Here is a 69,660-nt window from a genome sequence, read left to right on the forward strand (position 1 = left end):
AGCAATTTGGAACTAAGCCCAAAGGGCAATAAAACTGTGCAAAACCTTTGATTCAGCAATACCGCTACTGGGTCTGTATCCCAAAGAGAGCATTAAAAAAAGGGGAAAGGATCTACATGGGCAAAAATATATATAAAACCCCTTTTGTGGTAGCAAAACACTGAAAATTCAGGGGGTGCCCATCAATTGGGCTGATCAAACTGGGTTTAGGAATTAATGGAATATTACTATGCAGTAAGAAATGATGAACAGGCAAATTTCAGAAAAACCTGAAAAGACTTGTAGGAACTGATGCAAAGTGAAATGAGAAAACCAGGAAAACAACATACAGTGTCAGCAACTCTGTGTGATGATCAACTATAAGTGACTCAACTCTTCTTAGCCATACAATGATCCAAGACAAGTACAGAGGACTCACAAAGGAAAATGCTATCCATATCCATATAAAAAATTGCAGATCAAAGCATATTTTTCCCAATTAACTTTATTCTTACTCATGTTTCTTTCCTTTTGGTCTTTCTCCTCCTTCCACAACTGAGACTGATACTGATACGAAAATATAGCTTTACATGCTAGCAATTGAGGGGCAGGCAGCTGACACTTCATATAGGTAGGTGATTGCTAGGCTGAGAAATGAAGAAAATTTAAAATTCTAAATCCAGCTTTACACACTTCCTAGCTATACGTCCCTGGGCAAATCACTTAACCCTGTTTGCCTCAATTTTCTAATCTGTAAAGTGAATTGGAGAAGGAAATGGCAAATCAATCTAGCATCTTTGAGAAGAAAATCCTAAAAGGGGTCATGAAGAGTCAGACACAACTGAAACAAATGAACCAAAAAAAAAAGAATTCTAACTGGAAAAGATGAGGAAGGAATGCATTCCAGGGCTGAGGGACCTCCTATTCAAAAGATATGGTGACTGAAAATGACCTAGCTGTGTGGCCTTGGGCAAGCCACTTAACCCCATTTGCCTTGCAAAAACCTAAAAAAAAATAGTTTGGCAAACATTGGTTTATGGGTCTTTTTTTCATTGTTGTCCTGTAGAGTTACTCATATTGCATCACCCATAGAAAAAATTTAAACTTGCATTGACAGGACCTGAATTAAAATTATGGCTGCTACTTACTGCTTGTATGACTGAGCAAATTATGTTTCTGTTCTTCATCTGAGACTAGATGGCCTCTCTCAGGTCCCTTCTGCCTTTAGGACTAAGGTCTATATCATCTAAAGGTGACACCTCCCCTGGAATGTAAGTTTATAGAACCCTAATATGTTGAGTCTCCTTTAGTCTCTAGTTTCTCTCCCTTTCCACTGAATTCTCTTACTTTCTCTGACTTTGTCTCTCAGTTTCCATCTCTGTCTTTGTCTCTCTGTATCTCTGTCTCAATCTCTCTGACTCTGTCTTTATCTCTGTCTGTCTGTCTCTCTCTGTGTCTATCTCTATCTCTGACTCTTTGTCTCTATTATTTGACTGTCTTTGTCTCTCTCTCTGACTCTGTCTCTATCTTTCTGACTCTGTCTCGATCTCTGACTGTCTTTATGTCTCTGTCTCTATTATCTCTCTTTGTCTTTCTCTCTCTTTTTCTCTATTTCTCTGTCTCTTTGTCTCTATCTGACTCTGTCTCTGTCTCTATCTCTCTCTGACTCCATCTTTGTCTCTTTAATCAAAGAGACTTTGTCTTTCTGTCTCTATCTCTCTGACTGTATTTGAATTTCTGTTCCTGTATCTTTTCCTGTTTTTCTTTCTCAGTCTCTCTTGAACTACATGGGAGGTCAGCAGAGTGGGTGGGAAGGGGAGTGGAGCCTGCTTTGGGGTGCTTTTGTGCAATGTTACAGCTCTGAGTAGTCCCTACAACCAAGGAGTGGAAACTGAACCTAGAAAACAAAAGCGATCAGCATGAATGGGCCCTGACATCTAGAAACTTGCTCTCCATCCTATCAACACTCATCCACCAGGGGCAGCAGTGAGGCCTTTAATGCTTCAGTTCTCAGACAGTCCCCCTTTGGGGATAAAAGTCCACTTTGAGAACTCTTCAAGCCCAAAAAAGTTTCTTTTGAATGCTACTTCGGGACTCTTCAGTGACCAATCCCCTCTGGGTCTGGTAACTTTCAAATCTTCTTTGAGTGTTGGGTTATTTTGGGTATTCCTGGCTTCCAGCTTTGAAAGGTAAGATTAAGAGTTGCTGGAAAAAAAAGACTTTGAGAAGACATGTGGGCACTCTTTATCATGTCCTATCCCCAGCTTGCTACTCCAGAGATTTAGGGAAGTTTCTCCTTGGATGAGATTCAGGATCCTCTATTGTATTTGGATAGTTATTTCATTCTCAATGGAAGTTCCTTCACACTGTCTAATAAGTGTTATCCTGTGGATATCTTCTCTGATCTGTTTTGTTATGGTTTTTAAAATTTATTTATTTTTCCAACTACATGCAAAAATAGTTTTCAAAACTCATTTTTGATAAGATTTTGAGTTCTACATTTTTCTCCTCCCCTCCTTTCTTTCCCCCTCCCTCCCTTCTTTCCCCCTCTCCTCCCTCTCCCCTGGAGCAATCTAATATAGGCTATACATATTTAACTATGTTAAGTATATTTCTGTATTTATCTCACTATGATTTGGATAAATGGGTCTCTTTGTTATTTGTTCTGTGTGAAACTGGTATTAGATAGGGAAAGGATTAAGCCTTGGATATAGAGTTTAGGGTCCCCTCCCTTTTTCCAAAATGACAAAGTGGTCAGAAGCAAGTTGGAACCCTGTCACATCCCTACACTGATAATATTTAAGGGAGCATACAAATCATTCTAGTCAGATAACCCCTCTCCCTCTGAAGAGAGTAGGGTGGCCTCTAGTCCCAATTTTGGTTCCCTTCCTAAGAGGAAATGGTGCAGTGGATAGAGGTCTGTAGTCAGGGAGACAAGTTCAAATCTCTCAATTACTAGCTCTGTCACTCTAGGAAAGTCACTTGTTTTTATCTCTGCCTTAGTTTCCTCATCTGTAAAATGAGGACAATGACAAAACCTCCTCTCTTGATTGTTGTGAGGAACAAATGAAATCATATTTATAAAATGCCTCACCAAATGTCTGGCACTACATAAACATTAGTTATTTTTATTATTAATAATACACCTTGGGGAAGGGTAGAAGCTAGAGGTGTGTATTCTGCCTCCCTTTGAGTCATACACGACAGGTACTGCCATTGGCAGGACCCTCTACATATGTGGTTTCTTAACTCAAGAGTCCATTGGAAGGGGAAACAAATTCTATCATTGTTTTCACTTATCTTTGGTTTCCTTTGAAATCCTTTGTTTTATTTTATGTGTTTAAAAACATTCTGAGACAGAGGGTCGGTCTGTCTATAGACTTCATCAGCCTGGCCCTGACTAGGTTATATTTAAACTTCAAATCAATTTTAAATCCTAAAATCTGAGCATCTTCTCCCTCTGCCTCAAGGGAAGGAAGATATTCATCATATCTCCTTTTCCTGAGGGAAGGAATTCTTTGCTATACTTTCCAACCTCCTCACTCTCTAGTCTGTCCTCTCCTTGGATAGAATTCTTCAGTCACAGAGTAATAATCTAACTATATAATAATTTGCAAAGTGTTGTGTTATTTCATAATGGCTGGCTGAGGGGTCTTATCCCCATTTTATAAGAAAGGGTTATAGAAGTTCAGAGATGAAATGCTTGTTTCTGATCACCAGTGTCATAGGTAGTATTAAAACCTGGATCTTGAGCAGAATCAGAAAAACATTGTACACCCTAACAGCAACATGGGGTGATGATCAACCTTGATGGACTCGCTCATTCCATCAGTGCAACAATCAGAGACAATTCAGGGCTCTCTGCAAGGGAGAATACCATCTGTATCCAGATAAAGAACTGTGGAGTTTGAACAAAGACCAAAGACTACCTTTAACTTAGGAAAAAACCTGATATCTTATCATCTGATCTTGCTATTTCTTATACTTTACATTTCTTCCTTAAGGATATGATTTCTCTCTCATTCAATTTGGATCAATGTATACCATGGAAACAATGTAAAGACTGGCAAATTGCCTTCTATGGGGGGTGAAGGGAGGGAAGTAAGATTAGGGGAAAAATTGTAAAACTCAAAAGAAAATCTTAAAAGAAAAAAAAACACCTGAATCTTTCTGCATTATGCCATATTCCCCACAACCAGAAACCACCAAGTGGCCAAGTCCTATTGTTTCTAGTTTTGTAACATCTCTCATAGATGCCTACTTCTCTTCTTTAATATTGCCCTCATTCTGGTGCAGGTTCTTTTACATCTCACCTGAACTATTGCAGTAACCTTGGTTGGTCTCTGCCTCATCTCTCCCTGCTCCAGTCTAGGTTCCATTCCCCTGTCCAAGTGACCACCCCAAAATGCAGCTCTGACCATGTCACTCCCCCATCCCCATTCAACATATTCCAGTGGTTCCCTATTATCTCCAAAACCAAATAGGAAATACTATTTGGTTTTCAAAACCCTTTATACCCTTGCCCCCCCCCCTAGTCTTCTTTACAGGTTATTCCCTAAGATCCAGTAACATTGGTCTTGCTTGTACAAGACCTCTCCATCTCTTGACTCTGGATATTTTCACTGACTGTCTCACTTCACTTCAAATCTCAGTTAGAGTCCCACTTTCTTCAAGAAACCCTTCCCAGTCTTCCTTAATCTTGGTAAGGAAGTGAATAAACAGTGCCTGCTATGTCTCAGGCATCATATTATTTTGTCCATTACATTGTAATATAATAAAAATGTTAAAATATGTACTAATATGTACTAATGTACAAAAATATGTACTAATAAAAAATGATAATATTGTTTCTTCCGATCCTCACAATAGCCTTACAAGGGTAGATCCTGTTAGTTTCTTCAGCTGAAAAATTGAGATGAGTCAAAAAAAAATTAAGTGATTTGGCATAAGTTACGAAGTTATCCGAGGCTGAATTTGAACTCAGGTCTTCCTGACTCTAGGCCCCACATTCTATTGATTAAACCTAGATGTCACTGAGCTAGTGACTTCCTTCTCTTATTTCCAAATTAACCTGTACACACACACACACACACACACACACACACACACACACACACACACACACACACACATTTATATCTTGTTTCTTATGTAGCTGATTTTACCATTCCCCTCCCCATTTCCAGGATTTTTCCTGTAATAAGTGCTCAATGGTTAAATCAAATGAAGCTTTTTGCTCCAACTTAGCTCACTTTCTCTGGGTAAAACATTCTCTTAGGGTAAAATTTAGACTCTAGAGTCGGAAGGGACATAAGAGATTGTCTAGACTGCATCCCCCCCCCATTTTATATATGAGGAATTGAAGCCCAGGAAAGTTAATGTTAGTTTTTAGATTCCCTACCTGTCAGCCTGAATAGTGGCAGTGAAGGCAGCAGGGTAATCTCCCTTTTTTAGTAATGGATATATTTAGACAACTTCAAAGATCAAATCTATCAGACCTCAGGAAAAGGCAGGTGGCAGTAGGAGCTTTATGTGGCATGACCTAAATGGCTTCAAATGACTCCTATGAGAAGCAGTTCATTGTGGAGATGACAGGCTGAATCTGGTCCCTGGCTGGGACTACCTTGAACCTCCTCTCTCATCTTCCAACCATAAATATCCTCCTCTTCCAACACATTCACTTTTCCAAGGTCTATTAGAATTGGAAGATACTATTCATTCCTTCACAAGTTAATGACTTCAGTCTGAAATGTTAAGCTGGCAAGCACCAGAGATCACAGAGAACAAGGAACAGAATCTAGTCACTGGCATGGCATGCTGAGATGGCAGCCAGGAACTGGCAGATGATCAATCTAAGAGGGATGGAAAAACATCATAGAATTTCCTTGTCTAATCCAGTTGTCTTTCCACTATAAATAATGTGAGACCTTATGTATTGACAAGCTCTTTAGGGCTTTAATTCTCTTTTTTTGGACAGTGGGGAGATATAAAAAAAACAGAAAAGGACTTATCTAGCCCTTGTTCTTGTCTGCTTGGTTGGTTTGTGATTCTAGAGTATACTAGATCAAGGAACAGCAAAAAAGCTTCAGGCTCCAAAAATTGGGACAAGTTCCTCGAATCTTCTTACTGTTGTTGCCTGACCTTTGTTTTCGAAGAGGACAAATAACACCATGGATGATATCTTGACTTGTATGTGAAATGGATTTAAACAAGGCAGAATAATCAACCTTCCAGAGTCCAGTGACAGGACAAGTCAAGATGCCAAGGTCATCCATTGCATCTTGGGCCATCTTTAGTTGTCTTGACTTTGTTCTTGAATGCAAGTTGGATGAAGGGAACCTCATAGGTCCTCCCTCTCGCTCCAGAGCAGTGATTCTTTCTTATAGTCTCTGACAAGTGATCACTGAACCTCTCCTTGAATACTTCCAGCATCCATAGGGCTTACTGCTTCAAGGTAGCCCATCCCCTCAGGAGGAAGAACAACCCTGGTCCCTGGGGCAGAAAATGGCTGAAATGCTCTTCCAGGACTGAATGGGAAGAATTAAAAAAAAAAAAAGGAAGTCCAAGTGATCATTCTTCCTTCTTGACCCTCAAAGAATCACATCACAGTCCTGACCTCTTATTCAGCTTTTTATGTTCACTAAGGGCTAGAGACTTCTCTTTCCCCTTTTCTGCAGCCCAAATAACTAGAACTAGTAAATCAAAAAAGTATTTGAGGGTCAGGCACCTATCAGGAGTTGTTGGGCCTATAAGAAAAACATAAAACTTTATTCTCCCCTCAAGGAACTTTATTTCATCCAGATGAAATAAATGGAAAAACAGAATGAGAAGTGATTTATGTAGTGTTTTATGGGGACAAAGCATTCACATTATCTCACCTCAGTTTACTAATTCTGGTGAGGAAGGTGGTACAATTACTTATATCCTCCATTTTCCAGGAATTGGGGTTCAGAGAGTTATGGTAAAGCAATGCCCCTTGTCACCCAGGTTCTGGCTGACTGGAAGATTAGGGTTTGCTTTAAGGATAGAGCTGGAAGGTGGTACAACTACTTGTATCCGTTTTATAGGAATTGGGGTTCAGAGAGTTGTGGTAAAGCATTGCCCCTTGTCACCCAGTCTCTGACAAACTGGCAGAGATAGGCTTTGCTTCAAGGTTAGAGCTGGAAGGGCTCCTCAGCAGGTTCAGTGTTTCTCAATGTAATTTGAACACAGTACATTTGGCTTGGTACATAAATGCTATAATTGAAGGGATATGAAAAAACCCTTGAACAAAATAGGGTCTGAGAAATTTTGCAAGAAAATAAAAAATAAATTTATTTTTATGTTGAAAAAATAGTTTTGTTACATATCTTTTATCTAAAACTTTAGAGAGAAAAATTATTAGAATTAAGCTTCCCCCTACCCACCCAATTCACTTTGCCTAGAATACCCTAGGCTTTTGCAAAACTGTTTTTTAAAGGCTGATCTAATTGCAGTTACTTATGTTACAGGAAACTGGGGTTCAGAGTATAGCAGCCACTTGAACAAAGGTCACATAATCCCCTTGGTGGCTAAGGCAAGACTAGAAGTGAGCTCTCCTGACTCCATCATATAACAGTATCCTCTATCCATAGCCCTGCTGGCTACAGAGGTGAGAAGGGGGTTGGAAGAGCAGGTTCAATGGGGGAAGGAGAAGAGAGTAAGCCCAATTGAGTGGCAATGGTCTCAGCTCTCCTCATCCAACTCTGTCCTCATTTTTGTTCAATGTATATTTAAGAGCCCTTGGAGAGGTTCCAGGTGATTAGTCTGTTTCCACAACTACCCTGAAAATTCCCATCTGGAACCCAATTTTTATGTACATCCAAAATAGGACTGTCTGGGGATGGACAATGGCAGGAAAGGGGTGATGGTGTGTGGTGCCATCTACTGGGAGCACCCACAATCTGCAGGCACTGAAAAGTGCAAATTAAAAAAAATCAGCCGTGAAGTCTGTTCTCAGTGTCCCAAGATAGATTGGGTACTCCTTCCCACACACAACACAAATATCCTTACTTATTAAATATATAAGAAGCTTCTTTATTTCACCTTAATAAACTTTATACTCTGATTGCTTGCACACTGTACAAAATATTTACTTAGCTAAATAAATAAGACATTAAACATTATTGCAAATAGCATTTACACCCCCGAGGTTAAGACCTCCTTGGCCCAGGCAGGGGTGCTCCTGAGATCCTGTGTCCCCCATAGCACAGTGCATGCCTTTTGGGGCTGAGATAGGCTAGAGACCTAGGGACAACACAATGAGGGATGGGGGAAGAGGGGGGTCCTGGTACCAAGGGAAAAAGACCTCAAGTTCATGAGTTAGAGATGGAACCAAGGCAGAAGAGTTGAAGAAAAAGGGTGCAGAGGTGGGTGCTGAAGTAAAGAAGGTTGAAAGAGGCAGGTAAGCCAAGGCACTGTGAGAACCATTTAATGAGACCAGAGCCTCTGGTAACTGGCTAAGTAATAGGCATCCTTATTATTTAATTTCCAGAACCTGGAAATGACTGGTTTGACTCAACAACAGGGAACCAGACCCTAATAGATCTATTACACTAAGTCCACCAAGTAGAGAGTTAGCAACAGCCGCCTACTCTGGTAAATAAATAACTCAAATGCTTCAAGACTTGTGTACAATGTTGGTGTTAGATACCAAAAACCCAAGACCTGCCCAATGGAATGGGGAAGAGTTTTTAGATATGGATTAAAGGAGCGATGGGAGGGCAAAGTGAAGGAAGCAGCAGAAGGGATAATAGGATCTGGGCAGAAGTCTCACCATTAAAGGATTTTGTTTCACATTTTCCAATCCTGGGAGTGAGGCTAAAACTTTCTGAGTAGTAGAGTAAGAGAAGCCTCAGGAAGAGGAACCCCCAAATTCAGAGAAGAGGAACATTAGACAGTTTTGTGAGAGGGGCTGTGAGTGGGGAAGAGGGAAGGGTGGCCTCTTTGGTTTGTTCACAAAGAATCCCTTTTTCTCAACTGTCCTGATTCTGGACCTTAGCTATTTTCCCTAAGGTCCTATAGACTCATATGTTTCCCATAAAATTAATATGAAGCCCCCACTGTGTACTCCTGCCCCTCAACTAGAAGTTCAGAAGTTAAGGCTTATTATTAGGTTAGCCAGGAAACCAGCCTCAGCTACCCCAGGGCTCCCCCCAGCATTGATCACCCTAAAGTTTGCAAGGAAATAGAGGGACAGTGCAAGAATCCCAGAGGCACCAGGCCCCTGCTCATCAATCATCTCTTAAACTAAGCGCTTCACAATCACTGGGGGACAGTAAAGAACCACCCCACCCCACCTTGGCAATGACAGGGATGGAACTCCCAAGTGGGGAGGGGAGGGAAAAACCCTTGGTAGTCTGACCTGTGATTCCCAGTAGTTCCCAACCCACGTCTCAGACAAGGTTGGGGAGGAGAGAACAGATGCAGAAATGGAGGGAGATGTAAAAGAAGGGGGGGGCCTAGATGGAATACTTAGCCAAGTCATTTTTGTCAAATATCACCCGTGTGGCAAAATAGATGGCTATCACCCCAAGGCTGGCTGCCGACACCATGTAGGCTGTGACCGACTGGCTCAGCTGGACGATGGAGCCCATGAACAAAGATGGTGCCACCTGAGAGAGGAGGAAGGCACTATCCAGGATGGCTAAGTCCAAGCAGATGCCCCGGCCTGGGCCCCCAGGCTCAGCTGCCTCCCCGACTACCATCCTCACTGACACATCACAAGGGGAGGCCCCACATAGTGGGGGTGAGGAAGGAAAGAGGCTGGTACTGGAAGTCCCTGAATGTCCATTAGGAAAGGGTTTGGGGCTTGCCAAGAAGCTGGTGGTCAGGTTGTCACCGTTGCTACTGCTGCCAGTGTCCCCTTTGTATTTGGGCAAAAATACCTGGGAAAAGGGGGAAAAAAGATAATTAGTGTAAACCTAACCAGATAGTCCCAGAGGACCCACTCCCCCACAGCCCCAAAGAGGGATCAGTCTAGCATAAAAAGATAGGAATCAACAGACATCAGACAGCAGGGCCCCAGAATACAATAAAGAGACCTTGAAAGAACTTATAGCTTGATTTTCAAAAAGGGAAGGGGTTCCAGAGTAGCCAGAATCTTTAGGGGTCCTATTGAGAGTGGGGGGGGGAGAAATGGAAACTTTCCAACAAGAATTTCTCCTTAAGGGACTAGCTTCCTGTTGAGAAGGACCACTCTACTCTTGACAGTGGCAAAAGAGGAGAAGAGAGGCAGAAGGAATACACAACTATTCTCACCCCAAGTTTGATCTGGCACAGCTACCTTACACATATGAGAATGGAAAAGAACTCTGGAGGAAGGGAAGTCAGGAGTTTATAAAACAGGTAAGAAGATTAAAAAGAAAGATAAAAAAGGCAATAGCAAGGGGGGTGGGGGAAGGGGGAGGCCTTAGGCCCTGATAGTTAAGGCCAGAAGTTATCTTCTTTGCCATCCTACCCTTTCACAAACCCTTCCTAGTAAGATAGTTTAGAAAACACCAGCCTTCTGCCCTCAAGCTATTTCTCAGGATACCAAGAAAGTACTCATCGAATACCATCTGTATCCAGAGAAAGAACTGTGGAGTTTGAACAAAGACCAAGGACTATTACCTTTAACTTAGAAAAAAAAAAAACAAAACTGATACCTTATTGTCTGATCTTGCTATCTTATACTTTATGTTTCTTCCCTAAGGATATGATTTCTCTCTCATCACATTCAATTTGGATCAATGCATACCATGGAAACAATGTAAAGATTGGCAAATTGCCTTCTGTGGGCGGTAGGGGAAGGGAAGTAAGATTAGGGGAAAAATTGTAAAACTCAAAATAAATAAAATCTTTATAATTCAAAAAAAAAAAGAAAGTAAGTACTCCCCCAGGATTCATTTTTGGGATAAACCCTATTATGGATTCCCCAAAGCCTAGGGATCCATCTTGGGATACAAGCTGTTTTTAATGGGGGGAAGGGTCTCTTCCAACCACGGGCAACCTAGATTGACACTAACTAAAATTAGAGAGCTGCTATCTAGGATGTAAGGAAAAGGCTGGGGATTCTTTACAATAGGGCTTCCAATGGGGGGGGGGGGGGGATTTGGAGGAAGACATTTGAAAGCCTGGTTTTCTGGAATCCGACTTCTTCCCCTCTATGAAAGAGGGCAAATCAGATAAGCAGCCTCATCCTTGCTGCTCCTGAGGCTGAGAAAACCCTTCCATCAGCCCAGGGATGGAGGAGATAACAAAGAAGTAGCCAGATGGCAATGGAAGGCCTTCTTTGACCAAGAGCAACCTGATAATATCATTTCCCACTCAGGTCCTTTTTCTTTCTTTCCTTCATTTTTAGCTAGATGTTAGGAAAGTAAGTTTCAGCCAAAGGTCAAAGGGAGGCAAAATGACAACAGCAAAGACCACAAGTACATGCAATGATTGATATTCTTCACATAAATTCTCATTTGGGCCTGCGGTATCTCCTATGATGTCAGAGACTGCTGCAAAGTTGATCTTAACATGCCCTTCTAGGACTACAGAGAAAGTTTAAAATTTAGTTAACACCAGGCTAGGTGTCAAAAGAGGATGATTGCAAGAGTAGGAAAGGACCTCAGAAGTGTTCTTCTAGGATTGATGGACTCCCCTCGGCAACTGAAAGCATAATAGGAGGTATGAGAGAAGCAGATGAGGACTCTCAAGGAGCCAAAAGGAACCTCTCTTCACTCAACACACCCTCTCTCCCCTCCACTAACCACTAACCCCAATCCTTGAGGCCAGGCCATAATCTCAGACACCACAAGAGGGCAGCCTGTCCACTCAATGAGGCGAGAAGGGAAGTTGTCCGTCCACCCCTTTCCTACAAAGTTAAATACTCTACCTAGGGAGTATTTAATATTTAATAATAGAGTATTTAAATACTCTACCTGGGAGAGGTACATAGCAATGACACCACCATGATGGTTGTCATCTTCTTCCCCTTCTCCTCCCCCATACCAGCGAGGCACATTTTTTAGGACGGAGGAATGATGGACTGGAGAAGGGGAGTATGCTGATAAAAGAGGCAGAAGTAAGGTGCAGACGACCACTGGACTATCTGTATAGAGATCTCTTCACCAATGCATCTGATGTACAACTATAAATTGTCTTAGAAAGCTGTCTGGCCGTTGGGAGATTAAGTGATTCTACCTGGATCAACAATAGATGCTTAAAAAATGTTGGCTGACTGATTTCTGTATTAAACCACCAACTTCTGATTCTCCAGACTTAGATTGGGGAGGAACAAGGGACAATTTCAACTGGAGAACATCTCCATGTTAGAAATTATTCTGTAAGCAAATATTTAGCCCTTCAATTGTTATTTGAAGTTTTTGGAAACAGGGCTGTAGGGAAAATCTCATTAGGAAACAGGGACTAGAATTATGTTATACTACATGTCCTTTTTTTTTTAATTTTAAACAATTGGGGTTAAGTGACTTGCCCAGGATCACACAGCTGCTGAGTGTCTGAGGCTGATTTGAACTCAAGTCCTTCTGACTCCAAGGACTGTGCTATAGTTGTCTCCATTCTATATATCTTGTTTAGATTTGAAACAGTCTACATTTCCTGAGTCCATACTACTTTGTGACCATAAGAAGAAGGATTCTAAAGATTGTTAGGTAGGAGAGGGCCACCAGAGTCTGGCTACAAAAAACTCACAAACTGACTACTCCATGAGCTCATAATTGAGATGTGATCACATATTCATTTATAAAGTTCATAGGATTATAGATTTAGAGCTGGAAGGAACCTAAGAGGGGATCAAGTTTAACGTTCTTATTTTTACAAATGGGGAAACTGAGGCCCAAAGCCATTAGGTGAGTGTGCCCAAGTCTCTCAGGTTTAATTTTGGCTCAGGTTCTCTCATCCCAAGGGCACCCATCTTTCCTTGGTATCCTGCTGTCTCTCTTTTAACTCACTACTCCTATGTACAGGTTTTCTTGCTAAGTGATATATATTTCCCAATTGTGCTCCTCCTCAACTTGAGAACTCCCCAGGGACAAGACCTGGATTTCTCTTCTTCTTCAAACTGTCCCTTTCCCTCCATCAGTACAACTATGAACTCATAGATTGCTCAATTGAGGGATGGGAAGAAGGGGTGTTGGGGATGATGGATTTATAGAGAAGCAACCTAAAGAGCAACCCTACTATGTGTGTTAAGCAATGTTGAGCTTTTCAAATATATAATCTTCACAACAACCCCGACAGATATTATCATCATTCCTATTTTGCAGTTGGGGAAACTGAGGCAGGGAGATTAAGTATATGACCTCCTTGTTCTTCTCACTGAGGTTGGATTTGAACTCAAGGCTTTCTGATTTTAGGCCCAGTATTGCCCCACCTAGGTACCTCTAGCCCTGGGAAAAAGGACTTCCAGATGGAGGGGTTAGGAGGAAGAATGAGTGGGAGGGTGTCCCAACTTACAGCAGGGCCCAGACCATCAAATGCATCGTGTGGGTTAGTCTCCTGAGAGGGTGCTCGGGGAGCTCTGCAATGGGGGATGTGGGGGGGGGGGGAGGGAGAATAGAGGCAAGGAAGTGAAAGAGGAAGAGAAGAGAGAATTAAAGGAAAAGAGACAGAAAAACTAGGAAGAAAAGGTCAGAAACACTGGAGATTTTCCCCACCCATCAGAGGTTAGCCTTAGGGCTTCAGGAGCTAAACTATTAGGAACTAAGGTAGCCACTACTTTTTCTCCCTTCTTGGTAGATGAATAAACCTGACTACTCCCCCTAAGGGCTGAAGAAACAAGAGGTCATTTAGTCCTTTCTTCTGCCTCCAGGTATGACTACTCCACCTGATCCAGATGTGTTCTCTGAACATTACCGCTTTCTTCCCCCCCCTTGCCCTTCCTTTACTCTACCCTGCTCCCAGAGAAGGCAGGGGGCAGAAGGAGCCTAGCCCACAGACAGCTGTTTGATTACCGAAACTGGGAGAATTCTTTTTCTTTTTTTTTTTGGTGAGGCAATGGGGTTAAGTGACTTGCCTAAGGTCATACAGTGAATAAGAATCAAGTATTTGAGGCTGGATTTGAACTCAGGTCATTCTTACTCCAGGGTCGGTGCTCTATATACCGCACAACCTAGCTGCCCCACTAGAGAATCTTAGGAAAGGTGATTTTCCCCCTAAAAATCAAAATGTAGCTCTAAATGCAACCTAAATCCTTTTTGCTGCAATACAAATCTCTAGATCTTCAGGAGATTTTTCCTGGTGACTGGGATAACTTATCTTACTGGACTCTGAATCAGGGGTCCCCTCTTCTTTCCCTTCCCCTTCCCTCCCACCGTCCCAAGCCCAGGTACCTGCTTCTCACGGTGGTAGAGGGAGGCCAGGGTATAAGGCAGAATCTGCAGGGCAGAGAATGTGAAGCCTGTGAGGGCTGCCGAAGCAGTCACCACAGCCACACTCTGGGACAAGCATGTCACACCTGCAGCCACTGGGAAGGTGAACACACTGGCCAGGTACACTGTCCGGGTCCCAAAGCGATGTACAAGTCGGTCCATGCTCAGTGAGAAGAATAAGGAGATCATACACTGCAGGAAGAGCCCCAGGCTCCCCATCCGCACACCTTCCACAAACAGGGCAGGGGAAAGAAAAGGAAAGTCAGAACAGAGACAAATGGAGGGGGGGAATCCTATAATTCTCAGAATGCAGAGGTTCTATTGGGGAACACAGCCCCCCCCCCCACAAAAAAATAGGTTCTTGTGCACTAACCCTCTAGCAGCTTTGTGGATTGGATTCTGCAATGTCTCCAAAGGCTAGGAAAAATGGGATTGATTCTGAGCTTTGACCTCTGGAGATGGGTGGACTGGGAGAACCAAGAACACAATCTTATTGTTGGGAACATGGGGAGCAGTGTTTTAGGAACTAGACCCTAACTTCTAGCTCATTTTATAGGTGAGAACACTCAGGGCCAGAGGATAGAAGTGAGGTACCCAGACTATCCCAGATGAGGGAATAGAGAAGAATTAAAACAGTAAGTGGTCAATTGTTAAGAAGGAAGTGACCTCACTGACTTGATCTTGTAACTCAATTCTGGACCGAGCTCAGTTCCTTTTCTATTCAATTATGGCTAATTTCTGTCTTAGGAGAAAACTTTTATTCAATTGTGGGAATTGGGAGAAAACTTTATTGTATTGTTTGAACCTAGTCCTGTGAGGCTAGAAAGCTGGGTCACCTCTACCTTCTCCTTAGAGATCTTTAACCAAGGATCTAGGTTATGCTGACCAGAAACCAGCCAATCTGAAGAGTGACGCAAGAAGTCTTCTCATGATTGTACATCTCCAGTAGCCCATGTCTTATCAAAAACTTGGTCTGGTACTAGTGATTGATAACCAATTAGTTATTGTTTTCCAAATTCCTTTGATTGAATACAGACACTTTGGGGGATGGAACATCTCCTTTTCTATTTCAGGGAATTTGTACCTGTTCACTCTTCTCCCAACTTGAAAGTCTCTAATCTTTTCTCCAATTAGAAATCAGATTATCTAATTTTGTATCCTGGATTTTTGTTTTCCTTTAATCAATTGGTCTTATTTGATTAATTTTACTGCATAAACATCTGTCTCCCCTTGTATTTGGGGTCCAGCCTTAAGTTGAAGAGGTTTGTCCTGATTTGTTATCCAATTGGCATGCATTGCTTAATAAACTGATATGCCTAAAAGCTTGAACCTTTACTTCCTAAATCATTTCATCTTTCACCTACTACACAGAGACAGGGTCAAGAACTTCTCCAGAAAGCTCTTCCCAAAACAATAGGCTTCCTCACCTTCATCATAGTGTCGCCGGGCATCGGTACCAGGCTCAGCCCTTGGTACACCCTGATACAGCCCTTCACCGACAAAGTCAGTGTAGAAGAGAGTGAAAGTCATGAGTGCCATCCAGCTACAGAGCTCAGCCACAAAGAGCCGACGTAGGGCTAGGGGCACCCGGCAGCAGAGCCTGTGGAGATGGGGCAGCAAGGCAGCTAGGTTTCTGAATGCAAGGCGGGCCCGACACGGGCAGCAATGAGAAGGTGCAGAGAGTACTGGGAGGCCCTCCGGGGGATCCGATGAGCCCAGAGCTGCCTCCTCAGTCACTAGCAGTGTGGCTGCCATGCAGGTGAGGAAGATGAGGGTAAGCAGGCCAAAGAGACACTCCTCCTGGGAGCCTAGATAAGGGGCCAGGGCACTGGCATCCCAGTCAATAGCTGGCAGCAGGTATCCCAGGCAGCCTCCCAGGCTGATCATGAAGGCATACACAGAGAAGGCCTGGCGGCAATGGTCTGGATCCCGGAAAAGATCAGAGAGCAGGGCCTCCAGTGGGGTGAAGCACACCTGGCCACAAAAGTCCAGTAGCCCCACACCCAGGATCAGCAGTGCCAGCTCCAAGGGCCGGGCATCTGGGTACACCAGCCCAGCGAGTCGACTTGCTCGAGGAATAAGAAAGAGACTCAATAGCACACCAAGGGACAGGACCCAGATGAAAGGTCGGCGTCGTCCATAGCGCCCGCGCCAGTGATCACTGGCTGAGCCCAGGAGGGGGACGGACACCAGGCCCAGGACAGGGCCAATACCTGGAGGGAGAACAGAGAAGGATTAGCAGAGACTATCCTCAATGGTTTTACCTCCCTCCCAGAAGTTCATACAAGATTACAGGTATAAATATATATATATATATATATATATATATATATATACACACACACACACACACACACACACACACACATACATATATATATATACACACACACACGTATATATGTGTGTGTGTGTGTGTGTGTGTGTGTGTGTGTGTGTGTGTGTATTTTCCTCAAGGTCTTTCCCAAACCAGTATTACCCCTTCACCACCTTGGACATGATGACGTCATATGAGATGATATACATATATATGTATATATACACACACACACATACACACAAATATATGTGTGTATATATTCAGTTCATACAATATGATGGAAAAAAAATTGCAACTTGCACATCACTTCTGTAGAATTTATTTGCAGAGGGGCAGCTAGGTGGCGCAGTGGATAGAACACTGGCCCTGGAGTCAGGAGTACCTGAGTTCAAATTTGACCTCGGACACTTAATAATTACCTAGCTGTGTGGCCTTGGGCAAGCCACTTAACCCCATTTGCCTTGTAAAAACCTAAAAAAATAAAAAAGAATTTATTTGCAGAGACAAATCTGTCCATCCTTCAACTAGGAAAAAGTCTTGTATGAACTGATCCAAACAGAGCTAGAAGAACAATATACACAATGATTATAACAAGAGAACACCATTCTTCAAGACCTTAGATGCAGGCTAAAGGAAATGACCTTGTTTAGAATCCCTTGTTTCCTTCTAAACTCAGTTCAAGCACAACTTCTACTTGAAGTCCTACGTAGCTCCCCATAATGACCTATTATTAATTTTGCTCCCACATACCTGTTGTCTAATAGAATAGAAGCTCCTTACAAAGTATCTGCATGCAGCAGCTGCTTGAAGACTGCTCACAGATTGATCGGCTGACCTGCCTAGAGTGTCTCTGAATACCCCTAATCAGATGAGGTTGTAGAGGACAGGGAGAGAGCATCACCTAATCCCACGGGATTGCAGTGTTTGCTACTTTTGCTCACCTGTTTCTTTGTTATAACGGAGAATTCTGGGCAAAACTGGGAAGAAATTGTATTAGGATGAAAAAAAGACTTCAGGAGAACACTTTATATAAGGGAATGGTTTCAGAGAAACTTGGAAAGACTTGCATGAAGTAATGAAGAGGGCAGTGAACAGACTCAGGAGACAATTTATACAAAGATTTTGATATTCTAAAATCTAGGAACTCTGATCAACGTAATAATAATAATCATCAGTCAGGAGTCCAGAGGACTATTGATTAAATAGTCCAACTAACCACTTCCTGATCAACAGGACAAAGACTCAGAGTACAGAATCAAACAAATCTTTTTTTTCCATCAAGAGGAAAATATGACCAATATGGTCATTTGTCTTGCTTAATTCTACAATTCTGTAACAGAGGTGGATCTTCTCCCCAGCCCTTCCCACCACCCCTAAAATGTAAGGAGAGGGGGTAGAAGGGAAAAAAAATCAAATTTTTGTTAATTGAAAAAAGTAAAACAAACATTTTACAAGGTAGATGAATATTCTTTAAATAGGGAATGTTTCAATAAAATGTGAACATCAATGTAATGGAATATAGTGTTTTAAGAAACAACAAATATGATGAATATACAGAGACATGGAAAGATATATATGAACTGATGCAAAATGAAGTAAGTAGATCCAGGAAAACAACATTAAGTGCATAAGAACTAGAACATTTAGAATAAAAGCTTCTGGTGGGCAGGCAGAAAGAGTTCTTGTCTTTCTTTGTACTCCCAAGATAGTGCCTGGCACATAATAATCAATTAATAAATGCTTATTGATTAACAATGTAAATAAAAAACAACAAAACAATGAAAAATAACTAAATGTTGTGAAATAATAATGACCAATAATAAAAACGTCATCAAAAATGACTTTAGTTCCAAAGAAAAAATATGACAAGACATCCCCTGCCACATTCCTTTGCAAAGATAAGGACCCATGGTATGAAAAGTCACATAGAACATCAGACCTTTCCAATGTGATGTTTGATTTTGCTGAATTTTTTTTTCCTTTTCTACCTCTTTTTAAAAATGTTTTATTATTAGGGATTACTCTCTGGGTAGAGGGGAATATAGAAGATTTAAAAAATAAGACGAATAAAAATGTTTAAAGAATTACCTCCCCTAAAATTATATTGTTAAAAAAAATTCTCCACTTTCCCCAAGGGCCTTTTCCAAACTAGGATTACCCCTTCAACACCATGGACACGATGACATTCTTGCCACTGTTCATTCTCCAGAAAGGAGAAGAGCATAAAATCTCCCTGTTAACAGAAAATCTACTTCCCCCTCAGCAGGAAGACCAATCTGTTCCCTCAAGGGTACGTCGCTAGGTGGGGAGGGGAGGGAAACCAAGACCCTGATGAAATTTGGGGATAGGAAAAATCAACAGAAGGAGTATAAAAATAGGGGGAAGTTTACTTACCCAGAACCATTGTCATAAACCTCTCTTCTACCCCAACTTCAAGTAGCAAAGGTGGCACGTAGGTGATCCCTGCAGCCAGACAAACTTCTAAGCCAAAGGTCAGCAGATTGACCAGCAAGAGTTGGGTTTTCCGATGCCGTAGCAGCCGGGTGGCCCATAGCTTCTGGGCCATGGCCCGTCAGGAAAAAAGTTGAGAAATAGGGGAACTGTGATTCAGATAATGCAGCAGGAACAAGGCTCAGCTAAACTGCAGGTTCCAAGAACTTTCCTTTTGTGCTCAGCTACAAGTTGCCTCTGTATCATGCAGGAACCCCTCATCTCTACCATCACCCTGATTCAGACTGTTTCCTTGACTATGTCAAGGGTCCTGTGGCACAAAGACTCCTCGATGTGGACACATCCTAGCAACTTTGATCCTAGGAGACAAACCAGTATACACAGGAAGTATTAGACCTTAAGAGCAAACTTATAATTATCCATACCAAGGACTTTTTTATTGTATATCATAAACACCTTGAACAGTCTGGTGCAGTCTGTGGACCCCTTCTCAGAAGGTTGTTTTTAGATGCATAAACTATGTATGATTATAAAAGAAACAAGTTACATTAGAAGAGTATCATTTTTTTTTAAATTCCACACACTGCAGGTTTAGAATATGTAATTTATAACTCAGGATGGCCTTCCTTCCCTCTTAGGCAATAAGGTGCTACAGAAGGGTGCTGGGTCTGGAGTGAGGAAGACCTGACTTCAAATCTAGTAGCTGTGTGACCCTGGCAAATCACTTTAACCTGTCTGTCTCAGTTCCCTCAACTATATCATCATTACATCTACCTCATAGGATTATTATGAGGGTTAAATGAAGCAACGCAAAAAAAAAAAAATAGTACTTATTTTCCTTCCCCTCAAAATGCTCTGATTCCTCCAAGCACCTTCCTCATCAGCCATCCATCCATCAGAAGACAAAAGTACAGTTTAATGTTGGCCTAAGACTAAGATCATTAGAAAGACAAATCCGTTGCCAAAACAAAAATTCTATAATATATTCCACATTCAATGATAAAATGATTTGTAAATATTTTCTGGATAGGATTTCCTATGGAACAGTCTTTTCCCATCAATATGGGAAACAAGGTTATTGAATTTTCAGTTCCCCATACCCTACCCCCTTATTCTGAGCTGCTCCACTGGTTTGGTGTAGACTCCCCTGAACCCTCAATTTCAGCCTCCCATTCATTTATATTCTCAAACTAGATTGCTTTGAAAGTTCTTTTGGGATAATAGGTAGCATTTCTTATTTCTCTCACCCTAGATGTAAACTAGATAGCATCTGTGGCTATCTAGTCTTTCTTGCACACCCCTAAAAGAGGGGTCCAAGTGGAATAATAAAGAAAAGACTATGGTTTGGGGGAATGCCTTGATTTTAAAACTTGTCTGTGAAACACCTTAAAATACCCATGAGGGAAGCAGTTTTATTAAGGAAGAAACATTCTCACAATGAGCTGTTTCAACTGTTCTGGGGCTGTTCCCAGGAACTTAGTCCCCATCATCCAAACTGGAAACACCTGTGATGCCCAGCTCCCCCTGAGTCTGGCACAGTGCCTTCCTCTCCCACCCAGTTCCTATTCAGATCAGTAACCTTCAGAAGAATATTTGTTCTCTGCAGGAGTTCCTACTGAGGAATTCATATGCACTTTCCCAATACCATCTCTGAGCTGAGTCATGGTCATTGGACACTCACCCATCATACACTGTATTACAGATGCCAGCTGTTTTAGGGATCAATAAAAAGGGGAAAGAAATCAGGAATATTGGGAGTTCTGAGGGATTTATATAGTAAAATTTGAAGCTGTGCCAGCTTCCCCAGTTTGAGGGGAAGGGTAGAAATAAAGGGAAAGGGCACAGTTTCATGTTCTTACTACCCCCTGAAGTATCTAGCCTTCAGAGTCCAGGTCAAATCTCATTCTTCTAAGAATCCTTCCCTCTGGCCCTCATCAGACTTAAACCAACTCACATTTCTTTTACAGAAATTGCCTAAACTCACACTGATAGAAAATACATGAGCTGAAATTCAATTCCTTGTATATCTATGAGTTGTGAAATATGTACAAAACAACCAAGCTCATGTATTTCAGTTAATGAATATATTTCCCCCAACTAGATCCGGCAACTGTCCTCAAGAATCTTCTTTTTTATGCTTCTTTTGCATCCCCAAGTGATGAACAGAGCAGGTGTTCTATGGCTTCCAAAAGGAGGGCTTGAATCCAGAGTCTCCTACATGTGTTTTATTTAACCCCTCTGACCCTAAACAGGGTATCATCTGGGAAGGGTTTAGTAGATCACCTAATACAGTACCACCCACAAGTAGACATTAAATGCTAGTTGAAGTAGGTCCAAAACTCAACAGATCTCATTATTTTCCATTAAAACTGCCTTTCCCCTAAACTTCCCCACTCCTGTTGATGAAACCAATGGCCTTTGAGCTACCCAGGTCCACAGTCTTAAACTCATCCTCAACTCTACAATCTTCCTTACTCCCCAAATGAGTGGAATCGATCCTTTCTCTCTGGACAGCTAGGTGGTGCAGTGGATGAAATAAAGCTAGACCTTGGAGTCTTTCCAAGTCCAAATCCAGTCTCAGATCCTTACTGTGTGACCCTAGGCAAGTCACTTCATTGTTTGCTTCAGTCTCTTCATCTGTAAAATAAGCAGGAGAAGGAAATGGCAAAAACCACTTGATATTTTTTCCAAGAAAAGCCCAAATGAGGTCACAAAAAGTCAGACAAGACTGAATAAAAATCCCTTCTCTCCACCCTAGCTCAAGCCTTCACCAGAGGATAGTTGTTTCAAAAATTTCATTTTTCAAATGAGATAAATTGAGGAGGGGGGAAGGAAGTGGGGGGAAAGGGGGAGGAAGGAAAATGGGGAGAGGAGGAAGGAAGGAGAATGGGGAGGGGAGGGAAGAAGGAAGGAGAATGGGGAAAGAGGAAAACACACACACATGTAAATGAGAGGATTTGTGCTTTAAGCTTATGTTTTGGCAACTATTTGGCTAATGGATTATTAAGGGATACAAGGCTAACAAATTAGGGATCTTGGCTTTACCACTTAGGTGACTTTGGGCAAATCATTTGGCGTATCAGGAAAGGCTTTCTGTAATAATAGGTAGCATTGAAGCCAGATTGAGAGGTAGAGAGAACATGGTAGAGAGGCCTCTAAGATAAAAACTACAACTCCTTTGCCTGGCATTTAAAGTCCTTTAGTCTGGTACCAGTTCCCTTTCTCTCCATTAATAGGTAATTAACTATTTTCAAAATTCACCATTCTATGTCACCATGCTTTGCCCAAAGCCTCCTTTGCTTACTTAGAATGTTCTTCTCTCTCAGTCTAGCTTCAGTGCCACCTGAAAGTCTTTCCCAATCATCTTTGATGTTAATGCTCTCATATCTATGTGAACACTGTATCCATCTTTGTTCCCTTACCGATAAAATGGAAACTCCTTAAAGGCAAGGACTGTTTTTTGTTTTAATTTTGTATCCTCCAGTGTCTACAAGGGATACCTTACAGAAAGTAGGTGATTTTCTTTTTTGGAGTTAGTTGATTGGGGTATAATGACTTGCCCAAGGTCACAAAGTTAGCAACTGTTTGGGGTCAGATTTAACTCAGGTCTGCCTGCCTCCAGAGCCAGTGTTCTAACCACCATACCACCCAGATGCTCCCAAAAGTACAAGATTACTAAATTCATAATGGATGAAGGAATGTTGGAAGGAAAGGGCTAGAGAAATCTCTAAGACTGAGTTGAACATTTGCTACCACTTCCTTTCTCTGGAGCCAATACCCTGGAGGAGAGTTAACCAATATCCAGGTGACTAGATGCATATGAGTGGGAAATCTTTGCCTCAGGTTATATTACAGAGGCGGCAGAGCAGACAGGATTAGAAAATTCTATTCTCTTAGATTTTTCTCAAAGGGAAATGGGTATAACCACAGCACCCTAGAGTTTTCTCTGGATTTCTCCATGTGCCCATTCCTAACTTATTCACTCTCTTCTCCCAGAGAGGAGGCAGGGTGCTAGCTTCCAGTGAACCAGGGGGTCCAGAATCCAGGAAGTTGGAGTTCTGGATCAGCTCCACCACCCCCACCCACCTTCTAGCGACACAGGGAGGGGCTAAGGGACTCACCTGTTTCACATTTCCCAGGGACTGGCCCTCCCTGAGCAAACAGAAGCTCTGCCAACCTTAGCACCACCCACAGCTCAGACCCACCTCCCTCCCAAACTCCCTGCTACTTAAAATAAATTGCAGTTCTCCAGCAAACATTAATCATGCAGCCTTCCTCTTTCTCTCCCACTCTTCCTCTCTGCATCCTGCCAGCTCCTTCCTCTGTCCTCCCCGGGGAGTCTCCCCAGCCCGGCTGCTCTTCTAAAGCACAACAGGCTACCTGCCTCCTCCTCCTACAGCCGCAGCTCTCTCCCTAGTTCCCTGGGGATTGGGTCAGGTGAAGAGCTCATTGAGGAGTCACAGGGAGGAAAAAAGCAGGCACCAACCTGGCCCCACTTCGCTACCCCTCAATTCTTGGCTTGTGGGGCCCGCCGCCCTCAGTCTCTCCCCAGGCAGTGGACACACAGCATTCCTCAGCCTCCCGACCTAGGCAGGCCTTTGCTCAGGCCCAGAAAATCAGAGCCCTTTAGAAGAATTAAGCAAATTATGATATCCTGACAACTTCAGAAACACTCCATGACTACCCCAAACCACTTTCTTTCCAATCTCCCCTACCTTTTTTGGCAGCAAGAGTGTTTCCTAGTGTCAGAAAAACTAGAGTTAATCCTGCCTCTTACTCCCTACATGACCCTGGGCAAGTCACTTAACCAGTCTCAGTCTCAGTCTCCTCACCAGGAAAAAAAAAAGTCAAGAAAGTGGACAAAGGTGGTGCTGGATAGCTCTTAATCAGTGGTTTAGAATACATATTGTACCACTAATCTTGGCCAAGTAACTTAACTTTCTCAAGTTCCTTTTTTTTTAATGTGAAAGAGGAGGAATTTTTTAAAAAAAAGAAAATTAAAGGGGGAAGTTTGCTTATACAATAACCTGGGGTCCAGGGACCCCCTTTTCAGGGTGTTAATGAATTTGGATGAGAAAAAAACTACACTTTTCATTAACCTCTGAAATTTAGCATTTTCTTTCATCATGATTTTTTTAAAAAACAACATGATTATGAAAAGATCAATCTATACCTCTCATCAAACTGCCTAAGGGGGTCCAAAGACATCCTCAGAGAAAAAAAAAGGTATAGACCCCTGGCAAATATTTAAGTGCCTATTTTGTGTTAGACCCATTCTAAACAATGGAAAAATAGAGACCAAAACAAAACCAAAAAATAAAGTCCACTCAGACCCTGCCCTGTAAGGAACTAGCTCTAAGGTTCTTTCCAGTTCTAATCCAAAAGAACATTCACTTCAATTATTAGACAACATAACATTTATTAAACATTTGTTATCTTGTTTTATGCTTTCTCCTTTGATTTCCTGGTTTAAAAAAAAATCAGACCTATCTTGCCTTTGGTTAAGGAGAATTCTGGTGACCCTGGGTGCTTCAGGGATCAGGTGGGACCTGGTAGCAGTAAAAATTAATGAATCAAATAAGGAAATGCTAAACACGATCGTACAAGCACAACTTATATCAGATTACTCACTATTATGGTAGGGGGAGAGAAGGAAGGATGGTAGAAAAAATGTAGATCACAAAAAAGTTACAAAAATATGATTGTTGAATATTATCTTTGCATATAAATGGAAAAAATTAAATAATAAAAAAATTTAAGAAGTCAGCCCTGCCCCTCTCTTCCAGAAAAGACAAGGTAAGTATGTCTTATAAAGGGGTGGCTAGGTGGCACAGTGGGTAAAGCACCCGCCCTGGAGTCAGGAGTACCTGGGTTCAAATCCATCTCAAACACTTAATAATTACCTAGCTGTGTGGCCCTGGGCAAGCCACTTAACCCCATTTGCCTTGCAAAAAAAAAACCTAAAAAAAATAAAAAAAAAGGAATGTCTTATAGAGTAGGGTTCAACAATTTAGCTATTAAGGATTGTCTTCTTCCTTATTTTGGGGCTTTGTGCTAAGTACAAATAGAAAAATAAATTAGAACTGAGGATTGCTAAATTCTCCCCAGATAGACCTACTCCAGCATTACATCCTGACTCTCCAAGCTATGAGCCCTGAAAGCTCATTGCCTAGCTGGGGGCTCCAGTTAAGCTAGGCAAAGAGCTGTGAAAATGAGCCCCTATCTCAGTGTCAAGCTTGCTCCTGCTTATGCACTTCTTCATGGTTTGGAAACTGGTTTACTCATTAAGCACCTCCATCTTTCAGCAGCTGGCATTCTTCGACACTGGGTTTGAAAATGGGGGGGGTGCTAAGACCATCCCCCTAACTTCTTGCCCCTTCTCTCTCAAATGCAGCTGCCTGGCTTCTCTTATCATGCTCTACTCATCTGGCAAACAAAAGATCAACAGGAAGAAGCAAGAACTCGACTTTCACTTGGAGAAGGAGGAGAGAAGTGGAGTAGAGGGAGGGGAGTGGGCTGGGGTGAGGTAAGAGAAAGACCCAACAGGAAGGGAGACAATTTGGTTGACCACCCAGGAAAGAAGTCAGGGAAGAGAATTTCCATAGTCCAGGCTGCTCCTCCAGATCCAGTTCTAATTTCCCAACCCTTACAGAGATGGTTCCCCCGACTCACCCAAGACCTCAGAACTCTCTCTCACGCACACACAGATGGATGGATGACAGAGACAGATGGGGACAGACAGACACAGGCAGCGACAGACAGATAGATGACAGAGACAGACACAAGAAATCAGAGGAAGAGAGAATTCTTCCCATCCCCAAACCTTCTACTTCTGCTGCCAACACCACCAACACCAAACATATACAAGCACCTCCTTCCTCCACCCTGGGAGGAAATCCCTAGGACTAGAGAAATGGAACGGTAACCAAGTAAGTAAGGATAGAGAAGTTCTGATCTTCCTAGCCTCTTGCACCAATCATCAGGACTCCAGGTCTCTCCCAGTAACTATGGGTATGTCAGAAGGAAAGGAGAGGGAATGGGGGGCCCCCTCCTCACCTTGTCCAGCACTCTGGACTCTACCAGCCACAGTTGGGAGATTAAAGAGATCCTCATTTATTGGATTTCCCCAACTAAAACCACCCCCCATAACATCTCTACTCAGTCCAGGGAAGGAGAAAAGGTCACTGACTAAAAGGAGCAAACTTGACCTGAACTTTCTAACTTTCTCAGACTTCAAAAGGCAGTGTTGGAATAGGGTAAAGGGGAGGGGACAGAGGGGAGGCAGAAAGCCTATAGACCCCAAGAGAAGTATGGACAGATGCATAAAGAAGTCCCTGAGGGCTTTCCATAGGATTGCTTTGTTGTTCTCAGGCTGGGCAGGAGGGTAGCCAAAGGATGCTCCCTATCCCGGCTGATAAATCAGGACTAGATAGTGTAGAGCCTGGGGGGGGGGGGGGGGTAAAAAGTAAAGGAGACAAGGCTAACACCCCACCCCCACATGTTCAACGATTCTATGAGTTTCTTTATCTAGACCCCAAGTCCCTCGACCCCCCCCAAGACACATCAAATGGGCCAGCTCCAGCTCCAAGCTGCTGACGCCTGTGCCGTGACCCCTCTCACTGTGCAGTCACAATGGAAGAGGGCTTTCTCTTAGGCTTTCAAGAGAAAGCTTCCCATTCACCCTCTCCCCAATCAGATTCTCTGGTATATTGCTGAAATCCATCCTGCAAAACTTAGGGGTCCTATAGTAATGAAAAGCAGGGGGAGAATTGCGACTGAATAGCGACTGCCTCCCCCATTTTTCAGGGAGCAAGCCTTACATTATCCCAAGGAGTTGAGGAGGAGGGAATCTGGGGGTGGGGGGTAGGGAAAGACATGAAAACAGCTAGGGAGGTGAGAGACTGAGGCTCTAGAAAAAGAAAGTCGAAGGGATGACTGTCTAGTCCTAGTTAAGCCAAGACATTCCTTGAGCCCTGGATCCTTCAAAGGATCCCTCTTGGGACGACATTACAAAGCTCTCTTCCCAATTCCCTTATCCCCTCCAAAAAATTTAAAAACTCCACAATAATAATTCTATGCAGTGGAGAAAGCCAGTCAGAAAGTAAACCTTACTGTCAATTATGATACCCATTTACATAGTGGTTTAAGATTTTGAAAGGTTGGTGGTTCAAATATTATAATGTGCATTTTATAGATAGGGAAGATGAGTTTTTGAATGGTGAAATGATATGACCAAGGTCATCCAGCTGCTGGGTTCTGACTCCATGTTCAATGCTCTTTCTACAAAACCATGGCTAGATCACTCCCCCCCTCTCCCCTTCCCTAGATTCCTAGGGCTAGATTTCCATCTCAACCTCCTCCTAGCCTCCCAACTCTCTGCCCCAAGAAGATAAAGTCCCCCAGTACCCATCCTGCCAAGAGGGCTGAGGTGGGGGGGATGGAAGGGAGCAAGACCCATGCCCCGCTTTTCAAAAGCCCACCACACATTCCCTCCAGGGTTCGGAGGCTGGGGATTTAGCGTTCACCCTGCTGAGCTGCCTTTTCTTCACTAGGGACAGGGAGGCTTCTGCTCAGCGGCCTGTCAGGGGAGAGCAAGGGGGCTGCAGGCTGGGATACAAAGGGGGATTAGGGAAAAGCCTCCCGGCCTGCAAAGTAATCCATCAAACTCTCCCTCCCGCCTGCCAGCACCGGCCCCTTCCCACTCAATGGTCCCCTTTCCAGCTGCTCTCAACCTCCCACTGACCCACCCCCCCTTGGTCCCGGGCCCTGTCAAGAGCAAAGTGAATCCTTGAAGTTGGGGGGGGGGGGGAAGTATTGGCGGGAGAGAGAGGAGACAAGGACACAAGAGCCACTGGGAAAAGGGCATCGGATTCCCTGCCCCCCTCCCCCTCAATGTGTGAAAACCCAACAGGTGGCGGCAGCTTGGAGGAAAGTTGCTTTTGTCGCCCTGTCTGAGAACCCAAACCCAGCCTCTCAAAAAGAAAAAATGCTGGGGAAGATCTGAGGGGAGGGGAGCAAAGGGAAGAGGATGGCAGTGGCCTTCCTGGCCTCTCCCTTCTTGCACAAAGTCCCTCTTTTCCTTGACCCTCACCTTGGCCTCCCCTAGGTTCTCCCAGACTAAAAGGGGGGGGGACTGGGCCCCCAGGGGGCCTCCCTACCTGCTTTCAGTTCTAAACAGAAACCAGGAGGTGATGCAGTCAAAATGGAAACAACCACATACTCCAATACCAAAATTCAAGACTTCCTTGGGCTTCAATGTCCCTAGAGCCCTAAAACCGGAGAATCCCCTGCTTCAGTCTCTTTCTCTGCCTAGAAATAAACTGATCTATGAAAATGGACAAAGGATAGGCTAGGAAGGGATGCCTAAGGGTCAAGTCTTTGCCTTCCTCCTAACCCAAGGAGCCTCCACCCCCATCAAAAAAAAGATACAGGCGCCTCCCTCACTATCAAGAATGCCAAAAACTTATGAAGCTCCCTGCTCCCCTCCCCCACCATTCAATCCCCATGACTCCCTGACTAGGGATGTGAAGTTGTCAGGGCAGTCTTGGAGCTGGATGGAGCCCATATCCTCTAGCCACCAGCTGGCCAAGAAGCCTGAGGTCCTGGATATTGCTCCTTTCCCTCCCACAACAAGGGGAAGGGGCACTGAAAGTCTTCATAGACAAGTCTTTATATAGCTAGAAGTTATATTATGGGAGTGAGACCTCAGGGAGACAATTAGATGAAAGGGGGGCTCCCTGTGTTCTTGGCTTGCCTCACCATCACCTGTCTACTCTGCTCAGGCATCAATGTAATGCTAAGGGTCAAAGGGTACTTGGAATTCTTTACTGGGGGGGGCAAAGAGGACATCTAGGGGCAGAATAACCCTCCTCCCCACCCTCCCCCTGGCTGGGCTCTTTTCCCAGAAGAGGTCAGTAGCCAAGTATACTTTCCATTTATGCAAGAGGGAAAAGTACCCTGAAGGCTAGAATGGCAGTTCCCAAACACAGACACACACACAGACACACACACACACACACACACAAACACACACTTCCCCACACCCGTACCCTTCCCCCACCCCCCCAAAGTGAAACCTGAACACCCACTGGGCCAGGCCAATAACAGTTCTCTCCAGTCCCTAGCCAGGACACCCTGGTGCCCCTTCCACCACCACCCCCCTTGCCTTCCCTGAAGGGGGAAGGTCTGCTCTGGGACCCTGCCTTTGAGCTGGTTCAATGAGTTAATTCACCCGCCATGCTGTCCGGAGAGTGCCTGTCTGGGCCTAAATGAGAGGGGCTGTCAAATGAGGGCTTGGCTGGAGGGATAATCGGCTCCTACACATCCTTTATCACACAACAGGGTGGGTGTTACCCACCTCACTTTACAGATGAGTAAACTAATGTTCAGAGAGGCAGGGCTGGAACCCAGGTCATCTTTAAGGTCTCTTCCAGCTCTAAAATTCTAAGATTTGATGTCCAATTCTATTTAGAATCATGCTGCATTCAATAGGACTTCAGTTAGAACTTGGCCCTAAGGGTGGGTGGGGAACCCTTAAAGAGAGACATCCTCTATTTCTTCCCCAACACCTCCCACAGCACAGGACAGATGGTCTTCTCCCATGGCTTAAGAGAACTCTTCTTAGGAAAGTCACTGCCATCCTTCACACTCTTGTTTTTCTACTCAAGCCAAGATATCATGTTCAAACCTATATTCATTGGGGTGGGGGGGGGTAGCTAGGTGGCACAAGAGAGAGAGTGCTGGGTCTGGAGTCAAAAGACTCATCTTCCTGAGTTCAAATCCAGCCTCAGACACTTATTAGCTGTGTAACCCTGGGCAAGTCACTTCAATTATTTGCTTCAGGTTCTTTGTCTATAAAATAAGCTGGAGAAGGAAATAGCAAACCATTCCAGAATCTTTGGCAAGAAAATCCTAAACGGAGTCACAAAGGCTGGGATGAAACTGAAAAATGACTGAATAACTACATTCAGTCATCCCTTTACACATTGTCAAAGAGATTATAAGAGAACCTGTGTCCATGGTATAGTGGGAAGCACTCATAGCATTGCCATTAAGGTTAAATGGGATGATCACAAAGCTATTTTAAAAGTATTCAAAGTGGTATATAGATGTCAGCTATTATGATTAGCAGACCACAAAAAGTTACTAAGAAGGCAGGAAAATCAAGGTAAAGGCCAGCATTAAAGAAATATCTGGGGAGGGAGGAAAGGAGAAAGAATTCGGGGAGTAAAAGATGAATAGCCTTCAAGCTCCATAACCAAAAAAAAAAAATTAGTAGCAAACTGAGGGGAGGACAAGGACCAAAGTCACATAGGACAAACAGGAATGAATGAAAAATCATCTGCATGGATGGAGGGAAGACCAACCTTGATGAGATCTCTCATCTATTAGAATATTATCAGAAAGAAAACAAGACTAAGAGACAGGAGGTCTGAGTTCTAATTACAGGTCTTCCACAAACAAGCCATATGATTCTGGGCAAGTCATTGTCTGAACCTCAGTGTAATGGTTAACATCACATAGAGCCAAGCACTACGTTGAGAGCTTTACAAGTCCTCTCTATTCTGATCTTCACAACAACCCTGGTAGGCAGGGGCTATGATTCCCATTTTTTAACATCTGAGGAAACTGAAGCAGAAGTTTACTGTCCACAATCACACAGCTAATATCTAAGGCCAAATTTGAATTCAGGCCTTCCTGACTCCAGGCCTAGTGCTTTATCTACTATCCCAATTAATTGTCAAATGTCCTTACCTGCATAATGGAAATAATGATACCTGCCCTGTCTAACTCACAGGTCTATTTGGTATAAATCAGGTGAATACCTGGTGGGGGGAAGGGAAAGTATACAAAAATAAAGTGATAATATTGCTATTATTACCATTATCTCTTCAGTTGTGGGCAGATAAACAGTACTCATTCCCAAAGGAGGGAGAGAGCTCACCTGTCAATGGTCTCAGATACCAATCTGCAAGTGGTCCTCTCAGGCCATCAAACAGGAGGTTTCATGAAAATCAGTCACAGAATGTTAGAACTGGAAGAGACCCTAGAGAGCATCTAGTTTAATCCCCTTCACTTTACACACAAGGACTTCTGCTGTTCCTCAGTTATTTTTCAGTCCTGTCTGACTCTTCAAGATCTCATTTTTGGATTTTCTTGGCAGATACTGAAGTGATTTGCCATTTCCTTCTTCATTTTATTTTACAAATGAGGAAACTGAGGCAAACAAGGCTAAGTGACTTGCCCAGGATCTCACAGCTAGGAAGCTTCTGCAATCAGATTCTTCCCAACTCTGGGCCTGGTACTCTTATGTTGTCACCTAAACCAAGGCCTAGAGAGAAGAAAAGATTCCACAAAGCCACAGGGCAAGTGAACAGAGATGCTTTACTCAATCAGTATGCTTTCTATAGTCAGCACCAGGGTCAGGGTGTAAGAACTTAAAATCCTCAAGATGCTCAAAACCAACTTCGTCTCTGTGACAGTCCAGTACAACTTGCCTCTGAACTCTAGGGCCTTTTAAAAGGTACATCATTTGGTCCATAATGACAATGATTCTTCTCTCAGGTGTTAACATTATCTCCCCCATAAGTGGTATCCCTGTTCCTTAAGAACAATGACTAGATCTTATTCTTCTTTATATTGCCACAGGAACTAGTATATCTTCTGAGATCATATCTAACAAGGAATCTCAACAGGAGTACTTGGATGGAAGGATCACAAGGGCTCCCCCTCCCCCTCCAGGCACTCCTTACCCAATGCAAACCCAACTGTCAAAAAGGGGGAAGCTAGTTTGGCCTCTCCTTTGGGGAAGAACAGTGACTGCTTAGCTTCCTGGGATGTTTACCGACTCAAAGTTCATCTGTGATAAGAGACATGGGGGGGGGGGGAACAACATGATGTGGGAAGGAGGAAAAGGGAAGGAAAAGAGGAAAAGATAGTTTAGTTGTTACAGGAGCTGCTCCCATTCATTTGAGCATCTAGAGAACCGGGAACTGGTTTTTGAAGTGAGGGAGACTATGGGCCACTGAGAAAAGGCTCAAGCTGCTGGCTCCACCCTGCTCCCCAGCAAATGCAGCTCAGGACAATCCCAATAAAGAAACACCAAATTTTCCCAAGTCAGGGAAGGCAGAGTACACTTATCGATCTTCCTTCCCATAGAAAGTCAGCAAAGCATCTAAAGACCAAGGCAGATCTGTGATGACTCTAACCAATCCCACATTAGCAGCATTCCCAGCTCTTCCCACCCTCTACCCCCACCCCAAACACACTTCGTTCAGTGGACAAAGCCCAACACATATATTTCTACTGCTGGGAGCAATGGTACCAACATTCAGAGGATTGGAGCTGGCACCAACTGGTCCAGTCCCCACCCTCACATCACTGGGATCAGAGCCACTGGTTGATAGAAGAAAGTAAAGACTGAGTTTTAATTCTGGACACCAGAAAGTAAAGCAGTATAACTGATGGGGTGAAAGTTAGAGAGGATATGGTATAGGAAGAGAGTCTCTTCCTTCTCATATACAATTTTTTAAATGATATAGTTATAAAAAATTAGCATTAGAAGTAAGGTTTGTTTCTCATTTTATCCTTTCCACAATCCTACATGATAGCTACAGCCCAGTTTAATCAGGATAGATAAGGAAACTAAGGACAGAACAGTTTGAATTATAGAATTTTTGAGCTAAAAGGCCCTTTTGAGAAAATCGAGTCTGTTTTAATCACTTTATAGATGAGGAAGCAAAGGAATAAAATGACTTGCCCAAAGCCTGTATGATAGAACAGGCATTCAAACACAGGGCTTGAGATCCAAATCCAGTGCCCTTTCCACAACACTAGTCTCCTGAGCTAACCCTTTTCATTTACAGATGAGCAAGCAGGCTTGTAAATTGTATAAAATCAAATAGCTTTTGCAGAGAAGAAACTCAGCCCTGTTTGCCTTAAAAAAAAAAAAGATCATAATGTCAGACAGAAGCACAGAAATTTATCATTGGAAAAAATTAAAAAAACAGGATTTCTTGATAGAAAAATGATGATCAGACCCAGAAAATTTCTCACCTATATTATCCTCAAGTATTTAGAGACATACAACAGCATTGTTTTAGAGGACACATAGACTCAGCTTCTGCCCCTCTGGGGTAAAAATCAAAAACTTGGCCTTTAAGCACCTCCATTCTCCATCTACTAATCAGAATCCTAGTCATGAGTGGTCTAAGCCCCCCAGAGTGGAGAGGGAACTCAAAGGAGGCAACTGAGAGGTACAGTGAATACAGCACTGAGCCTATAGTCAGGAAGACTCCATTTGGTCTCAGACACTTACAAGGTCATAAGGTGTACGACTTTGGTCAAGTCACTGAACCTCTATTTGTCACATCGATTTCCCCATCTGCAAATGGGGATCATAATAGACCTCTCAAGGTTAGTTGTGGGGATCAAAGTTCCTGGTACTTAAAATATTTATTAATGCTTATTCCCTTCCCCCCTTAAAGAAGATCATGTATGCAAAAGAGGTATTTAAATTGCAAAACTTTAAAAGAAAAAAATGATTATCACGATTGCTTTTATAAGAGGGACCTTGCATCCAGGAGTGACAGATTTAAGCCAGACTTATGCTAGGTCAAGAATTTGGGGTGGGGGGTGCCCTAAGGTCAGACTCTCATTGGCCTAATTGTTGTTTAGCTGTTTTCAGTCACAAGTGACTCTTCATGACCCCATTTGGGGTTTTCTTGGCAAAGATACTTGAGTGGTTTGCTATTTCCTTCTCCAGTTCATTTTACAGTAGAGGAATTGAACTCCCCCCCCCCCCAAAAAAAAAGAGTAAAGTGACTTGGTCAGGATCACATATCTAGGAAGCATCTGAGGCAAGATCTGAACTCGTGTTCTTGACTCCAGGCCTGACTCAGCTATCCCTTGTTAGACTAAAAGCCTTATGCTTTCAGGTGGTGAAGGTAGCTGGGTGGCACAGTCAATAAGAGTACTGGACACAGATTTAGGAGAATCTGAGTTCCAATCTAGTCTCAAGTCATTCTGTTGCATGACATTAACCTCTGTTAGCCTCATTTTCCTTATCTGTAAAATAAGAGTGATAATAATAGCACAGACCTCCCAGGTTCTTGTGAAGATAAAATGAGATTATAAAGTGATCTACAAAATTTAAAACCATGGTTTGTTAAATTCAGAATTTAAAAGAAAAAAATTAACAGATAAAAAAACCTTAAAAATTATATAAATGATTGTGTGTGTGTGTGTGTGTGTGTGTGTATGTGTACTAGTAATACCAAAAGTTCATTTGTGGAATCAAGGCTTCTTTAGAAATCAGCCAGATGACCCAATACTGAAGGCTGAGCAATGGCCTTTAAACTCACTATCAGTACTTAGAACACCAAGTAATCATATGCATAGCTCCAGAGTCTGAGCTGAAGTAGAGACAACCAGATGAAGGGTGGGAGGATTTGGAGGAAGAGTTGATCCATATAAGAAAGGAGTGTGCTCCCCTGTGTGCCATACAGGGATCCCCATATTCATTGCACAGCTGTTCAAATGACCTTGGGAGAAAATTCTTTGCCCTGTTCTCCCTTCCACTTCCCTTCCCGGATTTCTCATTTCTTCCTTCTCCTTCCCTCAGTTCTGCTAGTTACTCAGAGGAGACAGAAGTAAAGAGTTCACTACATGTGGATCATGAGTATATAGGAAAAATATCCCCACCCACACACACACACACACACACACACACACAGACAGACACACACAAATTGGGGCCCTGTGCTTCCACAGCTGTACTTTTCATCCACAGCTGTATTTTCAACTCCAGACTCCTCCTGGTAACTCAAACTTTATTCTCCCAGCACCCTCCTTCAGGAAAGGAAAACCAGACTAAACTGGGAGATAAGTGGATGTTTGGGGGATGAAGGTAGAGGAGACAGAATGGAGGGAAAATACAAGTTAGCAATTACACGTTCCCACATCACCAAAACAGTAATAGACTGCTGCTACCTTCCTCAGGTTTCTCATCGCCTTCCTCCCCACCATACATTTTTCTAATTCTTTGAAATGGGCACTGCCACTGCCAAGTACCAGCCCTCTGAAACCAGTGCAGCAGCGTACCTTGGTCTCTCTCTAGAGCTAGCCAGATCCGAGATGGACAGAAACTTCCTCCCTGCAATCCCACCCCATCCCTCTGTTTAGGAGAAAAGTGGATTTGCTAACTTTGACCCTCTTCCAAGAGACAGAGGAACGATGAGCCAGCCCGTACCAGAGCTATTCTTAGCCCGGTTCATCAGATCAGGTCTGTGTCAACAGCTGAAGAACGGTTCCTCCACCCAGGTACCCACTGAGCCAAACTCTCCTCCTCACCTCCAGCACCTCACCGGGTGACCTGCAGCCGGCCCCTGGGACCCCAGCCCTAGGGGAAGGGGGAGGAGGTCAGCAGCCCCAGTGGAAGAGTTCTGCCCAGCAGGTGGAGGGAGACTCGAAGTCAAAGGGGGAAGTTAAGCACTTTGGGATCGCTGAGGGACGCGAGGAGAAAGGCGAAGCCTGAGCACACGGAGAAACGGGGACGGATGGGCAGAGAGACAGCGAGAGACAGAGACAAGGACAGCGAGCGAGACAGTCAGACAGACGGAGAGACACAGAGAAAGAGACGGACAGAGAGAGAGCGAGAGAGAGAGAGAGAGAGAGAGCGAGAGAGAGCGAGAGAGAGGCACGGACGGACAGTCAGACAGACACACAGACACGCCCCCTCTCTGAACTGAGCTCCGGGCCGGTGGGGGGTCTCGAGGCTCCCTGGGCCAGATGCACCTGCCCGGCCCGCAGCCCCCGCGCCCGAGCCCCCTCGGCGCCCCCCGCGGCGGGGCTGGGCCCGCAGACGGGCCGGACGCCCCGGGCCCCCCGCGCCCCCTCCCCCGGCGGCGCCGGTGACTCAGGCTCCCCCTTTCCGGCGGGGCGGGCGCGGGAGGGCGCGGACGCGACTTTCCAAGAAGCCCCGGCGGGGGGGGGGGGTGCCCGGGGGTCCGGGCGGGCGCGGGGGTCCGGGGCGGGCGCGGGGGTCCGGGGCGGGCGCGGGGGCCCGGGGCGGGCGCGGGGGGCCCGGGGCGGGCGCGGCCGCCGGCCCAGTCCCGGGGAGGGGCCCCCGCGCCCCGCGGCGGGACCCCGGGCCGCCCCGCGGGGGCAGCGCACGCGCCTCGGCTCCCCCCCGCACCTGCCCCCCGCACCTTCCTACCTGGCCGTGGCCGCGGCTGTCAGCGGCCCCTCCCGCCCCCCGCGCGCCAGCGGCGGCTTTTAAATCTCCAGGTTAGCCTGCGGGGGGAGGGAGCATGCGCGCCGGGGCCGCCGAGGGCGGGCGGGCCGGGGGCGGGCCGGGGCGGGCCGAGGGGCGGGGGGCCGGGGCCGGGGCAGCCCCCCGGGGCCCGCCGAGCCCCTCCTGCGGGGGCGCAGCCCGCCCGGCCCGGCCCCCCAGGCCCCTGAAAGCAGGAAGAGAAAAGACCAGAAAGTGTCCTGCGGAGGCTCCGCCGCTTCCCAGAAGCGGGGCCGGGCCGCGGGGCCCCGGAGTGCGCGCGGGGAAGGGTCGCGGCCGCGTGGGGGGCTCGGGCCGGAGGGCAGCCCACCCTGCGGGGCTCTCGGGAGGCCGGGAAGGGGGGAGGAGGAGCCGCGGGAATCAGAGACCCGAACTGCCCGCCAGCCTGGCCCGGAGAGCCCCCTGCAGCCGGGCTCCTCGGGCCGGGAAAGAAAGCGGGCCCTCGGGTGTGGGGACGGCGGCCGCAGAATGCGCTTGTGGCTGCCGAGACCCCGCGAGGGCCGTGGGCGCCCACCCACGAGGGAAGGGCTGGCGAATGATCCGGGTCTAATGGCTCTGATGGTGCCGAGAAACGGCAAACTTGAACTCCCAGGAACAGAGACTGCGTGAGCTAATGCACATGGAGTGGCCCCTGTCAGCTCAGAGCCCGGGGGTGCACAAAAGACCCGAAGCCCCTGCCCTCAAAGAGGCTACAATCTAACGGGAGGGGGAGACACGCAAACAAATGCATGCAAAGCCATCGACACCGGATAAAGAGGTCGTGTTTAACAGAAATCAGGGTAATTAAGAGTAGGGAGTCCGGAGATCAGTAAGTTGAGGAAGGGAGAGCATTCAAGGGAGGCGCCAGGGAGAGTGAGAAAATGCCCCGAGCTAAGAGACCTAGACCAGTGGGTCAGGAATAAGGTGAAAGAAGACTGAAAAGCCAAGTGGAGACCAGGCTATGAAGGACTTTGAATGTCAAACAGAGCCTTTTCTATTTGCTCCTAGAGGCTTCTGGAGACGTGAGACTGGAAGTGAGCAGAGGTTAGGCCAGGATATGTAGGTCTGAGAATCATCAGAGAGGATAACTAAATTCATGGGACTTGATATCATCACCAATTGAAATAATATAGAAAGGAAAGAGAAGAGGCTCCAGGACAGAACCAGGAAGGACTCCTCATACAGTTCTAAGATATGACCTGGATAAGCATTCAGAACCAAGAGAACAAGACATAATGACTATGATACAATAAATGGATAAATGAGCATACTAAAACAAAGAGATAAAAAGAATGCAACCTTCCTCCTTACAGCATAGAGGTGAGGCATTATAGTATAGAATGTTGCTCATGCAGTTAGATAAAATCATGGTGTTAGATGTTTTTGCTTAACTGTTTTTTTTTCTTACAAAGCATAACATGGAGTAGGCATAGAGGAATTGATTGCTATTATCCCTCACTTCAATGCCACCAATAAAAGAGAGGGAGAGAGAGAGAGAGAGAGAGAGAGAGAGAGAGAGAGAGAGAGAGAGAGAGAGAGAGAGAGAGATTGGTTTCTGGTAGACTCTAGAAGAATTCTCAAAATGGAGAGGAACTTGGATAATCTAATCCAACCAGCTCATTTTCAAATTGCAGTAATAAGAGATGAAGTGATCTGTCCATGCAAGGTTACATAGTATGAAGTAAGGTAGCAAAAGAAAATTTTAACTCATGTTCTCTGATTCCAAATTCCATTCCTTTTAACAAAGTAGCCCATGGTATAGCATTAAGAGGAGAGACAGACAAAAGTAAAGAAAAAAGAAAAAGAGAAGACCAGGAAAGGGCAGAGGGGAAGGAGAAGTGAGAGAGAACTAGGAAGAAAGTGTGGGCAAAAAGGTGAGAAGGTCTAGAGAAAACTCAAAAAGTGATAAAAAAAAAAAAACAACTTTAGGAACCACAGGACAAATCTAGCTTAAAAACTTCAAGAGAATAGACTTGTGGACACACCTACCAAGTGCAGAGGACACCTAAGTGATTTAGCTTTCTTCTGAATTAGAATACTCCTGCTTATGCTGGAAGAAAGGAGAAGATAGATATAGATCTGTGTCCTTAGGCCTACCTCTTTCCTATCCCAGGGAAAGAGAGCAGGAGGCAGGGGGACTTTTAGCTGAAAAGTTATGTAAACAGGGGAAAGGAGTAACTGAGGAAGAAACCTGAGGATGGACCTTTGAAGAAGAGTCGTTTGTCCCCAACAGAGTTCATTGGCAAATTTGGGAAGAGATCTTGTCCAACAGAAGGATCAAACCCCAAAGAAATGCTCTACCCTGGGACAAAGTACTCTGTAGGAAAACCTTATAATTTTCTCATTTAGATATTCAACAGCAGTGGCCTGAAGACGCTAACCAATAGTTTAGCCTCTTGAGAATATTAAGCCTCCTTAATCCCATGTCTACAGGAGCCCAAGTGAATGATCCTCCCTGAGGAGAGCAATTAGAGTGATGAAAAAGCAATTGAAGGAACCTGAGAATGTTTATCTTGGAGAAGAAAAGACTGGAAAAGAGGGGGCATGAGTTTCAGGAAGGGTTGTCATGGACTAGAGAGCTTCACTTTGTCCTCTTTGGTCCCAGATCGCAGAACAAGGAGCAGTGAATACAAGTCCCCCAGAGGTTAAGAGAGGCTTGCTATCAGGAGACTCTTATACAGTTGTTCAGGAATTACAATATAAGCAAAATTCTTATCCATAATTCTCTCCCTTTATGTAGAAAGGCTGCATTTTTCATCTTTTCTGGTGCAAAGATTAATCACTGCTTACCTTTGTTTTAGTATACTCATTTACAGCATGATAGTCATTTTGACTATTGTTCTCTTGGTTCTAGATCCTTATCCAAGTCAAGCCCTCTAGATGGCCCTAGGGGTTCTGTCCTGGACCCTCTCCTTTTTCTTTCTTTACTTCATTTAGTGATGTTATCAGCTCCCAAGGATTTAATTATTATTTCTCAATTGTTGATTCTCAAATCTACATATCTTGCCCTAATCTACTGGCCTCCAGTCTTACATCTCCAATTGCCTTTAAGACATTTGTCCAATAGGCAAATCATTATCTTTCCCTCTAAACTTTATTACCATAGAATTTCCTTGAGGAATAAAGTGCCTTAATAATAATGTTTTATCCTTCATTTTCGAAGAAACCCATGACATCAGGGAGGTGATGCTATGACAGGCAAGTGAGGGGGTGCTGTGCTAAGTCACCAACCTCACTTTCTCCTCCAGAGATATCGGGGTCTGGTGACCAGATAGGAATCAGGAAGATAAGGATATGGGGCAATCAGTTAAGTGACTTGCCCAAAGTCACACAACTGGTAGGTGGCAAATGCCAGAGTTTGGATTTGAATGCCTGTCCTCCTGAATCCAAGGCCAGTGCTCTATCCACTAGCTGCCCTGGAAAGTAATGATTTTTCCCTTAGAGAGATCTTCATGCAGAAGTTGGATGACCATTTCCCTGCATGTTAGAATGGAGATTCCTTTTCTTGTATGGTTTGAATTCCCTTTCAACTCTAATCTTCTGTATTTTTATGCTTTTTTGCAATATCCCCATCCCCTCTTCATACAGCAACTCTTTTTTATGAAACTTAACCACTCAGAAAATCCATGCTTTTCCTGACAGGAGTATAGGGAGTGTAAAGAACTTACAGGCTGGGGCCCAAGAGCTGAATGACATTTGGGAAATCATTTGACTTCTCTGAACCTCATAGGAACATAGATTAAGATCTAGAAGGACCTTGGACATCAATTAGCCCAGCCCCTGCATTTTAGAAATGGTCAAATCAAGACCCAGAGGAATGGGATGTGACTCATTTGAGGTCACATAGGTGATAGTCAACAAAATCACTGGAAAATTACAGACAATAAATTCAGGAGTTCTTACTCCAGCTGTAAGGATCTTTCCATTCCGTCAATCTATCTCTGTTTTCCTCAGTTGCAAAATGTAAAATAAGGGTGTTGGATTTCTACTTCCAGCTCTTGCCTTCTGATTTTCTCAGACTTGACTAAAATCAGTTCTCACTGTCTCCCAGCTCCCTGAACAAGGAAGAAGTAACTATTTCTTTTCTTTCTTTTTTTTTTTTTTAAGGTTTTTGCAAGGCAAACGGGGTTAAGTGGCTTGCCCAAGGCCACACAGCTAGGTAATTATTAAGTGTCTGAGACCAGATTTGAACCCAGGTACTCCTGACTCCAGGGCCGGTGCTTTATCCACTACGCCACCTAGCCACCCCAAGAAGTAACTATTAAGGTAGGAGAGTACAGAGTTTTCTTATAGGTCCTAAGAAATATGACATATTATCCCAGGATAGAGCATTTCTTTGGGTTTTGGTCTTTCTGTCTGCTCATCCTACATTTCCCAAAGAGTTCTGCTGGGGACAAATGATTTTCTTCAAAGGTTTATCATCTCATCAGCAGTACCTGTAGAATCATAAATTAGAGTCTGAGAGGGACCTCTGGTCGTCTAATCCTAAAAATAATTATAGCTAGCATTTATATAGCCACCTACTCTTTGCCAGGTGCTGTGATGAAGGCTTTACAGATATCTCATTTGATCCTCACAACAGACATGGGAGGGCTGCCATGATTCCCATTTTTAGCAATTGAGGAAACTAAGGCAGACAGGCCAAGTGACTTACCCAGGATCACACTGCTGGATTTGCCTCCACCTAGCCCGTAGCTCAAATAATGGTACACACTGCTATCGTTACACTTCATGACTATGTCCCCACTGTGGGCATATTAGTTTGGGTGTGAAATGATATTGCATTCTAATCCTGCCTCTGACACTTAGTGGTTGTATGACTTTGGGTAAGTCATTTAACCTCTCTAAGGAGGTTTAAATTTTTCTCATTTGTAAAATGAATGGGTTGGATTAGAAGCCTTTATAGATCTCTTCTAGGTCTAAGAACATTACAACTAGTCCCCATTTTATAGAAACTGAGACTAAGAGAAGAAACGGCTTGCCCATGGTCACACAATCAGTAAATGACAAAGTTGGGACTAAACCAGGGAGAGTATAATGATCCAAGATAATTAGTAAGACAGCCAGGATTGAAATCCAATTTTTCTGTTTCTTTCATGCTACTTCTCAGGAATCCATAAAAACCAAATTTGCTTCTCTTTTTTTCCTTCCTTTTTTCCTTCTTTTTTCCTTTTCTCTCTTTTCTTTTTCTTTCTTCCTTTCTTCCTTTCTTTCTTTCTTTCTTTCTCTTTCTTTCTTTCTTTCTTTCTTCCTTCTTTCCTTCCTTCCTTCCTTCCTTCCTTCCTTCCTTCCTTCCTTCCTTCCTTCCTTCCTTCCTTTCCTGAATGCCAGGGTGAGCTGGGATGCATGCAAAGATTGGTGCCATAAGCCAGAATGCCATATAACTTTGGTCAAGTTATCTCACTAGGCCTATTTTCTACTAGGTAACCACCATGTTTTCCCTACAGAAACCTCCTCCCCCAACCCACCTCCTGCCACTTCTCATTTCTAGGAAACAGAGGATGATTTAAACTATCCCAGGGGAACTGCTAATAGCTAGAATCTGGAGAAACCAAAGATGGTTTGAGAGATGCATTAGTAGTTTCAACTCTAACCCCATTCCCTTCCCACTGTCCTTGGCCCTGCACTGAGCAGCCAGCCTTATTCCTTGGAGAGAAACTACCCAGCTGGGGCTAGCTGTCCTCAGAGAAAACTAGGATACCACACACTGACCCTGTACCCCTCCTTATCCATGCCGGTTATCTACATTTTCCGAGAGCTGTCCATCTACTTTGAGATCCGCTCACGTCTCAAAACCAAATTTCACTCCACAGTTTTTCCAGTCTTGAGGACTCCCAATAGTGTTAATCAGGGCCTATAGGGTTCACCAGGTCTAAGAAACAGATTGGGGAAGAGGAAAAAAGAAAGGATGAAGGAAAAGAGAATATGGAAGGAAAGAGAAATGATTGCTTATGAGAATCCCTCTATCAAATTGGGGAGGAATAAGTGGGGGAGGCAGGAATACATAGAAAGACATCACCTTCCTGAAAATGTTGTAGACTCCATCCATTCCTTGGTCTTGGGTTGATGTTCACTGTCATTATAAGGAGAAACTGTTGAGGCCAATATTCTCTCCTCTGGCCTCTTCTTCAACTTCCTGCTATTCTTCATGTAGTGAAAAGGAAATTAGATTTAGACCCTAATGACCTGAATTTGGATCCTATCTATATGACTATGAAATCCAGGAAGAAGGAATGAATCTTTGGGGTATTTTTTTTTATTTTCAGTTCCAAATTCTCTCCCTCTGCCCCCTTCCCCATCTATTGAGAAGGCAAGAATGTTGATATCCATCACTGAAGTCATGCAAAACATATTTCCACATTAACTGTGTTGCAAAAACAAAAGAAATCTTGGATCCTTTGGTTTATAACATGATAACAAGATTCATCAAATTTCTCAAGCTAATTCTGGAAAGCAATTTGTAATGATACTTCAAAAGTCATTAAATTGCATGTCCTCTTTGTCCTAGTAATAGCACTATGAACTTATCAAAGAAAGAGGAAAAGGTTCTATACTAAAACAATTTCTATAAGCTCTTTGTTTTAACCAAAAACTGTAAACTAATGAATAGGAGAAATTATATCCCAACCCCTCCCCCCATGCAAGTTAGGCTAATGTATTCCTTCTATTCTAGATATTAAGACTATCCTTGAGACTGATTTAAGGAACTAAAGGGTTGTTGATATTACTTCCTGAATATTTAAACAAATAATGGCCACGAGGAGCTCTGATTCTTAGTTGGTTAAAAACAAGGGGGAAGACTCAGACAAGGAAACTTTACTCACTGAATCAACTTGAGGTGTCCTCTATGTCTATTTTTATTGAATACTGTTCTGGCTAAGGAAATCTTTTGTTAACTGGAGAGTGACCTCCCAGTGTTCCATTTTGTAATAATGCAGAACTTAAACTTCAGACCCAACCCCAAAAACAAAGAGTTGTCCATCAATTGGGGAATGATGAACAAATTGTGGTTTGTGTATATAAACTTATATATTATTGAATCATTAACAATTTAAAAAATTCCAGGAAAATTTGCATGACCTAATGCAGAATGAAATGAACAGCACTAAAAAAACAATTTATGCAATATTAATATTATAAAAGAAGTCAACTTTGAAAATTTCAGGAATGATGAATGCAATGATTAACCACAGTTCCAGAGAACTGATGATAAAACATGTTGCCCACCTCCTGAATTAGAGGTGAAGGACTCAATATACACAGTGAGATTTGGACATAGTCAGTGATTAAATATATTTTGCTTAGGGTTTTGTTTTTCTTTAAATTCTTTTGGGATGGGAAAAGGAAAGAGGAAAAGGGAGAATATCAATAGGGTGACAAAAAGAAAAGAATGAAAAAATATTGAGGCAGTTTGAAAAATGAACAGAAGCAGGTAGAAGGAACTTTCAAAGGACACATAGACAAACAGGGTATATTCTAAAGTCACATGTTGAATTTATTGCATATGTGGCCAAGACTCAGGACTGTTTTCACAAGACTTTCATCACTGGTAGAAAATAATTCCTAAATGTTCTGACGTGCATGAGAGGCAAAGTTTAGAGAGGAGAGATTCTATTCTCTGTTTTCCAACTTCAAAAGAAGAGGGTGAGAGATCCCTGATGTGAGAAAAATATTCCAGGAAGAAGGGTCATTAGGGGAGTCTCCCTACTTCCAATTTACTTCATCACTCTCTCTCTTTCATTCCCAACCCCTTCCTCTCCTTTTTCTCTCTCATCCTTCTCTCTCTCTCCCCTTCTCCTCCTCCTTCCAACTCTCTTCCTCTTTCCCTCTCTCTCTCCCCCACTCTTTCTCTCCCTCCTCTTCCTCCCTCTCCTCTTCTCTCCTTTCTTTCATCCCCCCCCCCCCTCCTCTCTTAGCCTCCCCTCTTTCTTTCAGTTCATCAGAGACTTCTCACTCCCAGTGGGAGAGCTCATTTACTCTGTGTATTATCTGATATATTTTAATGTGCTTAACTTCTCTGATTTCTGTTTGCTTTGGACTAGGATAAATGGGTTTATTTGCAAGTCTCTATGTGTCTTGGGGGCATTTGGGGAGAAGAGAGTAAAACTTTTGGTTATATGGCTTGGGTTATTCCTTCCTCCCAAAGGGATACAATCAGGAAAGTAATTTGAACTTAAAAATGATTTGTCCTAAACCAGCACTAGTTAGGTGGGGCAAAGTCTAGCCTGTATCGGAGTTAGAATTTTTACCTCTCTGAGGAGGGCAGAGCCCTCAGCCTTAGAGCAACAATCTTCTGCTCCCCCTTTTGATGATAATCAAAATCTCCCTTGCAAAACAGTGGGCTAAGAACACTCTTAGAGATATCTGTTCATATTGCTGTGTAAGCTATATCTAGACAGACTCAGTCACATGATTTACACAAAAACATAAATGATATATTCTTAGATGAAAAAGTAAATTGAATGTAGTAGAGGTTCACAACTTCATATATAATCCTTTCTCTATTTTGTATACAAAAATACTAATTGTATCCAGAATAAAATTATTTTAAGTTTCACAAGCTGGTGAGAGATCAAATTCTTTGGTTATTCAACTGTTTCAATTATGTTCATTTCTTGGTGACCCCAACTGGGGTTTTTTTTTGGCAAAAATACTGGAATGATTTGTCCAATTCATTTTACAGATGAGAAAACTGAGGCAAATAGGATTAAGTGACTTGCCCAGTATCTGAATGTGGATTTGAACTTGGGTCCGCCTGATTGCAGGACCTCCTTATTCTATGGATTGTGCCACCTAATTGTTCCAAGTTCTCTAATTTTTTGATGTCATTTTCCAGTGTAAAATGAGGGCAAAACTTACAGAACTCTCTTTCTTTGTCTCCATGGTCACCACTGCATCCTTCTCTCCAGAAACCTTCATCAGTTACTATTCCCATTTTCTTCCAGGCACACCTGCAGAGGAGAGCACCTTTCATTTAGGATGAGGGTTAAAGGAATAAAGGTCTCAGGTCCAACAGTGAAACAGGATATTTCAGTTATCTTATTCCCCTTCTAGATGTAATCTCCTCCAGAGCAGAGACGGTGGTCATCCCATATTTTTGGAGGAGAAAGTTGAGACCCAAGAAGATTGGTTATAATCCCAGTATAGTTTCCAAAGGTCCCCCATTCAGAGAGGAGATACTTGAAAAGAAAACAATCAATGTACTTACATGTACTACTTCCTGCTAGCGAATACTTCCTCCCTGACAATGGAAAAAAAAACAGTTCCCTTTTTAAAAGGGAACTTATTTTTACCCTTAAAAATATCCCTGAAGTCCCCTATCCCCAACTTCAGGAGGGGCAAGAAACTATTCCCAATGCTAAAAAATGAACCTGACCAGGAAGAAGCTCAATAAAAGGTAGCGTCAACCCTTATTACACAAGCTATAATTTTGTAAGACTGAAGACTGCTTTAGATAATGATTGAGTTCAACAAATCAGTCAACATTCATTTATTAAGCACTGACTATGTGTCAGTCACCTAAGTGCTAGAGACACAAAAACAAAAACAGTACTGCCCTCAAGGAGGTCATGTTCCAATGGAGAGAGAAACATGAAAATAACTAAGTATGAAAATAATATAGGCTCTAGGATTACTATCTTTACTCCCAATCTCACAGATCAGTCTTGGCTCTCAGAACAAGGGCTACCCATGAGATTTCAGGGTGTTTTTCTAATGCTATCAGATTGAGTCCAAATTGGTAAACTTCCCCCCAATATTATCCATTGAAAACCATTTTTAGTTAGCTTTAAATAGCTTTAAATAAATTAAATAGCTTTTTAAAAGGGGTATCTACATGGAATACTATTGTGCTGTAAGAAATGATGAGGGGGATGGTTTCAGGAAAACCCTAGGACTGATGCAGAGTGAAGTGAGCAGAAGTGGAATAATTTACTTATTTTTTAACTGAATAATAATTTATTTTTTCAGTTACATGCAAAAACAATTTTAATATTAGTATTTTAAAATTTTGAGTTCCAAATTTTCTCTCTCCCTCCATTCCTCCCCTCTTCCCTTCTCAAGATGATAATTTAATATAGGTTATACATGTGCAATCATGTAAAACTTGTTTCCATTTTTGGTCATGTTGTGAAAGAAAATACAGACCAAAAATAATCAACCTCATAAAAAAAGGAAATTGAAAAATAGTATCCTTCAATCTGCTTCCATACTCTATCAGTTCTTTCTCTACATGTGGATAGCATTTTTCATCATGGGTCCTTTGGAATTGGATCATTTATTCTAGAGAATAACTAAACCATTTACATTTGATCATTGTACAATAGTGCTGTTACTGTGTAGAACATTCCAGGAGAAGAATTTACCCAGAAACATCACAGTAACGCAACTGTGAACAAATCCAAAGAACTTATGTTGAAAAATGGTATCTACCTTCAGATGGAGAATTTATTTAATATTATTATATTCTCTCTCTCTCAACATGGTTAATGCAGATGAAGGTTTTCTATAACTTCATATGTATATTGAATATTATACTTCCTCCTCAGTTGGAGGGGAGTAGAGGAATAAGGAGAATTTAGAGATGAAAATAAAATAAAATTTTTATACAGGGATATCCATAACTAAAGTTGTAAAATCAAAGCAGTGAGTTGGTTTAGGACATTCTTCTAAATGTCTGTGACACAGGAAGCTGAGTTTAAGCTTAGTTAGCACATGAGATAACCCACAACTCCTGGTTGCTAAAAGATGTTCCCCTTAGACATAGTGTCATTTCTTTGTTTGGCTCCTTTGTGGAGTATAGAGTGTGAAAAGATGTCCAGTCTATTCTTGACTCCCGATATAGCTGTAAGCTGATCTGGGCATGGGGTTGGGACATCAATGGTAAAATGAGAAGTCCAAAATCTCCCAGCCCCTGGGAAGCTCAAAAGCTCATATTCTAGCCAGAAAAGATAGAGGGGAAGGTAGAAGGTAGACACCTATGTCAAAATGAGAACTAAAGCTTTACCCATTCTCCCTCCCCACCAAAAGCAAGCAAGCAAGGAAGGAAGGAAGGAAGGAAGGAAGGAAGGAAGGAAAGAAAGAAGGAAGGAAGAAAAGACAGAGGTGGTTCTTCAGAGACATAAAGCCATGTTTACTCCAATTTCTGTAACTCCTTGAATTTACTAACTCAAAGGATCTGGACAGTATAACAAAAAATCCCTCAGCCAATTGAAACAGGCATCCTGAAAGGTTCATTTCACTTTATCAAATGACTTTCTTTTTTTTCTTTTATTAAAGATTTTACTTGAGTTTTACAATTTTTCCCCCAAACTTACTTCCCTCCCCCCCACCCCCCCACAGAAAGCAATTTGTCAGTCTTTACTTTGTTCCATGTTGCACATTGATCCAAATTGAGTGTGATGAGAGAGAAATCATATCCTTAGGGAAGAAACAAAAAGTAGAAGAGATAACAAGATCAAACAATAAGATATCTGTTTTTTTCCCTAAATTAAAGGGAATAGTCCTTGAACTTTGTTCAAACTCCACAGTTACTTCTCTGGATACAAATGGTATTCTCCATTGCAGACAGCCCCAAATTGTCCCTGATTGTTGCACTGATGGAATGAACAAGTCCATGAAGGTTGATCATCACCCCCATGTTGCTGTTTTTCTGGTTCTGTTCATCTCACTCAGCATCAGTTCATGCAAATCCATCCAAGTTTCCCTGAATTCCCATTCCTCCTGGTTTCTAATAGAACAATAGTGTTCCACGACATGCATATGCCACAGTTTGCTAAACCATTCCCCAATTGAAGGACATTTACTTGATTTCTAATTCTTTGCCACCACAAACAGGGCTGCTATGAATATTTTTGTACAAGTGATGTTTTTATCCTTTTTCATCATCTCTTCAGGGTATAGACCCAGCAGTGTTATTGCTGGGTCAAAGGGTATGCTCATTTTTTGTTGCCCTTTGGGCGTAGTTCCAAATTTCTCTCCAGAAAGGTTGGATGAGTTCACAGCTCCACCAACAGTGTAATAGTGTCCCAGATTTCCCACAACCCTTCCAACAATGATCATTATCCTTTCTGGTCATATTGACCAATCTGAGAGGTGTGAGGTGGTACCTCAGAGAAGCTTTAATTTGCATTTCTCTAATAAGTAATGATGTAGAGCAATTTTTCATATGGCTATGGATTGCTTTGATCTCATCTGTAAATTACCTCTGCATATCCTTTGACCATTTATCAAATGACTTTCAAAGATTTTACACACTTAGTCTATGACTTATCCTTGATTGACTGAACATCCCATTACTTTAAAAAGTAGATAGAAGGTAATTCCAGATGGACAGACCTTAATTATCTAGAGGATTAGGAGAGGCTCCTGCAGATGGTGAGATTTGAGTTGAATGTTACAGAAAAACAATGAAACTAAGAGACAGAGGAAGGGAGGGAGAACAATCCAGGCAGGGTAGGAAACTGTTGCAAAATGGTAGAGACAGTGTCATCTTTGAGAAACCACAAGAAGGCTTTGGTATATGCAGTTAGGATTTGAGAATTGGAATTTATAGTTAATCCTAGGGAACTACTGTAGTTAATTGCATAGGGAATGGCATGGGCAGAACTATGCCCTTGGAAAATTACTTTAGTAGCTGAGTCTGTAAGGACAAATTATAGTGGGGAGAGCCTTGAGGCAGGGAAACCAGTTAGAAAACTAATGCAATAGGAAAATTGAGAGGTGATGAAAGGCAATGAAGGGTGGTGGCTTTGTGAGTTGAGAGAAAGGCATATATATATATATATATGAAATGTGAAAGTAGAAATGATAAGAGTCTGTCTGTAATGGATGATATATGTGAGGTGAGTAAGAATGGAGAATTGAGGATGTGATACCAGAGTTCAAGAATATGGTAGAAGAAAAGTTGGGAAATGGGGAAGACCTTGGGGAAAAGAAAAAGAACATTTTGAGCATTTGGAGTTTGAAATGCTCACAAAACATTAGATTTGAGATATCTAAAAGATGGTTGATGAGATAAAACTGGAGTTCAGGAGAGAGACTAGGGAAGCTGGATATCATCTTCATAGAAGTGATCATTGTTGGGGGGGGGTTTAGGGTTTTTTTTTTGGGCAAGGCAATGGGTTTAAGTGGCTTGCCCAAGGCCACACAGCTAGGTAATTATTAAGTGTCTGAAACTGGATTTGAACTCAGGTACTCCTGACTCCAGGACTCTATCCTGACTTCAGTGCTCTATCCACTGTGCCACCTAGCTGATCCTTAGAAGTGATGATTGAAGCCATGTAATGAGATAACTAATTGAGATAATGTAGAGGGAGAAGAAGAGGACCCAAGACAGAGTCTTAGGGGATAATCAGAGTTAAGAGGTGTGACATGGATGAAGATCCAGCAGAAGAGACTAAGAATAAGCAATCTGATTAGTAGGAGGTATGCCCAGAAAAAACAGTGTCACAAAAACCTAAAGGAAAATAAGTTGATCAACAGTGTTCAAATGCTAAATGGAGATCAAGAAAAATTGGGGATTGAAGAATAGGCCATTTGATTTGACATTTTAAAACTACTGGTAACTTTAGGACAGTCTCAGTTGGATGATAAAGTTGGAGGTCAATTTGTAGAGGTTTAGAAGATAGTAAGGAGAAGTGAAAGCACTAAATATAGACAGCTTTTTCAAGGAGTTTAGGAAGAGGAGAAGGAGAAATATATGATGGCTAGCATGAATGGGAGGCTCAAGTGAGGACTTTAAAAATATATTTTATTTTCTAATTACATGCAAAGATAGTTTTCAACATTCATACTTTTATTAGCTTTTTGAGTTCCACATTTTTCCACCACCCTTCCTTCCCTTTCCCCTCCCTATAGCAGCAATCTGATCTAAGTTGAACATGTACAATCATGTTTAACATATTTCCATATTAGTCATGTTGTGAAAGAAGAATTAGAACTAAGGGTAAAAAAAACATAAGAAAGAAAAACATAAAATAAGTTTTAAAAAAGTAAACATAGTATATTTTGCTCTACATTCAGACTCCATGTTTTTTTTTTCCTCTGAATGTGGATGACATTTTCCATAACAGGTCTCTCAGGATTGCCTTTTAATCACTGAGTTCTTGAAAGAAATTGCAGCCATCATAGTTGATCGAGTAAGGATTTTTTTAAAGATGGAGGACACCTAGGCATATTTGTAGGCAGTGGGAAGAGTCAGTTAATGGGGAAAAATTAAAGATTAGTGAGAGAGTAGGGATGACTGAGGGGGGCAATCTGTGAAGAAGACAGGATGGGATGAGGTCAAAGGTGCATGCAGGGTCTTAGTAAGAAGACCCCTTTTTCCTGTGACACAGGGTTAAAAGAGGAGAGAATAAGGGAGAAGATATATGAGAGAGGTGAAATGAGGAGGGGGCAAGATGGAACTCTTGACCAATGGTCTGTTTTGTTTTTTTTTTAGGGAAATATGAGTTGAGACCCTGTGTAGAGAGCACGGTGTGCAGGGGTGCCATTGAAGACTTGAGGAGAGATGAGAAGGTTTAAAACAGCAGCTATAGAGAGTGGAATAGAAAAGCAATTAGGGAGTAGTTGAATGAATGACTTGCTTTGGTGAGACCCCAAGTAAAATTAAGTAATGTAATGTAATGGATGTCCATCACCTCAGATAAATGGAGAACTTAATTTAGAAAGGTCAAGGTCACCCATTTCACCCCAAGCCATTGCCAGTGTTCTTGACTTTCAACTTGCCACTGGACTTATTTAATTCTTTTTTTTAGTTTTTGCAAGGCAAATGGAGTTAAGTGGTTTGCCCAACGCCACACAGCTAGGCAATTATTAAGTGTCTGAGGCGGGTTTGAACTCAGGTACACCTGACTCCAGAGCCGGTGCTCTATCCACTGCCATGGACTTATTTAATTCTGAAGGAGAGAGTGAGGCTAACAACTTTGTTCAGCTCTGCCTCACTTAAATCCAATTCATGCTCAAATCTAGATATCACCCTCATGATGTCATTGGTCCCTTTCAAGAATGCAACAACAACCCCAAAATGGGTAGCATTCTTCATCACTTCTTGAAAGAGAAGTGATGAACTAATATGAAGAATGAGACACACATTTTTTGGACAAGGTCAAAGTGGGAATTTCTTTTGCTCTTTTTGTTTCTCTCCTCTCCTTTACACACATATCCAGGGAAAGGGCAAGTGGGAAGGAGAAAAAAAATGTTTATAATTTTAAAAGATTTCCAATTTAGAAAACAGGTGGCCCAGCGGGAAGAGCACCAGGCCCTGGAGTCAGGAGTGCCTGAGTTCAAATCCGACTTCAGATGCTTAATAATTACCTGTGTGGCCTTGGGCAAGCCACTTAATCCCATTGCCTTGCAAAAAAGAAAAAAGAAAAAAAGAATGGGGGGGAGGTGCAAAATAGTTAAATTTTGCAGTGGATAGTGCACTGGCCCTGGAGTTAGGGGGACATAAGTACAGATTTGACCTCAGACACTTACTGGCTGTGTGATCCTAGTCAAATCACTCGCCTCTTCCCCACCAAAAAAGGAACTAAGGAATGGTGGGAATGGAGGTTCCAGAAAGGATAAAAAAGGGTTACAAATCCTAAGAGAAGGATGGAATGATAAGTTAATAGCCCATATTTATAGCACATCAAGATTTACACATATTTATTAAACACCTACAGTACTGAGTTCAAGCTACAGTGCCAAAAATTCAAAGATGAAAAATGGCACAGTATTTGCCTTTAAAGAGGTTACAATCTAGTAGGAGGGCAGATATGCAAACCAATAAGAGTGATGTAAGATAGATGTGAGGAGGGAAAGGAGGAATCCAAATGAGGTGCTCATGGAAATTTGAGGCAAGAAAGGTCACTTTTCCTCTGGGAAAAGTTAGGTTAGATGATTTGTGGAGGCCTGAATTATATTTTGTAGTAGAGGAAGCTTATATCAGAATTAAGAGTGGGAAGAGGTCCATTTCAGACATTTAGAACAATGTATGCAAAGGCAAAGAGGGAAGAGAAGGTAGAGTAATATTGAGAAATTTCTGTAGCATATCGGAGTTGCATCTGCAACCTTCTGTATGAGTTATTTCCAGTGGTGTGTTAATAAATGTTTAACAACCAACTCTTTAGAAATAAAATCTATACAGAAAACATTTCTAAACTTAATCTGTACTATTTATTAATGGTTTTTTCATCACTTTCTTAAATTTAGATAATCTATGGGGTGGGGCGGGCAGGTAGCCAAGATGGCCAAGTAAAGGCAGGGAATCACCAGAGTTTTCCTTTAAACCAATCCAAATACCTTTAAATAATGTCTGTAACCAACTTAAATAACTGGGCAAATATCAACTGTTCATGGATAGGCTGAACAAATAGAATAAAAATGACAATTCTGCCAAAATCAAACTACTTGTTTCAGGTCCTACCAATCAAAATTCCAAAAAGTTACTTTAATGAGTTAGAAAAAAATTGTAAATTCATATAGAGAAATAAAAAGTTGAGAATCTCCAGAGATTTAATGAAAAAAAGTGCAAAAGAAGGTGGTTTAGCCCTACCAGATCTAAAATTATATTATAAAGCATCAGTCATCAAAACTGTCTGCTATTGGCTAAGAAATAGAGTCATGGATCAGTGGAGTAGACTAGGTGCAATAGCAGGAAATGATTATGGTAATATGCTGTTTGATAAACTCAAAGAGTCCAGCTATTGGTTTAAAAACTCTCTCTTTGATAAAAACTGTTGGGAAAATTGGAAGTTAATATGGAAGAAACTTAGATTAGACCAACACCTCACACCCTATACTAAGATAAGATCAAAATGGATACAGGATCTAGACATAAAAAACAATATTATAACTAAACTAGAAGGTCAAGGAATAGTTTACCTGTCAGATCTATGGAAAGGGAAGCAATTTATGACCAAGGAAGAGATGGAAAACACCATTAAAAATAAACTAGATAATTATGATTAAATTAAAAAGCTTTTGCACCAACAAAACCACTGTAACCAAGATCAAAAGAAATGTAGTAAATTGGAAAAGAATTTTTGCAACTAGTGTTTCTGACAAAGCACTCATCTCTAAAATATACAGAGAACTGAGTCAAATTCTTAAAAAAAGACAATCAAAGCAATCCATAGTCATATGAAAAACTGCTCTAAATTACTAATTATTAGAGAAATGCAAATTAAAACATCTCTGAGGTACCATCTCACACCTCTCAGACTGACCAATATGACCAGAAAAGACAATGATCAGTGTTGGGAGGGATGTGGGAAATCTGGGACACTAATACATTGTTGTTTTTTTCTGGTTTTTGCAAGGCAAATGGGGTTAAATGGCTTGCCCAAGGCCACTCAGCTAGGTAATTATTAAGTGTCTGAGGCTGGATTTGAACTCAGGTCCTCCTGACTCCAGGGCCAGTGCTCCATCCACTGTGCCACCTAGCAGCCCCTGACACTAATACATTGTTGGTAGAGCTGTGAACTCATCCAACCTTTCTGGAGAGCAATTTGGAATTATGCCGAAAAGACAACAAAAATGTGCATACCCTTTGATCCAGCAATACCACTACTGGGTCTATACCCTGAAGAGATTATGAAAAAGGGTAAAAATATCACCTGTACAAAAGTGTTCATAGCAGCCCTGTTTATGGTGGCAAAGAAATGGAAACTGAGGGAATGTCCATCAATTGGGGAAATGGCTTAGCAAATTGTGGTATATGTATGTGATGGAACATAATTGTTCTATTAGAAACCAGGAGGGATGGGAATTCAGGGAAGCCTGGAAGGATTTGCATGAACTGATGCTGAGCAAGATGAACAGAACCAGAAGAACATTGTACAACCCTAACTGCAACATGGGAGTGATGATCAACTTTAATGGACTTGCTCATACCAACAGGGAAACAATCAGGCACAATTTGGGGATATCTGTGATGGAGAATGCCATCTGTATCCTGAGAAAGAATTGTGGAATTTGAACAAAGACCAAAGACTTTCTATGTACCTTTAATTTAAAAAAAACTGTCTTATTATGTAATTCTGCTATATCTCATACTATAGGTTTCTTCCTTAAAGATATGATTTCGGGGCGGCTAGGTGGCATAGTGGATAAAGCACCGGCCTTGGAGTCAGGAGTACCTGGGTTCAAATCCGGTCTCAGACACTTAATGACTACCTAGCTGTGTGGCCTTGGGCAAGCCACTTAACCCCATCTGCCTTGCTAAAAAAAAAAAAAAAAGATATGATTTCTCTGTCATCACATTCAACTTAGATCAATGATGTAAAAGACTAACAAACTGCCTTCTGTGGGGAGTGGGGAGAGGGAAGCAAGATTGGGGGAAAATTGTAAAACTCAAAATAAATAAAACCTTTCTAAAATTAAAAAAAATAATGTCTGTAACCAAATTCTAGAGTGGCAGGAATCCACAAAAAGACCGAATGAAACAATTTTCCAGCCCAAGACAATCAACGAAGTAAGATTTGCATAGTTCTGAGGTGTAAAGGCTTGCAATGAAAATGTATCTCTTGGAAGTGGTTCCAGCTGTTGCCTGCCTTCCCCTGTTGAAAGTGAACTCTTTGGAAGCAGTTTTAATCTCAGTTTTCCCTTTGTATAATCAATGCTTTGTGTGCAGAAAGCACTTTAATCCATGCTCCATTCATTCGGTTCAATTTGACTGGAAAGTAGAGGGCATGGAGGGGACATTAAAAGAAACCTGGAAAGGTAGTTGGAGCTGGGTTTAATGTCAGCCTAAGGAGGAGGTACTTTATTTGGTGGGCAGTAAGGAACCATAGCAAGTTTTTGAGTAAAGGAGTCAGGGCATAATAGGAATTAGGTAATTGATCTCTGGAAACCAAACGGCAGGAGATTGAAAGCAGAGGAGACACTGGAAACAGGAAGCCCAGTGGGCAATCCTTGGTTTCTGAGGCCACAATTTAGCCCTCTGGTTCCTGTATTTATAGAGTTATTAACAATGTTCTTAGAAAATTGTGGGTAGGGTAAGATATGAGGAGGTAGTTCAAAGATACAGTCCTGGATGCCATCATCTAAACTTCTTGGTGAAATGGAAGCAATGATGAAAGGAACGGAAGGATTAAGATTCAACATCCAGAGAAAATTTCCAGGTGGCCAGGGCTTCTAGAACAGTAGGTTGAAAGTGATAAAAAAAAAAAATTCTTCCCTTTGGGGTTTTAAAGCTGGGAAGGAGGATAATTCATCATACAGACCAGGAATTTTGGGGATAGTCAATAAGTCAATAAATATTGTGCCCACTTTGTCTTAAATTCTGGAGATGCAAAAAGAGGCATAAAATAGTCCCTGTCTTCTAGGAGCTGGTAGCTATTGTCCACAGAACCCTAGGTTACACCTGTACCTTTCCTTCCTCAATGGATTGGGTACGTGGTCCTCAATTTTTCCCTTTTCCCATCTCCTGTCCTCATACCAAAAGTCTTCAACACATATATTTACTCTCCCTTAAACTCGCCAATCATTCAGTTCACCAGTTTACTCACTTCCTAATCCTCCTCCACTCTACCTCAGTTGCACACAGCTGGTCTTGCCATCACTCATAAATTTACAACCTCCATATTCAAGAATTCTGAGGTCCCTTTATCCAACCATAATCTATTGATGTTTCACCTCTCCCTCTGCCATCCTTCTCAAAACCCTAGACTTTATCTACACCATGACCTCCCATCCCTTGACTCCTCAGTTCTCTCTCTATATATAATTCCTCTGTCCTAGACACTCTCTTCCTTTCCTCAACTTGACCCCTTGGTAAACCAATTCATTTCTAAATTGTCCTCTTATTTTGAATCTCTAGCCCCGTTATCATATTGCCAATTAAATCTTAATAAACCTTAGCCTTGAATCATTTCCATGGTTCAATGCCTTCACTCCCACATTCATTCTGTCAAATGAAAGTAGAGAAAATCCTTCAACCTTTCTGATTGGATCCACTACTGCCTCATTTCTCCTGCCTACAAACATGCCCATGTCTTCCCCATCTTAAAAAAAACAACCCCCAAACCAAATTAAACCCTCTCTTGATTCTTCCATCCCTGCCAACCATCATCCTATTTCTCTTCTGCCCTTTGTAGTAATTCTCCTCAAAAATACTGTATACAGTAGGTGCCTCCACTCTCCCTCCTGTCATCCTTTTCACCCCTTATAATGTGATTTCTAACTTTATCATTCCACCGAAACATTTCTCTCCAAAGTTACCAGTGATCTCTTCATTGTCAAAACCAATGACTTTTTCTTTGTCCTCATTCTCTTTGACTTCTCTGCAGTTTTTGACACTGTTGATCACCCTTTTCTTCTTGATATGCTTTTCCTTGGAGATTTTTGGGATACTACTTTTTTCTGGGTTATCCTCCTATTTATCAGACTACTCCTTTGTCTCCTTAGCTGGATCTACATCCAGATCACAATCTCTAATTATAGGTGTCCCTCAGGGTTCTGTCCAGTGAACTCTCTCCAATATAATTACCATCTCAATGCTGCTGATACTCAAATTTCCCTATTTTACACCAGCTTCTCTGCTGATCTCTAATCTTGCATCTCCAGCTGCCTTTCAGATATCTCAATGTATGAAAAAAAAAATCCAAAATCAGGTCTTAATAAATTACATTGATTAAATAACTTGATTTGTTGATTGGTTGAAGGTGCATGTCTGGTAGATATCTTAAGCTTAACATGTCCAAAAGAAAACTCATTTTCTTTTCCTCTATTCCCACATTCCCTATTATTGTAAAGCGCAACCCCATCCTCCTAGTTCCTCAGGCTCAAACCTGGCAATTATCTTTGATTCCTTATTTCTCATCACTCCTCTCCTCCCATATCTAATCTATTGTCAAACCGATGCTGCTACCACTTTCAGGAAAGCTCTCCTAACTTCACATTTGTATAATTTCAATAGCCTGCTGATGGGTCTGCCAACCTCAAGTTTCTGCCTACTCCAATCCATCTTCATTCAACTGCTAAAGTGCTTGTCCTAAAGTCCAACCTAAGTCAACCCAATTCAATTCAACCCAGTGACTCCCTATTACTTCCAGGATTAAATACAAAATGCTCTGTTTGATATCAGATTTGATATCTGTTTGATAACAGCCCCTTCCTATTTTTCCAGGCTTCTTACACCTTACTCCTTTGTCATATGCTCTTCTGTCAGGCTATACTGTTCTGGCTGTTTCACATAAACAAGACACTCCATCTCTGGGCTCTGGACATTCTCTCTGACTGTCCTTTATGCTTGGAATCCTCTGACAACTGACTTCTTTCAATTTCTTTAAGTCTCAAGTAAAATTCCATCTTTTGCAGTTATTCTTTCCTAAACCTCTTAAATCTAGTGCCTTCTCTTCCTCTAATAATTATTTCCTATTTATCCTGTATATAGTTACCTTGTATTTATTTGTTTGCAAATTGTATCCCCTATTAGATTGTAGTTCCTTGAGGGCAGGAAGCCTTTTCTGACTTTTTTTGTCTCACCTGTGCTTTTCACAGTGCTAGACCCAATGTCAGGTCTTAATAAATTGATTTAATAAATTAAATTGATTAAACAAATTGATTTGTTGATCAGTCGAAGGTGCTCATAATCTAACATGCTCTGCAAACTTTAAAGTACTTATAAACATAAAGTTATTAGTATATTTCTGTAAATGTATGTCACAGATTTGGGACTTCCTGAAGATTTATGATAGATCCCATGAATCTGAGGAACATGGAGGGTACAGCATAATAAGGCAATATCTGGGAAAGTGTCTTCTCCTCAGAGTGTAGGGAACTGAAGTTAGACTCAAAGAGAACTGGCCAGAAAGGACATACATATCCCATCAGGATACTCCAGGATCCTAGATCCATAGCTAGAAACCATCTACTCCTACCCTTTCATTTTACTGATGAGGAAACTGAGGCCCAGATGGGTTAGTGAAATCTGAATCTAGGATCTCTGCCTTCAGCTATTAATTCAGCTATTAATTAATCCTGTTAGGGATAGGATGACCCATAGATAAGAAGAAGATAAAAGTCAAGCCTACTTTAGTTTTCTAGGAGGAGGTAGAAACCTTGGAAGCAGGTTTCTGAGGAAAGAAGAGTAATCAGTTACTGAAAGGAATGAAAGGCACTTTATTTGAGGTAACTGCAAAAAACAATAAGGTAGGAATAGGGAAAGTAAATATATGGGAATCAGTCCTTTAAGGATTTTACCAGTTTGCATTTCTACACTGCTTTATAGTTCAAACACTAGAAGGACTAGAGTTCAACAACTAACACAAAGATTTGCTTGGTAATTCTAGGTATTCCTTTTTGGTTTATTTATTTTTTTTAGGAAATCAGAGTTAAGTGACTTGCCCAAGGTCACATAGCCTAGTATGTGTCTGAGACCAAGATCTGAATTCAGATCCTCCTGACTCTAGGATTGGTGCTCTATCTACTACACTACCTGGGATCCTCCCTTTTTAGGTATCCTTAAATTCTGACCCTTCTTCAACACAATTATTTCCTCATAACAGCTCTGTGAAATAGGAGGTGTGAATGTTGTCCTTTAACACTGAACATATCAGGAAACCAAGGTTTTGAGAGTGACATTTTGGTAATATTAGTATCAAAATCAAGTCTTCTTTTGGGGTCTTTTAACTTCAAGTTGGTATTCTTGTTCCAATGTCACCTTAAAGGTCATCATCTTATGTGGATGGGCAAAGCTATACCTGGTAGTGATGAACTTGGGGATGGGTCAGGTGATTCAATGCCATAAATGTTTATAGTGGGTCTACTATTTGTGCTTGTTTATTGTATACTAAGCTCTATATATGGGAAGCTGGAATGAATTTTTGTAGAGGAACAAAACAAAGTCTTTCAAACCTTCATGGAACTTACAGCAGAATTCCATAATGTCAGAGAGACAAGGAACCACAGAAGCCATCTAGTTCTAACTGTAACAGAAAAAATCTCCTGTAGGGAGAAAAAAAGAAGGGAATGAACATATATTGAGCTTCTCTTATGTCCCAGGAATTATCCTAAGGGTTTTACAATTATCAACTCATTTGATCTTTACAACCACCTAGAGAGAGGTTATTATTATTCCCAGTTTTCAATGGAGGAAACAGGCTGACAAAAGTTAAGTGATAGACCCAGGGTAACACTAGGGAGTGGTAACTTGGGTCTTCTAGACCGCCAATGCCCTACCCATTGGGACACTGAGCTATCTCTCCAACACTTCTGACAAGTCATTGAGACCTGACCTGGAAAATGCCAACTTGGAGAGAATCCATTCACTCCTTCAGTAACCACATTTGAGTTATTCTCGGTATTCTTTTTTTTTAATTTATTTTAATTAAAGATATTATTTGAGTTTTACAATTCCCCCCCCATCTTGCTCCCCCCCCCCCCCCCCCCCCCCCCCCACGGAAAGCACTCTGTCAGTCTTTACTTTGTTTCCATGTTGTACCTTGATCCAAATTGGGTGTGATAAGAGAGAAATCATATCCTTAAAGAAGAGAAGTCTCAGAAGTAACAAGATCAGACAATAAGATATCTGGATTTTTTTTTTAAATTAAAGGGAATAGTCCTTGCACTTTGTTCAAATTCCACAGCTCCTTATCTGGATACAGATGGCACTCTCCTTTGCAGACAGCCCAATATTGTTCCCGATTATTGCACTGATGGAATGAGAAAGTCCTTCAAGGTTGAACATCACTCCCATGTTGCTGTTAGGGTGTACAGTGTTTTTCTGGTTCTGCTCATCTCACTCAGCATCAGTTCATGCAAATCCCTCCAGGCTTCCCTGAAATCCCATCCCTCCTGGTTTCTAATAGAACAATAGTGTTCCATGATATACATATACCACAGTTTGCTAAGCCATTCCCCAATTGAAGGACATTTACTTGATTTCCAATTCTTTGCCACCACAAACAGGGCTGATATAAATATTTTCATACAAGTAATGTTTTTACCCTTTTTCATCATCTCTTCAGGGTATAGACCCAGTAGTGGTATTGCTGGGTCAAAGGGTATGCAGTTCCAAATAGCTCTCCAGAAGGGCTGGATGAGCTCACAGCATCATCCGAACAGTGCAGTAGTGTCCCAGATTTCCCACAACCCTTCCAACAATGATCATTATCCTTCCTGGTCATATTGGCCAATTTGAGAGGTGTGAGGTGGTACCTCAGAGAAGCTTTAATTTGCATTTCTCTAATAATTAATGATTTAGAGCTGTGGATTGCTTTGATCTCCTCATCTGTAAATTGCCTTTGCATATTCTTTGACCATTTGTCAATTGGGGAATGTCAGTATTCTTTACATGTGAACCTTGACCTTGTTTTTTAAAAAATATTTTTATTTGTTTTTCCAACAACATGTAACAATAGTTTTCCCCAGCCTTTTTTATTGCAAGGTTTGAGTTTTTCATTTTTCTCCCTCCCTCCCCCCGACAGAAAGCAATCTAAATAGGCTCTAAATGTGTAATCATGCTAAACATGGATTCATATCTTTTTGTGAAAGAAGAAACAAATTCAAACATAAGGGAAAAAAACATTAGAGAGACAACTTTTAAAAACTGAAGATAGTAAACTTTGATCTGCATTTAAACTCCACAGTTCCCTCCCTGGATATGGATGGCATTTTCCATCATAAGTCTTTTAGAAAGGGGAGGGAGCCAAGATGACAGCAGGAGAACAGCCTTTCTTAGGAACTCTCTCCAAAATATTTCAAAAACCTTAAAATTATGACTCTAACTAAATTTTTGAGAGACAGACCCCACAGAAAGATTCAGTGAGGCAATTCTCCAGCCCAAGGTAATCTGGAAAATTGTGGGAAGGCTCTGTTCCATGGGTTTGGAGGGGTGGCAGTGGCTGGAGTGAAGGAGCTTCAGCCTTCTGGAAACAGTCCACAGGGTGGCTAGGTCCCTGGGAGCCCTGGCTCCTGGCAGCAGAAGCAGTTTTCTGATCTGTCACACCAGGGAGCACCAAGCACAACTTGGAAGATCAGCCAAAGTGAGTGCAGAGCATGAATCCCAGGCCAGAGTGGAACCTCCTTAGTGCAGTTCAGATCCCAGAAAAGGGAAGCAGGCCTGTGAAGCCACCTATCAGGGAGCCACCAGGCAGCTGCCTCCAGACTGCTAAGCCCACAGAAAGTAAGGGAGTGGAGGGAGACTGTTGAGGTCTGTCCTCTGTCCTTGGGGACAGGAGTTTGGGGCTTTGATCATATTCAGACCCTGGTTGCAGTCTGGGACCCCCATAGAGCAGGGACCTTCCTCACAGCCCCAGGGCAGAAGGGTGAGCTTGTGGTCATTCACAGACTAGGAGAGTAGTCAGAGCCTCCCATAAGACTTTGAAGGAACTGAGGTCCTTGTGGGGGTGTCCCAATAATACTCAGAAGCTCAGGAAATACCCCAAAACCAGGCACAGGCTGGGGAAATGAGTAAACAGTAAGAAAAGGAACCTGACCATAGACAATTACTTTGGTACCATGGAGGACCAAAACATACACTCTGAAGATGAGAAGTCCAAGCTTCTGCATGTAAATACTCCAAGAAATGTAGAAGTTGGGCTCAGGCTATGACAGAGCTCAAAAAAGATTTTGAAAATCAAGTAAAAGGGGAAGCTAAGTGGTTCAGTGGATAGAGCACTGGCCCTGGAGTCAGGAGAACCTGAGTTCAAATACAGTCTCAGACACTTAATAATTGCCTAGCTGTGTAACCTTGGGCAAGTCACTTAACCTCATTGCCTTAAATTTTAAAAAAATTTTAAAAAGGTCTAGGAAAGTCAAGTAAGGGAGGTAGAAGAAAAATTGGGAATAGAAATGAGAGAGATGTAGGGAAAACATGAAAACTAAGTCAGCAGCTTAGTCAAGGAGATCCAAAAAAAATGTTGAAGAAAATAACATATTAAAAACCAGGTTAGGTCAAATGGATAAAACAGTTCAAAAAGTTATTGAGGAGAAGAAATGCCTTAAAAAGCAGAATTGGCTTTCAAGTATAGAATGGAGCTAAAGGAAGCTGATGACTTTGTGAGAAATCAAGACACAATAATTCAATACCAAAATAATGAAAAACTAGAAGAAAATGTGAAATATCTCATTGAAAAAAACAACTCATCTGGAAAACAGACCCAGAAAAGAAAATTTAAAAATTATTGGGTTACCTGAAAGTCATGATCAGGAAAAGAGCCTTGATCTCATTTTTAAAAAATTTCTACAGGAAAATTGTCCCAATATCCTAGAAGCAGAGGGTAAAAATAGAAATTAAGAGAATTCACTCATCTACTGAAAGAGATAAAAACAAATGACCCCCAGGAATATTATAGCCAAGTTCTAGAACTTCCAAGTCAAATAGAAAATGTTACAAGCAGCCAGAAGGACACAATTCAAATGTCATGGAGCTGTAGTCAGGATCACACAGGACTTAGCAGCAACTACATTAAGGGCTCATAGGGTTTAGAATATAATATTCTGGAAGGCAAAAGAGCTTGGAATGTGACCAAGAATCAACTACCCAGCAAAACTTAACATTCTCTTCCAAGGGAAAAGGTGGACTTTCAATGAAACAGGGGAATTTCAGATGTTCCTGTTGAAAAGACCAGAGCTGAGCAGAAAATTTGATCTTCAAGTATAGGACTCAGGGGAAGCATAGAGAGGATGGACAAGAAAGGTAAATTATGAGGGACTTAATGATGATGAATTGTCTGTATTCTTGCATGGGAGGATAATACTGTTAACACTCATATAAACCTCATTTAATACAGCAGTTAGAAGGAGCCTTTATAGATGAGGTACAGGAGAAAGCCAAATTTGAAGGTATAATATATTGTAAAAATGGAGTCAATAGGTGAAAGGGAAATGTACTGGGAGCAAAAGAAAGGAGCGATAAAATAGGCTAAGATATTACATGTAAAAGAGTCAAGAAATAGCTTTTGCAATGGTATGGAAGGGGGGGAAGGTGAGGGGGAATGAGGGGGCCCTCATTCTCATCCGAAATAGCTCAGAGAGGAAATAGCATACATACTCAATAGGGTATAACAATCTAGACTTATGATAAAGAATGTGATCTACCCGAGACAGAGCTGATGGTATCAGAACACAGACTAAAATACATTTTTTCTCTTTCTTTCACTTTATTTCTCATGAGGTTTTATATTTATGTGTGTGTATGGGGTAACATGTTCACTCTTACAACAAACATATTTTAATAATGTGTAAATAAATTAAAGAAAATTTAAAAAAAAACAAGTCTTTAGAATTTTTTGCTGCTGAAATGATCATAATTGACCATCACCCAATCTTGCTGTTCAGGTATAAAAGTTCTGGTTTTCTGCTCACTTCACTCAGCATCAGTCCATGTAAATCCTTCCAGGCTTTTCTGAAATCCCATCCCTCATGATTTCTTAAAGAACAATAGTGTTTCATCACATACATATATTATAGTTTGTTCAACTATTCCCCAATTGATGGGCATCCCCTCAATTTCCAATTCTTTGACAAGAAAAGAGCTGCTATGAATATTTTTGTACATGTGGGTTTTTTACCCTTTTGTGATCTTTTCCCTGTTTAAAAAAGATTTAGAGATTTGATATCAATTTGATAATTGATTTCCTCTATAATTTATGCAATTAAAACTATAGACCTGAGAAAGTGTCTAAATGGGCTCCATCAGGTCATCAGAAAGGCCTGATCCCCCTTCATTCTAGGCCCTTCCCTCTCTTATTTATCCTGTATAAAGCTTCTTTGTCTTCATGCTGTCTCTGTCATTAAACAGCAAGGTTTTTGAATGTTGGAACAATGTTTTACTTTTCTTTTTATTTCCAGTGCTCAGACCATAGTAAGTATTTACTGACTGACTCATCGATGGATCAACATGACATGAGAAAAGGGATCAGAACCCCATATAATGTTGTTAACTCCAGACCTAAAAGGCCTGTCAGTCACTTTCCCAGTTCAGCTTTGTAGGATCTAGCTCTGTCCTCCTCTGGAAGCTCTGATCTGCAAAGTGGGATGTCTTCACTCTTGCAACTACCACCTGTCATTGCTGCTCTCCTTCCTCTTGTTTGTGCCCAGGGCTGGCTGTGCCATCTGCCTCCTCCCTGGGCAGGCAGAGCAGCAGGCAAGCAGTACTGTCCTACTCAGCCTGTTTACTTCCATCAAAGCAGCAGTATCAGGGCCCATTTCCTATACCCAGGCTCAGAAAAGGACCAGGAAGTTAAAAAGGGTGAGGTAGAGTTGTACTGGGGAAAGGAGTGGGGAGGGACACTGTGAGGGCTCAGTATGGGGGGGGGGTGCGGAGGATGAAATGAATGAGGGTTTCCCAGTCTCCATTCCTGAGAGAACAAGAAGAATGCTGCTGGGTGTGCAGATTGCAGCAGAGATGGTCAGAGCCTGCCTCCCTGAGAGACCAGTCCAGAGCCTCACCTTCAGAGGAAGATGAAGACAGGGTTTTCCTCATTTAGGAAACAGAATCCAGGTGGGCAGGGAGGGAGAAAGAAGGAAGCCTCAATGGGACCCAACTGTCAGACTGGCCCAGGAGGGAGGGGAATCCTTTCCAAGGGTGGTAGTAGCAGTAGTATTAGTAGTGGTGGTGGTAGTTGTAGTAGTAGAAGTCGTAATAGTAGTAGTGGTAGCAACAATAATAGTAGCAATAGTAGTAACAGAAGTAGCTTTAATAGTAGCCACAGAAATAGCAGTCTTAGTAATAGTAGTAGTAGTAGTAGAAATTATAGCAATATTAGTAATAGTAATAGTAGCAGTCGTTCTCATGGGCCCAGAAATAGTAGCAACATTAGTAAAAGTAGTAGTAGTAGTAGTAGTTTGAGTAGCAGCAGAAATAGTAGCAATATTAGTAATAGCAGGAGCAATAGTTTTTCTTGTAGCAGCAGCAGTAATAGTAGTAATAGTAGTAGTAGTAGTAGTAGTAGTAGTAGTAGTAGTAGTAGCTTTAGTAGCAGCATAATAGATACAGCAGCAGTAGTAGCAACAATATTAGTAGCAGAAGCAGTAGTAGCTATTGTAGCAGCAAGGACAGCAACAGCAGTAATAGTAGCTTGAGTGGGGCAGCTAGGTGGCCCAGTAGATAGAGCAATGGTCCTGGAGTAGGGGAACCTGAGTTCAAATGGGATCTCAGACACTTAATAATTACCTAGCCGTGTGACCTTGGGAGAGCCACTTAACCCCATTGCTTTGCAAACTCCCCCCCCCCATAGTAGGAGCAGTAGGAGGAGGAGGAGGAGGAGGAGGAGGAGGAGCAGTAGTGATAGTAGTGGTAGTAGTGGTAGTAATAGTAGCAGCAGCAGCAGCAGCAGCAGCAGCAAATAGTTTCCTAGTTTTTGCCATACTTATTTTCCAGTTCTCCCATAAGTTTTTGTCAGATAGTGAGTTCTTATCCCAGAAGCTGGAATCTTTGAGTTTATCAAACAGTAAATTACTATTGTCATTTACTACTGTTTCTTTTGTACTTAATCTATTCCATTGATCCACTTTTCTCTTTATCTGCCAGTACTAGACAGTTCTGATGACTGCTGCTTTGTTTTTGTTTTTTTTTTGGCAAGGCAATGGGGTTAAGTGACTTGCCCAAAGTCACACAGTTAGGTAATTATTAAGTGTCTGAGTCCGGATTTGAACTCAGGTACTCTTGACTCCAGGGCCAGTGCTCTATCCACTGCAACACTTAGCCGCCCCTGACTGCTGCTTTGTAATATAGTTTTAGATCTAGTAGAGCTAGGTCACCTTCCGTTGCATTTTTTACCCTTAATTCCCTCAATATTCTTGATCTTTTGTTGCTCCAGATGAATTTTGTTATCATTTTTTCTAGCTTTGTAAACGACTTTTGGTAGCTTGATTAGTATGGCACTAAATAAGTAATTTAATTTAGGTATGATCATCATTTTTATTATGTTAGCTTGGTCTAACAATGAGCAGTTGACATTTTTCCAGTTCTTTAGAATATCTAATTTTATTTGTGTGGAAAGTGTTTTGAAATTGTGTTCCTATAGTTTCTGGGTATGTCTTGGCAGATAGATTTCCAAATATTTTATGTTGTCTACAATTACTTTATTTTCATTCATTTATTCATCTGTTTGTTTCTTTATGCTTTTTCAAGGCAGTGGGGTTAAGTGGCTTGCCCAAGGCCACACAGCTAGGTAATTAAGTGTCTGAGATCGAATTTGAACTCAGGACCTCTTAACTCCAGGGCTGGTGGTCTATCCACTGCGCCACCTAGCTGCCCCTACAATTACTTTAAATGAATTTCTTTTTCTATCTTTTGCTTGTTGTTGTGATATCTCTTTTTCAACAGTGACTAAGTATTGACTAAGTATTGACCATTTTTCCACCCCAATTCTGCAAAGGATTTTGTTGAAACTTGGCTAGTCAATTTCCATCTTTCCTCATTTTGATGGTGAAGATGGAAAAGAGCTCTAAGAGTCAAAAAAAAATTTGGAGACTACTGCTTTAAGGGAAGGTTTATTTTTATTTTTAAATGTTTTTATTTCAATGAAAACATTTAAAATGAATCTTTCCTCCATACTTCCTCCACCCCCATTAAGCAAATAAAAATCCTTGAAAAAATAAAGCCCTTAATACAAAAGTACATTTAGTCCAGCAAAATAAATTCCCTCTTTAGCCATGTTCAAATATATATGTCTATTCCTTCATTTTAAGTTCATCACCTCCCCATCAGGAAATGAGTTTCATTTTCACTCTTTGTCATTACATTGAACAGAGCTCTAAATCTTTCAAAGTTGTTTTTCCTTGTGTCATATTGTCTATGTTTTTCTATTTTTGCTCATTTTTCAGCCTCTGCATCTGTTCATGAAGGTCTTCCCAATTTTCTCTGAAACTATTCATTTCATCATTTGTTATGGTTCAATAATATTGCATTACATCCCTATAACACTTCCCATTGGAGAATATCCTTAGTTACCAATATTTGGCTACCATGAAAAGAGCTACTATCAATATTTTTGTTAGCAGGAAAAGGAAAAAGATAATTTTTCTCTTTCTTTGACTTCTTTAGATTATAGGTCTAAAAGTGGCACAGTGGATAGAGGACCAGACCTTTGTCAGGCTTGAGTTAAAATGTGATAGAAGATACTAACGTGAGACCCTGGACAAGTTACTTAACCTTATTTGTCTCAGTTTCCTCATCTTTCAAATGAGCTGGAGAAGGAAACGGCAAATCACTCCATTATCTTTGCCAAGAAAATCCCAAATGAGGTCATGAAGAGTCAGACACAATTGAATAACAATAACAAAAATTGTACAATTTGGTAACATTTTGGGCATTTGGGCCAATTTGCTTTCCATAATGACTGTACTAATCCCTACCTCCACTAGTAGGATAACTAGGATATCCTACATCATTTGTCTTTTTCTTTTGATGTCATCTTTGCTACTCTGATATATATGAAGTGTAATTTCGAAGTTTCTTTTTCTTTCCTTCTTTGTTTTTTGTTTTTTTTTTTCAAAGCAATGGGGTTAAGTGTCTTGGCCAAGGTCATACAGCTAAGTAATTATTAAGTGTCTGAGGTTGGATTTGAACTCAGGTCCTCCTGACTCCAGGGCCGGTGCCACCTGGCTGCCCCTCCAGTAATATCATTCCATCTTATAGTTGTGAAATTGATTTTATGAACCCAGGTGTAATACTTTACACTTACCTCATTGAAATTCATTTTATCAAAATTAGTCTAATCTCCTATTCTTCAAGATCTTTTTGAAATTTGACTCTAATTTTGGTCTGTCTGTTTCTGATTCTCTCTCTCTCTGTCTCTCTCTCTCTGTCTCTCTGTCTCTCTCTCTCATTTGTGTCATTTGTAAATTGAATAAGCATATCATCCCTGTCTTTAATTCAGTCATTGACCAAAATATTCAGCAACATGGAAGAAAGCACAGATCTCTGGGGTACCCCACTGGAGACTTCCTTCCAAGTTGACTTTGCTTCATCAGGTTCTCTTCTTGTAAACTCCTTCGGGGAAGGGACTGTCTTCTGTTTTGTCTTTTTCTGATCAGTAGTGGCTTGCTGGCAAGTCCAACAAAACTGGAAAGATTATGAGGTCCTCAATGAGCTATTTATTTGTCCTCTGAGGACCCATCCTGCTAAGCTCCACAGCAAATCACCAGAATGGGATCACATTACATTAGTTTGAGTTTGTTCATTCAGTCAGAGCTGATTCCACCCAAGTTTACTCTTACCTAACCTACATTTCTCCATCTAGTTCACAAGAATAGAATGGGGGGAGTTTATCACACACACTTCCCTTAAATATAGATAGGCTGTAACTACAGCAATGGTGTCAAATTCAAATAACAACCAGGGTCACTAAATCCTCTGTAAGGATACCTGGTTTTAAAATGTAATGTTATCTAGGTTTTATTGCATTTTTTTATTTATTTTGTTAAATATTTCCCGACTACCTTTTAATCTGGTTTGCCTCAGTATTTGACGCACACCTCTGCTCTATGGTATCCACCTGGCCTTTAGGGACACAGTTAACTGTTACTAATGAAGGATCTTCTTTGTAGTTAGCTTAGTAAGTAGTCACAGCCCAGTGGCTTCCTTGTGGATTCACATCTATTTTCATCTACCGCAGAGACAGCCTGGGGCTCTTTGCTCAGCCATCATTAGCTTAATCTGAGTGCTCATTTTTCCAGTCCACATCTTCTCTTTTTTTTTTTTACTAACAATTTCCATTCTTGGCAGGAGCTCTTGACCAACTCAGTTCTGAGTCTGCAGATCCAGGTAATCATGAGGTGCTAGTGGACCTAAAGTTTCCCTTAGACCAGACAGTAGCAACTGGGCAGGATAGATGAGTAAGTTCTTGGGGAGTTACTTCAACAAAATTGACTTCCTGACCTAAATTCTGTATTTTGCAGCTCACCCTTCCCCCAATCTTGGCATTGCCCAGGTGGTTTTCCCAAGAAGCTAGATCTTCAGATATCCAAAAGGATTTGAATTGTTGGGGAGGAGTTGCCATAAGGTGAAAAGCTTCAGGATGGGACAAGAGAAGGAGGTCAATGGAGAGATGCCTGGGATCCTTGCCCTTTTGGGGAGATGAAAAGAATACTCTTTCTGTTACCAGCTCTCCCAGTATTTAATCAGTAATGAGAGGATTACTCCACTAAGTCTTCCTCCATTGCCTCATAGGGGAAAAAGTAACTCATTAGTAGAGTTCAAACTCTGGCAAGTCCAACAAAACTGCAAAGACTTTGAGGTCCTCAATAAACTATTTATTTGTCCTCTGAGGACCCATCCAACTAAGCCCCACGGCTCATCACCAGAAGATTGGTCACCAGTCAATGGG

The 69,660-nt window shown here is 41.9% G+C and overlaps 1 protein-coding gene across 5 annotated transcripts; it reads right to left on the bottom strand.

Moving 5' to 3' along the window:
• Positions 1 to 5,384: 5,384 nt before the first annotated feature.
• On the bottom strand, positions 5,385 to 45,591 carry SLC45A3 (solute carrier family 45 member 3). Of its 5 annotated transcripts, none has more exons than XM_074222494.1 (6): positions 45,257 to 45,591; positions 42,417 to 42,536; positions 19,072 to 19,487; positions 15,785 to 16,570; positions 14,319 to 14,584; positions 5,385 to 9,884 (listed from the first exon to the last, which is right to left on the bottom strand). In XM_074222494.1, exons 3-6 carry the CDS (start codon positions 19,241 to 19,243, stop codon positions 9,459 to 9,461), a joined length of 1,650 nt encoding a protein of 549 aa, XP_074078595.1. In that variant the 5' UTR covers positions 19,244 to 19,487; positions 42,417 to 42,536; positions 45,257 to 45,591; the 3' UTR covers positions 5,385 to 9,458. The 5 variants fall into 5 exon arrangements, with proteins under 5 accessions (XP_074078595.1, XP_074078593.1, XP_074078596.1 ...); XM_074222492.1 differs by having other exon boundaries at positions 42,417 to 42,541; XM_074222495.1 differs by lacking the exon at positions 42,417 to 42,536.
• Positions 45,592 to 69,660: the final 24,069 nt, after the last annotated feature.

The sequence above is a fragment of the Macrotis lagotis genome, chromosome 2, assembly GCF_037893015.1.
Source record: "Macrotis lagotis isolate mMagLag1 chromosome 2, bilby.v1.9.chrom.fasta, whole genome shotgun sequence".
Classification (NCBI taxonomy): Eukaryota; Metazoa; Chordata; class Mammalia; order Peramelemorphia; family Peramelidae; genus Macrotis; species Macrotis lagotis.

Bases quoted from the DNA above. Each gene is read 5' to 3' on its own strand.
- SLC45A3 (XM_074222495.1), bottom strand. From the start codon at position 19,243: ATGGCCCAGAAGCTATGGGCCACCCGGCTGCTACGGCATCGGAAAACC. The intron at 16,571-19,071 runs GTAAGTAAACTT...TTCTCCCTCCAG, and splicing joins GTTTATGACAATGGTTCTGG to GTATTGGCCCTGTCCTGGGC. The intron at 14,585-15,784 runs GTGAGGAAGCCT...TGTTTGTGGAAG, and splicing joins CCGGCGACACTATGATGAAG to GTGTGCGGATGGGGAGCCTG.